The sequence below is a fragment of the Apodemus sylvaticus genome, chromosome 5 (genome assembly GCF_947179515.1).
Source record: "Apodemus sylvaticus chromosome 5, mApoSyl1.1, whole genome shotgun sequence".
Taxonomy (NCBI): domain Eukaryota; kingdom Metazoa; phylum Chordata; class Mammalia; order Rodentia; family Muridae; genus Apodemus; species Apodemus sylvaticus.
The window spans coordinates 110371206-110442716 of record NC_067476.1 but is presented as its reverse complement, the minus strand read 5'-3'; the positions used below and the strand labels follow the sequence as shown (position 1 = coordinate 110442716).

General features: G+C 44.7%; 2 protein-coding genes and 1 pseudogene across 5 annotated transcripts; 2 read left to right on the top strand and 1 right to left on the bottom strand.

Moving 5' to 3' along the window:
- Positions 1-22045: 22045 nt before the first annotated feature.
- Mrps5 (mitochondrial ribosomal protein S5) lies at positions 22046-36354 on the bottom strand. Its single transcript, XM_052183557.1, has 12 exons — positions 36199-36354; positions 34138-34224; positions 33106-33243; positions 31451-31576; positions 29869-30102; positions 28856-28890; positions 27503-27593; positions 25488-25534; positions 24659-24716; positions 24351-24413; positions 23253-23389; positions 22046-22424 (listed from the first exon to the last, which is right to left on the bottom strand). Exons 1-12 carry the CDS (start codon positions 36254-36256, stop codon positions 22200-22202), a joined length of 1299 nt encoding a protein of 432 aa, XP_052039517.1. The 5' UTR covers positions 36257-36354; the 3' UTR covers positions 22046-22199.
- A 2540-nt stretch (positions 36355-38894) lies between these two features.
- Znf2 (zinc finger protein 2) lies at positions 38895-48275 on the top strand. 4 transcript variants are annotated; one of them, XM_052183558.1, is made up of 5 exons: positions 38895-39062; positions 42056-42126; positions 42574-42700; positions 44843-44956; positions 45418-48275. In XM_052183558.1, the coding sequence occupies exons 2-5, from the start codon at positions 42094-42096 to the stop codon at positions 46401-46403; spliced, it is 1260 nt and encodes a 419-aa protein (XP_052039518.1). In that variant the 5' UTR covers positions 38895-39062; positions 42056-42093; the 3' UTR covers positions 46404-48275. The 4 variants fall into 4 exon arrangements, with proteins under 4 accessions (XP_052039518.1, XP_052039519.1, XP_052039521.1 ...); XM_052183559.1 differs by lacking the exon at positions 42056-42126 and having other exon boundaries at positions 38896-39062; XM_052183561.1 differs by lacking the exons at positions 42056-42126; positions 42574-42700 and having other exon boundaries at positions 38896-39062.
- Positions 48276-54304: 6029 nt separating this feature from the next.
- Positions 54305-58225, top strand: LOC127684912 (zinc finger protein 345-like; annotated as a pseudogene).
- Positions 58226-71511: the final 13286 nt, after the last annotated feature.

The window sequence follows — 71511 nt, the reverse complement described above, 5'->3', positions numbered from 1 at the left end:
GATATAGATGGGCAGAGGAAGCTTGGTCAGCTCAGGCACTTCACTGGATGTGGTCTCCTCGAGTGTTAATGGGAGGTTCCCACATCCATAGAGTAGGAGTTAAGGATGCTACCTGACTTCTCTGGTGTCATCCAGTGACAATCCCACTATGTATACTGCTGTCTTCAGTGCACAGATGAAGAGACAGGTTTACTGAGCCTGAATCTCACCTAGCAAACCCTGCCGAGAACCAGAACTTTGTCCCAGAACAATTCACACAGGCAGAAGAGTCACACAGATGAAAGGATTCTCTGTGTCTACTTCCTGGTCTGGGCCCCAGGCAGGCTTAGCTGCTCTGTCTCCCTTGATGGTTTAAAGGGTCTCCTACCCCACCCCCAAGGACTCTTCATTTTAACAGGAGACCCCAGAAATTTTGCAAGAAATTTTCTCATCGTGCTGCATGGGATGATACAGTTGGAGATTTCCACAGTTCATATTTTTCTTTTCATTTTATGTGTATTGTGTTTTGCTCCATGCATGCCTGTGTACCAAATGTGTGCCCGGTACCCGTAGAGGTCAGAAGAGAGCATTGGCTTAAGTTACAGACCATTACCATCTGGGTGCTTGGAATCAAATCCGGGTCCTCTGGAAGAACAGCCACTGAGCTGTCTCTCCAACACTAGTCCTTCTCTCTCTGTTGTGTTCCCCAGTATTCCATTGTATACATATGTCTTAGATGATCTGTTCATCCCTCATCAGACAGGAGTTAGATAATTGTGACTACTCTGAAGAAAGCTGTTACAATTGAGTAAAAATCTCTTGTCTGAAGGAGGGTATTTTCTTTATTCTGGATAAGTGCCTAGCTGTTGAATGGCTGGGTCACATGCTAGTAAATATTTAGATTCATAGGAAACCATAAAAATGGTTCCCACCAGAAATGTAGGAGCAGTCCAATTCTTCCATGTTCTCACCCACACTTGGGGTTGTCAGTATTTTCTAGCGTTATCCATTTAGTTAAATTCTTTTAGGATTTAGATTCTTGGAACCTACTGGTCAGACTTTTATCATCTGATAAATGTGTAAATTTAAATGCATTTCTGTTTAAACACTATTAATTTAATGTATCTTGTTGTTTTAATCAGGGTTCTCTAGAGGAGCAGAACCAAGGAGAGGTGGGTGGGGGGGTGTGTGTGCACGCGCGCGCACATATCTGTGTGTCTGTGTGTGTCTGAGTATGCGTGTGTGTCTGTGTATGTGTGTGTGTCTGTGTGTGTCTGAGTATGCATGTGTGTTTGTGTATTGTATATCTGTGTGTCTGTGTGTGTCTGAGTATGCGTGTGTGTCTGTGTATGTGTGTGTGTCTGTGTGTGTCTGAGTATGCATGTGTGTTTGTGTATTGTATATCTGTGTGTCTGTGTATGTGTGTGTGTCTGTGTGTCTATGTGTGTGTCTGTGTGTGTCTGTGTATGTGTGTGCATATCTGTGTGTCTGTGTGTGTCTGAGTATGCGTGTGTATCTGTGTACGTGTGTGTGTGTCTGTGTGTCTATGTGTGTGTCTGTGTATGTGTGTGCATATCTGTGCGTTTGTGTGTATCTGTGTGTCTGTGGGTGTGTCTCTGTGTGTGTACATGTATTCATATTTCAGAATTTATTAAGCTAGCTTTAAAATAGCCAGTGATAGCCATGTCACATCAGAGACTCTGAGAACCCAATAGTTACTCAGCCCTTGAAATTGGTGCCTTATCAGAGTATTCTAGAATAGCTGTCTCTCACAGAGAGGGTGACAACCAGCAGCCACTCAGCCCACAAGGCAAGGTACCCCAGTAGTCCCAATCTGATGTCAAAATCCCAGAAGGTTTTTGGAGCGCCCCTGCTCCCTAGTCCACCATGAAAGCTCAGAAATGCTGGTTCTGCTCTCAGTGATGGAGTCGGAGGGTGGGGGAGGGGCAGTGAGAGGCCAAAGTTTTTAAGTTCAGACTCCATTTTAGAGACCCTGACCTAAGTTTGAACCCAGGGAAACTAACAGGCTGGTACCTAGCATTAGTTTCCAAGTTACCCCCCAACAAAGCCTGAGCCTAGCTCCAGTCTCCAGGCGAATCCCCAACAAGACCAACATTTCCAGGTTACACCCTCAACAAGACCAGTGTCTCTAGGTTATTCCCCCAACAAACCTGCACCCCAGGTTACAAGCCCACCCCTGGCCTAACGACCACCAAAGTAGAGGGGAACAGAAATTAAGTTTATGCTATGACTCCCAGCACAGCCAATTATGTTAAAGGCCACAGGAGATTTCCAATTAGATGCTGGCACATGCACTCCCTGCCTGCTGCTTACTATAAAGCCTTGCCCCATAGACATTTGAGGCACCCCCAACACCAAAACCGTCCTGTGTGACAGCTATGGGGGGGATGGGGGAACTGGCTAGCTCGAATAGAATAAAGACCCTGGTGTGAGTTGCATCAGATCGGCTCCTGTCTGGTTCTTTTGGGGATCACTAACATTTCCCTGCCACTACAGCAGCAGCCACAGCACGAAGGTAAATCAACTCTGCACCAAGAGGGAGAGCAGACCGGTTGAAGGCGAGAGAAACTCTTCTGGAATCCTGTTTACCTAGAAAGCTGCCCCGAGGAGCCACCCACAGTGAGGGCACCCACTGTCTTCCCACACTAACCAAGGCCATCAGGATAACGCTTTAGGCGAGGCTCCTACTCAGGTGATTCTAACGTGTGATGAGTTGACATTAAATCTAACTGTGATGCTTGCTGAGCCGTTAAGACTGAACTCAAGGCAAACAGCTCTATGACTTGCTCATGAATGAAGTCATAAACACAGATATCTTTCCCCATAATACACAATACAGCTTTCTTACACATAGGGCTGCTTGGCAGCATTTCTGAACTGTGTTTGGGTACATTTTAACCACCAAAACCCCCAGCTAAAAGCACCAGATATGAAAAGGAGGCAGAGGAATCACGGAATAGACCGTAAGAAAAAAATCTTTTTTTTTTTTTTGAGACAGGGTTTCTCTGTGTAACCCTGGCTGTGCTGGAACTCAGAATCCGCCTGCCTCTGCCTCCCAAGTGCTGGGATTAAAGGCGCGCGCCACCACCGCCCGGCCGGAAAAACAAATTCTTATTTCAGTTTGAGAGCTACGTCAAGAAAGCAGAGTGCTGCCTTGTGGTGTCTGACCCAGAGCACTCAGAATGCTGTCCCTGCACACATGTCCACATGTGACTGTGTGGGCTTCAGTATTATGAACATATTATGAACACATTTCTGTTCATAACAATGGGAAGGGTGACATCGTCAACTGATGAGGATAACTCATGCTGCTTACACATGAGCCAAGCTCAACATAGGGTCCTTACCACACACACAGTTCCCACAGCCCTATAAGTCACCGTGTGCCCAGGCTCCCTCCGCACTAGTTAGTCTCTTGCCACCAGGACACCCTCTTGCTGCTGCCCTTCCCCCAGCATGCTGTCCTCTTGATTTGTATGTTTACCAACTTTACTTTCTTCCTCCTCCCCTCTAAGATCTCTTCTTCCCCTCTCATGGTCCCTTTTCTAGGTTCATGATCTGCACCCACCCACCCACACACACACAGAGAGACACACACACAGACACACACACACACAGACACACACACACACAGACACACACACAGACACACACACAGACACACACACACACACAGAGAGAGAGAGAGAGGGAGAGAGGGAGAGAGGGAGAGAGGAAGAGACAGAGACAGAGAGACAGAGAGAGACCCTAAAGTTTGCATATGAGAGAAAACCTGTAGTATTATTTCTCTTTCTCAGTCTGGCTTATTTCACTTAGCACAATGATTACCAGTCTTTTCCATGTTACCTTCACAACAAAGATGACGGTCAGCAAAGTACAAACAGCCTACAGAACGGGAGAAGATCCTTGCCAACAACATGTTAGTGGTTAATTTTAGAATATATTTTTTAAAAACTGCAAACCTCACACATTGAAAGAACTCTTCTGATCAAAAAAAAAATGGGCTAATAAACAAGAAAATCTCAAAAGAAGCATCGTGAATGCCTGATAAATGATTGGAGGAAAAGTGTTGGACATCTTTTGCCGTCAGGAAATGTAAATGTGAAAGCTGACTTGAGAGTATGCCTCACACCTGTAAGAATGGCAATTATCCAGTAAACAAACAACAGCAAGTTCTGGTGATGATGTGGGAAAGAGGAACACTTAACCACTGCTAATGGGAGCGGGAACAGGTGCTATGCTGTAGTGTTCCTGGTGTATACTGGAATATATATATATAAGATATGTGTATATATATATACACATACACACATGTGTATGTGTACTGTATGTGTGTGTGTGATGTAGTGTTTGTGGAGTTAATACTGAATACATGTCATATATATAATATATACTGTAACGTTCCTGGAGAGTATATGTGTGTGTGTATACTGTAGCATTCCTGGAGTGTGCGTGTGTGTGTGTGTGTGTGTGTGTGTGTGTGTGTGTGTGTATAAAAGGATGCAGCATTCCTGGAGTATACTGAGAGGACTCAAAGCGGCATGAATTACTTGTATATTCATGACCGTAGCTGCACTATTCACGCAGCTAAGACATGGAATCAGACTAGATGTCCATAAACAGATGAACAAATTTAAAAACTGTGGTTTGTGTACACAGGGGAATTTATTCAGCCACAAAGAAAAACGAGACCACAAAGCATTCTTCTCTAGTGCTAAAGCAGCTTCATATTCCTTAGCTATGCTGTGTTTCATTTGCAGGATTCAACTTTTTACTTTTAATTTTTTTTTTCTTTTTGAGATAAAGTTTCTCTTCACAGCCATAGCTGTCCTAGAACTCACTCTGTAGACCAGGCTAAGTTTGAACTCAGAACTCTGAGATTCCCCTGCCTCTGCCTCCCAAGTACTGGGATTAAAGGCATGCACCATCACCACCTGACTTGCAGGATTCAACTTTTACGTATTTTGTTTGAAGATTTCCATATTGGTATTTACAAGGGCAGGAATTACTTTTTCTATGGTGTCATTGGCTCGCTTGCTTGAGCCATAGGATGAACTGGGCAGTTAATCTTTGGGGTTTTTTTGTTTGCTTTTGTTTTTGTTTTTTGTCAATAGCATGGTACCAGATGTGGATATATTATAAAGAAAAGAGGTTTATTTGGGCTCCTAGTTTTAATCCAAGGTCAGTGGCTTTCTGGCTGGCATTCCTGAGTTGACACAGGATATTACATGGCAAGCGACCTAACCAAACTGGCTTTTTATAGTGGTTCACTCTCAGATAACCTACTTATTTGCTAATCTAATTACAAGAATGCATTAGTCCATTCATAAAGGCAGAGTCTTAGTCATCTCTTAATGGTTCCAACCATTAAAACTGCGTGTGGGAGTGAAGTTAGACCAGAGTTAGGGAGAGGAAGCAATCTGCAGTCCATACCATACCCTCCCTCCCTCCCTGCCTGTTCCTTCCCTCCTTCCTTCCCTCCATCCCTCCCTCTCTCCCTGCCTGCCTCCCTCCTTCCCTCCATCCCCCCCCCCCTGCATCCTTCCCTCCCTCCTTCCCTCCTTTCTTTGTTTTACAGAGAAGGATCTCATACAGCCCAGGCTGGCCTCAAGCTCACTATGAAGCCGAGGATGGAGCTGAACTCTGGAGCCTCTCGCCCTGACCTCCCGAACCCAAGGGTCACAGGTGTGCTCTGCTGCATCTGGCCCTGTGTGATGTTTCCATTACATCCAGGGTTGTGTGTCCACCAAGCAAGTACTATGCCGCCCACTGCATCCTTGCCTCTTTAACCAGGTTGATTGTCCTTGTGGGTTTCAAGTAGTCTCTGCATCCTCTCAATAGCAATCTCTTAGTGGATGTGAGCTTTGAACGTGTTCAGCGGTAGGTGGGTTGGCTTCTTACTCTGTTGGTACTGTCTTTACAAAGCACTTCCATTTTCGTGAAGTTGCCCATTCTTTGGGTCATACCCAAAAGACCAACCCTCCCCCATCCAATGACAGGAATGTTTTGTCTTATGCTTTCTTCTAAGAGTTTGGAATATAAGGACAGAGAAAAAAAAGGAGGGAGGTGATTGGAGAATGGATGGAGAGAAGAAGGTTTATGGGACATATGGGGAGAGGGGATCCGGGAAAGGGGAAATCATTTGGAATATAAACAAAGAATATAGAAAATAAAAATATTTAAAAAAAAGAGTTTGCAGTTTTGGGTATCAAGTTTAAATCTTTGATTCATTTTGAGTAAGATTTTTTTTTTTTTTTTTTTTTTTTTGCAGTTGGGTTAGGGGTTAACTTAGAACCTACATGTGCTAGGCTGGTCCTTTACCTTTGAGCTCTATCCCAGCATCATTTAAAGGGGATGCTTGTGCATTAGTGAGTTAAGGGTGTGGTGTTGCTCTTCTGCATGTCTATTCCTGTTTTTCCAATACTATTTGCTGAAAAGGTGATTATTTCCCTCACTAAGTGACCTTGGGCACTTGTCAAAAAGACTGGCTAAATATGTAAGGGTTGATAGGCTCTCTGCTCTACACTGTGGCTTATGTGGCCTTGTGCAAACATCATATATTTTGATTGCTGTAGCATTATGGTCAGTTTCAAAATCTGTAAGTTTGAATCCTTTATATTTGTCCATCTTTTCTCTATCTGTAGATATCAGGGATCCCTTGGTATCTCATATAAACTTTGGGAAGAGTTTTTCTACAGATGAAAGATGTTACTGGTGTTTTGCTAGGAACTGCACTGAATATGTGGGCCATTTGGAGTAGTACAGACATCAGGATGATGATAAGACCCAGTCCACGCTCACGGGCTTGTTGTTACAGCTTGGTTCCCTTCTGCTGTGTTCTGTAGTTTTCATTGAGTATGTCTTCCATTTCCTTAAACTAATCCCTAAGTGTTTCCTTTGTTAATGATATTGTCAACAGCACTTTCCCCAAAATTTCCTTTCCAGATTATTCCTCATCAGCATATTGGGATAAAATACTTGGTATCTACTTGTCAAATTCCTGTAATCTAGTAAAGCGTGTATGTGTGTGTGTGTGTGCATGTGTGTGTGTGTGTGTGTGTATTTATGTGTGTATGTGTGGTCATTAGAGTTTCAATGTATTTGTGATCTTATCATTCCCAAAGATACTATTTCTTCTTCCTTTTCGATGTAGCTCTGTGCTCTTTCCTTCTCTTGTCCCCTTGGCAAGGATTCTTTTACTTTGTTGAACGGAAGTGAGCATACAGAACAGGGCATCCTGTTCCCGAGCTCAGAGGGAAAGCTTTCAGTTTCTTGGGGATTTGTTTCAGTCTGGTTTCTTCCCTTGGCTTCCGGTGACATTCCTACTGCTTCTTCACAGGGACACTGTCTATGCTCACACGCCTTCTGCCTCTCATGTCTACATTTCTTCTGAGAACTCTCACCACCTTGAATTAGAGCCTTTTCTAAGGAACTCATTAAAATGTAATCATTTCTTTAGAAGATTTGTTTCTAACTACATCACACTCAGATATATCGGGATTATAACTTCAGCATACGGGTTTGGGGAAACAGTCCACAATCGTTATTACATGTGTGTGTGAAAGGGGTGACAGGAAAGTGGGTCCACTAAGACCACTGGAAGGCAGCATGGAGGCACCAACTAGATTTTCTTCTGGGAACAAATTAAACAACCGCAGTTACATTCCTCTTTTCCCATCACTCCCCAGCTTGGCCCCGCCACAGAGGTGGCTCCTGGCCAACAATCCCTCACCTCCCAGTATGGAGGACTGCACCAGTTACAATCTATAAAGCAAAGTCCTTGGTAAGACTGACATATCATAAAGCTCTGGGGAGACATGCCTTGGCAATCATGCATTTATGTGCATGTCTGTGTTTGCATAGCAGAAACTGAAGCATTCAGATTGTCCTCAGACTCTTCCCTCCACACAGTCACACGTCTTAGTATTCAGTGCATCAAGGGACATGTTTATTTGCTATTGGCTTAGACTTTCTTTCAATGATCTTTAATTATTACATTTTTTCACTGTTTTTAAGATGTGTTATAACAAATCTCCTTCTAGGAGTGCCCTTCCAGGGTAGATACAAAAGTCTAAAATTCCCAAACAGTGCATTTAAAATATGCAGGGTGTTGACGTGCCTCCAGGGGCCTCCTAGATGGCTCGGCGGGCAAAGGTGCTCAGCACACAAATCCGGCAGCCTCAGTTTGATCCCTGGAACCTACAGAAAGGCAGGATCAACTCCACAGAATTGTCGTCGCACCTTGCAAGTGCATTATGGCATGCTTGTGTGCGCGCATACACTACAATCAGTGATTTTTAAGAAGATAACATTTAAAGGATTGGCAAGATGGCTCCGTGGTTAAGAACACTGGTTGCTCTTCAATACCCACATGGAGGACTACAAACGGCTGTTAACTCCAGTTCCAGGGGATCTGACACACTCTTCTGATCTCCATGGATTTCATAGATGTAGTGCACAGGCATACATTCAGGAAAAACACCCATACACATAAAACAAAACAAAAGTAAAGGTGATGTTTAAGTGTGCCTCCGAAGCACACAAGAGCCTGCTTTTCCATCCTTTCCCAGCAGGTCATGACTCTTCTTAATTTTTGCACAAAATTATGTTTGAACTTGTATTGCCTGTTCGTTGGGTTGTTAGTCTTTCAGGTGTATATTAGTTGTGCCCTTTCTTACGAGGGTCGCTCGTTTACAACCTGTGCCTATTTTTCACTGGGTTGTCTTTCTCCTCCAAGTGGTTCATCATATCTTAATGCCAGGGTTTATTTTATTTCTAAAGAACTTGCCTTGCACATATCTTGTGTATATGTATGTGGTGGGTACAAGTGTGTGGGGGACAGATGACAACGTGTGGGAATTAGTTCTCCTCCTCCACTCAAACTCATCCCCAGCTAGCAACAACGGCCCTTACCCATGGCCCTTACCCACACACGGCCCTTACCCATGGAACCGCCTCAGCCGCCTTATGGTAGAAAAGCTGTTCTGGCTGGCGGAGAATTCTTGGTCTCCTCCACAGTGCTGGCACACCTTCTCTATGTCCAGGTCACAAACGTGCCCCTCTTGCCTTTCCACTAAGACCACAATAAGCCTTTTATGTGTATTGCCAGTCTGACAGCCCAGCTTAACCAGTCAGGTGAACAGTAGTTGTCTAGTCTGCTCACTACTTCCTGGGGCAGCTGTGAGGATGAGATGGGTGAGACAGGTAAGGTGGTCCGCACCACGCCTGGCCCGCACAGAGCACTCGGTCAACACCCATCGTAAAGCAATTGCTGCAGCTATCACAGCCCTCGTGTAAGGGTACACACAGTCATAATTATTCTCCAGGCTCCATACTCTCTCATGCAAGGACACGACCCATAGTCATAATTATCACTCAAGCGTCTCCTCGATGCTACTCTGCCCTCTACCTCTATGAGTCTGACTTTTTAATATTTTATTTTATTTTATTTTCCAGGCAGGGCTACTCATAGTCCAGGCTGACCTTGAATTACTGGTCCTCCTGATTCCACCTCCTGAATTGCTGGGATTCCAGGTAAGTGTCACTGTGCCCAGGTCTGAGTTTTGTGTCTCTGTCTCTCTGTCTCTCTCTCTTTCAGACAAGCTGGCCTTGAACTCTATATGTAGCTGAGCTTGATCTGAAATGTCTGGTCCTCTCAGGTGTGCGTCATCATGCCTGATTTACATTGACCCCACCCAACTCAGACGCCTCCAGTCTCACTCCGTTGAGGCCCTCTTGACAGGTGCAGCAGTACACAGACCCTCGAAGCTTTCTCATCTCTTTGAGGTTGTGTCTGGTTATAGTTTGGTGAGCAGGTTCAGATTCAGACCCTGAAGGGTGAGCCACATTAGCCTGAGCCCTAAGCCCATGCCGTTTGCCCTAAGGGTTGTAAGGAAGCACCAAGAACACATCCATGCCAACCAGGTCCTCAGAGCCTGACTCTGGATTGCAGCCTTCTGTGTCAACCTCTGAGGGCACCGAGCCACCTGTTGTGGAGTTAAGGTTGTTCAGACTTGGGGAAAGGTGTGTGCTGGCAGAGGCGGCAACTCCTCCAGGGTATTTATTCATCTCTGTCTTGCAGCTTCTTCTTCCAGACAGCAGAGACATCTAAGCATATCTTCACCCAGAAGAGAAATGAATTGCAGCAAGTTCCATCAGACTAATATTCTGGGTTTTGTTTGCTTTGCCAGTTTCTAAATGTAATTCTATTTCTTTATCTAAAGTATTGAGATTTGGATCGCATGCATGATAGACTAGTACCCCACCACTGAGTTATATTTACAGTCCATATGATGGGCTTTGACTGTGCCACGATTTATTTGGAGTTGTGAGCCACCATATGGGTGCTGGGAACTAAACCTGGGCCCTCTGCAAGAGCCAAAAGGGAACTGCTGAGCCAACTCTCTATCCTCATCACCTATCACTTCTTAAAATGAACCTCCCTCTGCCAGGTATGGTGGGTACTCAGGAGGCAGAGGCAGGCAGATCTCCATGAGTTCAAGGCCAGCTTCATCTACAGAGCTAGTTCCAGGACAGCCATGGCTACACAAAGAAAACCTGTCTCAAAAAACTAAAACAAACAAACAAACAAAACCCTGTGGCTTATACATTGAGGGCCCCTGAAACTGGATCTGAGCCCCCTCTACCCCTGCCCAATTCAAGTACCCAGATATCCTATAATCCTAGGTTTCAAATATATGCAAATATATGCAATGCTCACAGTCAAAACATTGCTGAAGTCAAAGCAACATTTATATTTTGGTTTCCTCTATTACCAGTCACTAGATGTATATCTATTACCAATATTTGTCACCAGATGTTGTCCTCCAAGGAATCAGGTGTTCCATGGGTCTGGAACTGCCACAGTGTTAGAGTTCTCAGAAGGGAAGCCCAAGCAGGGCAGGCAGCTGGGATCCCAGGTCTCACCTGCTACTGTGGCAACAGTGCCAGTGGCAGTGGCAGATGGCAGCAGGGAGGGGGTGGTAGGAAAGGCAGGGTGTGAGCCCAGCCTTCCTGGGGGAGGGAAGCTGCTAAGGTCCAGCAATGAATATTTCCAGAGAGAAGATGATTTTCAATGAAAATGCACTTTAGTCTATGTGGATAGAGACTTTATAAACTCTGAAGAGTAGTGAAGTGGAAACTTAAGGGTTCTTTGAAAAGTCAGTTGTGTTGGGGTGTACGGGAGTGGTTCTGATGCTTTGATTGGGAATCCGCGTGTCCATAGCTAAGGTCCTTGCCCCCAGTTGGTTCTTGATCTATCATTGAAGATGCCAGTGGCCAATGGCTGAGCAGAAAGAAAGAGGAGGGACTCCCAGGTTCTCACGGAGTAGGAAAGAGGAGAGGGCAAGAGGAGGAAAATTGAGAGACTTGGGGGGAAAGAGACAGAACAGTCTCAGAGCTGCAGGGGAGATCTTCCAAAATGTAGGTGGAAAGGGAAAGGGGCCCATGGAAGGGCAGCCCAAAAGCATCTTGGGCAACAAGACCAATGGGCTTCTCAGAAGGTAACTAAGCTGAGGGAAGATTTAGAGGTGTTAATCTAGGAGTAAAGGGAAGAGCACGCTAGCTGCAGGAGGCTTTGACGAACCTTAGCATGGGGTGGACTTCAGGTGTTTTTCCTACATGACTGATTGTTATGGCCCTCTCAGTGGGGTGTCATGTTCCATGTTTCAGAGCAGGTAGAGTTTGGAGAGAGCTGGCCCTACACCTACCATACTCAATTCTGAGTTCACAGGGTTTGGGCTCTGTCCACCCTACCAGTTCTTCTGTCTGGTGGCATGGTCCACTTGCCCCACACCAGTAGAGGTCCAAATGTTTTCCTAAAACATTTGGTAAATATGTAAAATTTACCAAAAATAAAAAAGTAAAAAATAAAAATAAAATTGGGGGAGGGGGTATCCCAAGCTGGCTTCAAACCTACTATGTTGACATGGATGACCTTGAACATCTGATCCTTCTGCCTTTACCTCCCTAGTACTGGAATTACAGGCCTTCATCCCTGTGATGGCTATTTCTGGTTGTCAACTTGACTACATCTGGAATGAACTACAATCCAGAAATGGAGGACACATTTATGATCCAGATCTTGAGGCTGGAAGACATAGGCTTTTGATCTGGATCCTGACATGGGATGACACTGGCTACTGATCTGGCTATTGAGGTAGAGTGGCCATAAAAAGCTTAGGCCCAGCTAAGGTGATACACACCTTTAATCCCAGGAAACGGCGGCAAGCAGATCTCTGAGTTCAAGGTCAGCCTGGAATAGAGCAAGCTCCAAGTAAGGAACTGCTTAGGTCCGGGCAAGGTGGTCATGGGTGTGGTTGTCACTCCTTTAATCTGGGCCAAATTGGCTGCTGGAGACTGACATAAGGGCAACAGAAAGAGGAAGGGTTCCTTCTTTATCTGCTTGCACTCCTTCCACATCTAATGGAACTTCCTCACAATTTTAGCTCTTACAGAAGATCAGCTGAACATCTAGCATCACGGGACTGAGCAAATACTAGATTCTTGAACTTCCCATTCACAGCTGTCCATTGCTGGGTTAGTTGAACTGCAGACTTGTAAGTCGTTCTAATAAATCACCTTAATACATAGGGGCATCCCAAGGTTCTGCGACTCTAGACTAAGCCAAGCCTAGTTCTATGTAGTGCTGAAGATTGAACTCAGACTTTCATGTTTGCTAGGAAAGTACTCAACTGACTGAGCTACAATACCAGCCATGGTTTACGGATATTTTACAGGATATTCACATGTAGACAGACTGGGAATTCCTGGGGTAAGAGCCTTTGTGGAACAGCAGTGGCTAGTGGCTAGTGGCCTGACCACTGGGCAGGCCCTCGCCCCGTTCCTCCCACCCCACTTTGGTGACCAGCTGTCTTGGGTGCTCTCCAGAACTTGTGTCATCTCATCATCTCAGAGGAGAGGACAGAGTGAGCCTTTGGGCCACAGAACAGCTTGGGGAGGGGGTGAGAGTTTCATCGCTGCCATTTTGAGAGAGTTCCTCACCACTACCTGACACAGGCTGGCTTCTATTCTGGAAGAGTTCTCAGCCTGTCAGGCATCAAGTGGAAGAGTCTGGATGTCGATGGCCTTAAAGGATCTAGTCAAGATGGTCAGTCCAATTCCCTCACGGCTATCCACTGAGGGAACAGACCTTGCTCCCTTGAATCTGTCTCCCTAGCACAAGAAACCAAACACATAAAGTCCTTGAGAAAGTCCAGAGAGATTATTGTTCAGTGGCTAAGAGCACTGACTGAACTTCCAGTGGATTCAATTCCCAGCACCCACATGGCAGCTCACGACTGTCTGTAGCTTCAGTACCAGGGGCTCTGACACCCTCACACATGCAGGTGAAACACCAATACACATGAATTTTTTTAAAAAATTAAAGCATTTCTCAAAAAAAAAAAAAATAGACCTTGAGAAAACACTGGACCCGGGGTGCTATTGGGGTAAGAGACTGCTCCTGAGCTATTTTGAACCCCTTCTCAAACAATCTTTTCTAAGCCCCACTCTCCTCAGCTGAGAAGTTCTACTTAGTCCCAAGTAAACGTAATCATTAAGAAAGAAATGCTACCTTGTCAAGAATGCTTCAGAGGCCCTTTTTTTTTCTGCCCTCTGAGAACCAACAGAATGCTCTGAACTTGTTTGCATTCTCTGAAGACCTACTGTTCTCTGAAGTTGTACTACGTGGTAGTGAGAACAAGCAATTCCTCCATGTTCTCTTCAACCAGAGGAAGGGAGGGACCCGGTGGAACCTGTCAGGTCCAAAGGAAACTCCATTTCCCCGAGTTCTGACAGTTAAACAAAAGCCAGAATTCCTCAGGAACTTCTGAAGCTGGTTCCTCACTTACCAAAAGGAGCCATTTCCCATATCACTAGCAGAGGGACAAATGGCTACCTGTGGTGCCTGTTAGTATAGCAGCACACATGTTGCCTCCAGGTTCCCTCAGTGTCACAAGTACCTCTTACACACTTTAGAGTCTGAACTGGCATCCCGACTCTTCTTACAAGTTAGAGAGGAAGGCTTGATCTCCAGGGGTTCAGGCTGGGGTTAGGGCAGTACCTTGGAACTCCTGTTGGGTCTGGACAGCGTTCGTGAGAAGACTGGACCTGGAAGACTGAATTCTTATCCTGACTTTTCTATTTTATCTATACTATTCTTTTGTTTGTTTGTTTTGTTTTTTGGATTTGTTTTTTTCAGACAGGGTTCTCTGTATAGCCCTGGCTGTCCTGGAGATCACTCTGTAGACCAGGCTGGCCTTGAACTCAGAAATCAGCCTGCCTCTGCCTCCCAGAGTGCTGGGATTACAGGTGTGTGCCACCACTGCCCGGCAGACTTCACTTTCTAAAAGAGGGCTCTGATCTGCCCGAGTCAACAGAGCTGCACTTGGCTGCACTGTTAACTGGCTGACCTGTTTCCAAACTTCTCAGGGCCTGTTTTCTCATGGGCAGAGAAGGATAACACAGCCCTTATGGTGACAGGAAAAAGTGCAATAGCTTGTGGGAACAGGGACTGGCATAGAGGGAGTGCCCAGCTGTGAGGCAGTGTTAGACACAGGGATTGGGTGAGGATTTTAAATTGTATTTGTTTGTGTGTTTGTTTGTTTGATTAGGAAGAATCTCACTATAGAAGCCTGGCTGTCCTGGAGCTCACTCTGTAGACCAGACTGGCCTTGAACTCAGAAATCAGCCTGCCTAGGCGTGCGCCACCACCACCCATCTTACTATTCTTTTTTAAGATGATGATGATGATGGTGATTTTTGGTTTTTTTGAAACAGGATTTCTCTTTGTAACCCTGACTAACCTGGATTCGATTTGTAGACCAAGCTGTCCTGAGACTCACAGAGATCTGCCTGCCTCTAACCTCCCAGAGTACTGGGATTAAAGGTGTGCACTATCACACCCAGCTTTAATATTATTTTTGTTATTTTTATAGTGTGTGTGTGTGTGTGTGTGTGTGTGTGTGTGTGTGTGGTAAGTGCAGGTGCTCTTGGAGGCCAGAGGCTACAGATCCTTTTGGAAGCTGGACCTACAGACAGTCGTGAGCCGACCTATCTAGATGTTGGGAACCTAACTAGGGTCTCTGGAAGAGCAGTCTGTGTTTTTAACTACCAACCCACCCACACACTATGGCTAACTAGAGAACTTTCTAGTTACTTACTAGGTGCTTCAGGAATAAGATAAAAGTCATGGATCCCTGGTGTGTGGACACCTATGGACACCCCCCAACAAGGGGTAGCTTATCTTCAGGGTATCTCTATGGGGGATCCCCATGGACTGCCTTCAGCTAAGAGCTTCATTTGCTGAGGCCCATCCTTCCACGCCAAGCCCACACAGAGAATCAGTCTCCCCTCACCCCGGCAGAGGGCTGAAACTGACAGCTTAGTCTATCAATCACGCCATCTGTCTCTTAGCTGTCTATCTATGCTAACTGAAGAGGCAAGCAAGAGCAGCCTGGGACACATGCTCCTTTTTTATTTTTCATTCATCGACTCGTGTAGGTAGAATTTTGACTCCCCATCATGGGGAAGAGATGTATTTTCTTTCAGTCCTTCAATCAATCGCAAGTCTCTGTGTTCAACAACCTTTCAGAGCTTTGATACCATCCAACTCTGTTGTCCACAATGTGTTGTCCACATTGCTCTGTCTCTAAACTATCTAAACACAAATGTGAAGTTCATGGGTTTACTGCTTTCAATTGTGTTTGAAACTCAGTCACCACAGACTGAGCCTTGGCCTCCCAGATGTGTTTGGTTATCCAGAAACAGTCTCCTCCCCATCCTCTGTAGACATCAGGTCACCAGGGCTCAGGGTGCCTGGTGCTCCACGGTAGTACACAGCCAGCGACTTCTTTGCCAGGTGGCACTTTCCGCTCGGGCCTGAGGACGTTAGGTCCCACACAGAGCACCAACACTCCTGCTGCTCTAGCACAGTGCTGGACACTGAGCTGCAGCTCATCAAAGCTGGCCCTCCACTCCTCAAGGCCAGCCTGGGAGAAGTCCTTTGGGGCAGATCCTAGGGGGCGGAGAAGCCTTCCTCTGGACAGCAATGCTACAGCCTCCTGCAGATGAATCCAGCTGCCCACCCCAGACCAGGGGCCAGTCATTAGCAGCAAATTGGAGTGCCCCTGCCGGACTGCCTTGAGAGCTGACCCTGCTGGGTGCCACCTTCCAGCAATGACAGGGTCTGTGGTGGGCTGGGATCGACAAGCAGGGTTGCAGGGAGCTGCTATGGGCTGGCTATCCCCGCCTGGCGTTGCTGTTCCGAGTATCACTCTAGCTGCGTTCTTCACTCACACAGGAGCATAGTGTGACACACACACACACACACACACACACACACACATACACATGCAGCCCCATTCACCCTCAAGACCTTAAGAAAAGAACCATTCCTTCCTCCCAACTCTCCTACTTTCCTTTCCCTGGGAACCCAGTAAGCCTCCCAGGTCTTCTCAGCACCTCTCCCCTCACACCATCCCGCCCCCCCAAATTGAAACCAAACCAAACCATGGATAAAGGAACTCACCATGCCTTCTTGGCATACTGGCCTCAGGAGCTGGCTCTGGAGGCTAGCTGCCCTGGCAACCTCTAACCAGCTGTTACCTTGAGCAAATTCTAATCTAGGAATCTCAGTACTCAAGGGGTTAGGGTTAGGGAGAGTTAGGGTTAGGGTTAGTTTACATATACAAGCGGACTGAAACGTTTCTGTATCCATTGTAAAAGCATTGTGACACCCCCTCCCCCAACAGTATTTGTGGTTCAAAGGAAGATCTGCTACAACACCAGGGTAACAGCCAATCTCTGAAGGGCAGGGATGGGATTTCTTGCTAAGCACTGAGTGCCTCAGCTTTCAAAGGCTACCCCAGTACAGCAGTGACACAGCTGGGTGCCTGACAGCCAGCTGCTCCCCAATAATCCCAGACTGAGGCACCTCCTGCCTCTGCCAGGCTCACTCTCTATTCTCACTCCAGTCACTTCTGGAATTTTTCTGAAACAATGGCCTGCTGTTAAGATGCTGGTGCCTCACTAGCCAGAGCCAGGAGGAGTCCCAGCTCCTTGATCTGTCATTGACCCGCCTGGCTTGCTGTATCTGTTGCTCACCTGCTCCCTGGCAGGAAATGTGGGCTCTGTGTATCCTGCTTTCCTCACTACTTGCCCTTAGAAAGCTAAACTGGGGCTAGGGGTAGAGAATTGGAAGCAGCAACTTGACTAATGCCACACCTGCAGTTCGATAACTTTGGAGTTGTCCCACAATCCTGACTTCCCAAGCTAGGCCTGTAATAAACTTGTCTGAGGCCCAGCATGGATACACAGCTTTAATCCCAGCATTCAGGAGACAGGCAGGAAAGGATCTCCGTGAGTTCTAGGTCAGCTTTGTCCACATAGCGAATCACACGTCAGACAAGGTTGCATAGTGAGACTCTTGTCTCAAATAAATAATAAATTAGACAAACCTGTTTGAACCTGGTGATCTGTGGCTTGGAAGCTGCCAGAAACACACCCACACCTCATGAAGAAAGCACATGTGATTCTTCCACGAGAGCATTTGCTGAGGCAAAGTGGAAGTTTAAGTAGAATTGGTATCTTGCACTTGAAAGAACAACCCCTTTTCTAGTAGACAGCCACGACAGTGAGCACATCTCAGTGACAAGACAGCCAGATTTCTGTCCACATAGTAGCAGTCCAAAAGGGAACAGAACTATTTGAGAATTCTGCCCTCTAGTGCTTGTAACCTTAAAAAAAACAAATGCAATTTAAATAATTAAAGAGTCCACCCTCCTAGCTGGTTAGAGCTTCAGGAGGCCTCTACCATCTGTCTGAGCTCCAGACAGCCCAGGTGAAGTCACCTGGGTGCTAAGGTAATCAATCAGACCTCCAAAGCAACTGCAAACCCCAGCTCCCAGAGCTGCCTTTGATAGATTGCAGCCATAATGGAATGGACCTGCCCCACCAAAGACAGGAGCTAACCCTATTAACAGCCAGGAATCTAATCGTAGTGAATCACGATTCAAAAGTGCAACTGGCACAGAACCCATGCACAAACTCCTGGACACAGCAGGGTGCATTTGATGCCCACAAACCCCTGCAGGACATGTCCATTTAGCATGCCTTAGAGGGGAAAGGGCTGCCGTTCTGAGGACTCTGGTTTGCCTGGCCTCTTCTTTCCCCTCTTGGATTTGATAGCTCTCTCCTAGTTTACATTTTACATTTCGCTCGCACTCAAGGCCCCACCAGGCACAATGTAATGGGGGACATCACCTCTCTGCTGAGTCCCAGCTGACGTTGGGGACAGTTCTCAAACTTACCTCTCCTCTTCAAAGAAAACCTAAAGATTTCAGAGTCTGGCTCTCAGGGAAGGAAGTTGTTCCTGGGACATCCATGCCCCCAGTCGGACCTGTAGATCTGCCACATGCAGGAGAAACTGGCACCCACTCCCTGCTACATACTGCAACTGCTCCACATGCAGGGCAGCAGATCCTATCTTGAGAAGCTGTTGTTTGCCACTTCACCTGCAAGTAGGAGACAGATCCCCAGGGACCAGGGGCTGCATTCTGCATGGTCACCTGGTATGCTGAGACCCTGCCCCAAGAGCTTAGAACCCTAACATTCATTGACTGCCCCTGACACTCAGAAGCTAGCTGAGACTACAGCTTCCACGCTAGAAACCTCCCAGCCCCCACACTCCCCTCCTGTGGCCCTAGATGAGCTCAGAATATCTACCTTTGCATTTGCTTTGCTACTCTGGCTGGCCAATAAAATGTCACCTCTGTCTGCTCACCCTTTGTTGTCTGCCCTCTCCATTCTTGGAGGGAGGGTTAAAAGTCCAAGCTAAGACCCCCTTCAACAGCATGTTTAAAGCATACTCTTGGGAGTTCTGATGTTTGTACACACTGAAACTATTACCACACCACCATGACATCTACCATCTCATAAGCCACTTCATGCCCCTCAAAAACACCCTCTTCCATTCCTACACAACCATTTCTACTACTATAGTCTATACTTCCGGAAACCTTCACATCTTGTTTTAAGGAGACCTGGCTTCTTTCATGCAACACAATTATTTTGCTAAGTATTACTCTCTAGTTCCTTTCATTGCTAAGTAACGGATGGTACCGATACGTCAATGTCCTGCCTCCTGAGGCCAGGGTCTGTTCACCTGGCACATCTCTACACTTCTCATTTTATTGCCAAGTTTTTGGAGGAATATTGGATGCCAAACATTTTTTATAGTCAAATAGTTTTTTCCCCCAATGTCAATGTGGTTGTCAGTAATTTGGAAAAATGACATTTTAAAAAGATAAGAGTATCAGGTATAAAAAAATTAACAAATTAGACTAATAGAAGAGAGGTCAATAAAGCTCATTGCTTCTTTAGGACAATAATAAAATTTCAAAAATAGTAAGAGTTCTGGGGACACAGCTCAATGGAGAATAAAAGGTTCTGCCTTCACACTCCAGCAGTACCAGACCCAACTATTTTCCTGCAGATTCATGTTTCCAATGTATCTAATTTAAAGATATTTCTTTCAAAACAATTAGCTTCTATCTCTATAGCCTTGAATAATGTAACTCTCTAGAAAAAAAAAAATTCCTTTGGGAGTATGTGTGTATGTGCAGGGGACTGGACCCAGGGCCTTGAACACACTAGGCAGGTGAAGAGAAAGTGCTTTAGCACACTAATTACTGTTGGTTTATTAGACTGTGTGACTCAGGGGAAGGGGAATCCTTCAGTACCTATGGGGCAGAACTGAGAAGCACCCAGTAACAGGCTTAGCAGGAGACTGGGGTCTAATCCCATAACCACAGAAAACCTCCCACCCTCATCTCACCCCTTACTTCATCAACCGCCTACTTACTCAACTCCTTACCCAGTACATCATGTCCAGCTCCCAGCAACAGTGACAGGCACACTGAAGCAAAGGTGCAGTCTGAACGAAGCAGGCCTGAGATGCAGCAGGAAGGGGATGTCAGTCACCACCCCAGGCATGTTTAACACAACTGACACTAGTGTGTTACAGGAGAACAGATGACACCAGAGAACAGGCGGTAAAGAACACAGACAGGGAGTGTCTGTCAAAGAGTCAACGGCATGCTGGGAATGGGCTTTGGTGGCAGGGCACTTGTCTAGCTCGTCCAAGATCCTGGGCTCAATCTCTGGTACTGTAAGCTGAAATGAAGAAGGTATCTGACACTAAGTGGGGCATACTGGCACACCGTGCCATCACAACACTTAGCAGAAGGATCAACCCTGGACACATGGGGAGTTAGTCACTGCTCTATTGCTGTGAAGAGACACCATGACCAAGGCAACTCTGACAAAAGAAAGCATTTAATTAGGGCCTTCTTTTCACTTTCAGAAGGTTAGTTCATTATCATCATGGCAAGAAGCATGGCACCAGGCAGCAGGTATGGAGCTGAAACCATTAAATCCCGATCCACAGGCAGCAGGCAGAAAGATAACCTCAGGGCCCATCCCCAGTAACACTCCTCCTCCAAGGCCACACCTCCTAACCTTTCCCAAATAGTTCCATAAACAGGACCAAGCATCCAAATATATGAGCGTATGGGGGTCACTCTCAGTCAAACCATCACACCGGCCTCAAAATATGAATAAACAAAGACAAAACACTCAAAATGCAGCAATCAAAGCAGGGGGCATCTTTGATGGGGCTTACTACTAGACTGAACACAAGGACTGCTAGGTGGAGGCTACATCAAGAGAAACTTACAAGGCAGGAGAGAAGAGGAAGGATGTGTCTAAGTAAGACCCACACTCAGCATATCACTGTCTAATTGCTAAAGACAAAGATAAAGGGGAAAGAAGTCTTCAAAGAAGACAGAAGAAAACCTATTACCTAAGGAGGAGCAGAAATAAGCAACACACCCAACTTCTCAGAAAGTTTGAGAAAATACTTAAAACTATTCAAAGAGAAGTCTCATGGACCTATACTTAAGCAAAGACGCAGACAAATGACCGATGGGCTTTGTTCCAATGAAGCAGCCTTGTCAGCTAAGATACAAGAAAACAAAGAGATGGGAGTCAGAAATGCAGACTTAAATTTAAAAAAAAAGAAAAGAACCTTTCATTTTTCTTATTAGATTTAACAGATAATAAAACCATAATAGTAACAGTGACTCAATGAGCGCTGCTCATGTTTTTCAAGGCCTGCATGAACAGCAGCAGGGGCATGAGGGAGGGGGCCGGAACCTAACCCTCCTTTACTGTAGGTTCCTGACTACACGAGCTACAAAGCAGGATGGCGCTGCCGAGGGGAGACCTGGATTAGTTATAAATGTACGCAGCAAACTCTAGAGCAACTACTAAACAAAGAAAAAGACGTGTAGCTGATATTGGCAGATACTGACTTCACTACACCACAGCCACTTTCTATGTTGATGACCTAAAAACGCCGCAAAGGTCAGGAAGGCAAGTCTATCAGAGAAGACAAAAAACAAACCAACAAACAAAACCCAGAACCCAACTGTATGTTGTATCTGCTAGGAGACTGTACCTATAATACACAACAAAGAGCAATCAGCAATCACAGCTGATGATAAAACCACAAATAACCCAATGTTTTTAAACGGACAAAGGATCTGAATGGGCCCCATGAATCCCTGATAAGCCAATGAGGACACTCGACACCATGCGCGTTTAGGGCCCCATGAGTGAAGGTGACAGTGAGACACTTCAGACACACCGGAATCACGATCACCTAGAGACCAGTGAACACTGGTGATGAGGCCACAGCCTGGCACAGCAGCTATGTAGCTATGGAATAGAAACCACGCAGTGCCGGGGGAACTGCCTGCAGCGGCTCAGCGAGCCAGGCTATCCAACTTCTCTGTAAAATGTCGTTGGAAACATTCATTTCTGGATGACTCAGTAATAAACACTACCTCAGCTGTCCCGGTGATGGCTGCTGGGCACGTTACTTCTCTCAGCTATCTCCCAATCCATGTACACGTCCTAGTTTAAAGAACGAATTGCTCCTGATATTTGCACAAACATTCCCATCACACTGCTATATACCATGTGCTCAGTAAACCAAATCTATAATTATTTATTTGAAAACAAAGAAGGTTGGACTTTTTTTAAAATAAAAAAAGACGACACATCCAGGTGAGGGGCAGAGTCCCCCAGGTGCTATCAGCAGCCAGCACTGGCTGGGGCCGGTCGGCCGGCAGGGACGTTCAGGTGGCAGACCGCTTTAGATCAAACCACACAGAGCGCTTCATTCCCTGCATGACCTTCACGTCTTGCCAGTCCAGTTTGGTATCGGGAACCTCAGGTTCTGGTTCCGGCTCCTTACTCAAGGCCCCATGTGGGGAGGCGACCACAATAGGCAGAGGCCCACATTCTTCCCGGAATTCCACCACGTGGAGACCCTTCTTATCGGCCAGATTTTGGTGGGTTTCCTGGAAAACAGCAAGTGGAGAACAGATTAGATTTGTGACGGACACCTGAAACTCAAAGGGTCAGGGCTTCTGTCAACCGGAAGGAGCCAGCATCAAGAGCCCTTAGAAGCTTGGGGAAGCGAAGTCATTATTTCACTTGATTTGGGAACTGTGTGTGGCCAGACTGGGAGGGTGTGTCCACACAGATTTACCTCAGCCTAATAGCAACACACCAAACTAAGATGGAAGAAGACCCATCTGCCAAAGTCCCAGGGTCATCAGCCAGCCTCACAGTTACAAACTATCCCCTCCATAAGCGGTGGGAGGGCCATGAGCCAGGCCCCACTAGAGAGCAACTCAGGGCCCCGTCTCTGGGAGGACACGACACTCTTTGCTTCCATGGCTACACCAGAGTAACTGCGCCACTCAAGGAATTTTTAAACAAATGCTTCATGGATTTCAAGTTTAAGCATCAACATTTAGAAAGTCAGTAATTACACTGTCCAATCATGAAAGCATACCTGGTCTACCGTTGTGTGAAAATGCCAAATGAGAAGAGAAAGTCCACTTGCTAGGTCAGCCCTATTTGTTGGATCTGGTGAAGCACCTAGAGGCCCTCCATTCCAGAGGCGCACAGTCAGCCTTTGTGCAGGGGGCACACTGACCTGAGCCAGCTGGAACTCTGACCATTAACAAGCAAGGATAAATTTCCTAACAGATGGGCGCCCTGGGCTGTCTAACTAGGCACAGGCCTGGCTTAGAATCCCTCTGCCTCACTTGCAGAGGTACTGAGGAGGCCACAACCCGGGACATAAACGGGCACTCGTGCCTTTCCACCCGGAAGGTTACCTGGCGGGCAAGCCCGTGGAAGAGGCCCCGGGTGAGGTTGAGCATGTTCATGGACCCAGAGACTTTCGCATACATGTCCTTGATGCCGATGAGGCGGCAGATGGTGATAATGGCCCGGTGGCAGCGGAGGCCGTAACCTGGAAGAAGATCAAAATGAAACACCCAACAAGTCTCCTCCAGCAAGTCTCATTCAGTCTGGGAATTTCATGTGGCTCTGACCTCTGCATTTATAGAAGAAATGTGTCTAAACCAACATTCTAAAAAAAAAAAAAAAACGGCAACACAAGCCACAAACTGAAGCCATATGATTTAAATTTCTTTCAGAGATGAATTAAAGTTGTTTTAAGCAATATCAATAGGTCCACAAATTATCATTTCAAAATGTACTTCATATAATATGAGGCTTTACGCTCTTCTTCATAGGAAATGTGGTGTGTATTGATTTAATCTCAGCAGCCACATACTAAGTCCATGGTCACTACTGGCTGGCAGCCTTTCTGTGGAACAAAGTGGGTCTAAGCAGGCATCTGTATGAACAACTGTAGCTGAGAAGCAGAAGGCACGTTCTAATGCATTAACACACTGATGTGAGTATTTTGTTTTATTTGTGGGGGTGACAGTGCTTTCTTTACCCCACAGCTCTAATAGAATTGTATTAGAAGCTCTGATACAAATTTTTAAATGTTTTAACTTCTCAGACCCAAATGTCTAGAGATTTGTAGAACTGGGGGATATATGAGACCATCTTTACTGTAGAGTCACAGGTGCCAAGTGAAGGAGAATGTGTCAGCATCTGGGGAGTGACTGTCACAGCCCCTCTGTGACAATCACAGAGGCAGATGAGCCATTTCTGCATGCCCAGTGCTTTGACAGAGACCTCATAGAAGATGGCGTTCAATGTGGCAGACGATCTAGAGACATAGCTTAGTGGTTCTATTGCCAGCTCTGTCAACTTGACACAAGCTACAGTTATCAGAGTGGCCGGAACCTCAGGTGACAAAATGCCTCCAGAAGATCAAGAAAGGTGACAAAAAGGGGCAGAGGGCCCGGCTGCTGCAGCCTCTCTGTGCTGGTCAGCAAACAGCGAGAGCTGCTTACCTCTGGGTTGTTTCTTCATCCGGATCTGTGTCCTTTTGAATCTTAGTGAAATATCATGGAATACTGAAGGTAAAAACAAGCACAAGAAGGGTCAGGCCCGGTCTGAACGGCACCACAGCGTCACAAGGCAACACATCCTGGCATTGGCCTGGCAGCACATGGGCCAAGGACGGTCAAAGTGGTCTCCAGGTTAGATCTTTTCACATTTTATGCATAACAGAGAACATAAAAACATCTTGTGACACAGTCTGCAATAGTTCCACTCCTGCAGACCTCGGGGGAAGTGCCCCACCCTCTCCCCCACTCACTTGTATGTCCTTCGTATCGTTCTATATAATACAAATAATGAATCGCTCGGTTCTTTGCCTAAAAAAAAGGGAGGAAAATATTTCTTATTTTGTTGGCTAGCTGGGAATGGCTGTACGTACTTTTAATCCTAGTACTCAGAAAGCAGGGTCAGGCAGATCTCTGGAAATTCAAGGCCAGCCTGGTTTACATACTGAGTTCTAGGACAACTAGGGCTATTTAGAGAGACCTCTCTCTCTTAAAAAAAAAATGTTTTTGTTGATTCAACCTTTGAGTTAGGGTTTTGCTGTGTATTTTCTCAAAGTCAAAGTCCTCTGCCACAGCCTCTCAAGTGCTGGGATTAAAGAGGAGTGCCGCCATGTTGCGCTTCTTCTTGGAGTTCAAAAACACCTTTTACAAAATATTATAAGCAATTCTACCTATATGAAAAATTTAATATTTAAAGCAACAACAACAACAACAACAACAAACCATAAGTACAATTGCACTGTTCCATATAGTGAACTTCCTGAGTGCCTCTTAGCAGCCTGTCAGAACATAAGCCTCCACAGCAGGCTTACCGCAGACAGCAATCACAGGTCTGTAACAGGCACATCAGAAATGGCTTCTTATGAACCTTTGACAGCAAGCCTCATGAGAAGGTTCTAGAACAAATTATTTTCTTATGGTTCCCAGGTCACATGCAAAGCTCATTATCTTTTACTAAAAATGAAAAAGAAAAATGTATGTAGCTAGATGTGGTAGTACACACGTGTGAACTGAGGAGGAGGACCTGGAGCTCAGGTGACAGCACGACCCTCTCTCAGACAATCAGAAAAAATAAGCACATACCTTTCTGAAAGCGTCGGCCCGGTCAGCAGCTTTCCCAATAGCAAAACCTTTCAAAGAGAAGGCAGAGATGTGGAGCCGGAAAGAGCTCAGCATATGCCACGCTTTCCACCTCAGTCCCAGTGTGGGCTCCTGCTGTCTCCAAGCGTCATCTTCCCGTCATCCACAGAAAAGCTGCTCCCTAACCAGCCAGCACAGGCCACAGGCCTTTACTGGTCTGTTTTAAACATCTGACTTTTGAATATGTCCATGAAATTCAACATTAGATGCACTGCACTGCCTTTAACCAATTTCTACTGAAGTGAAGTGAGCTTAGACTATTCATTTATTTATATATTTTGGCTTTCTGAAACAGGGTTTCTCTGTGTAGCCCTGGCTGTCCTGGAACTTACTCTGCTGCCCATGAACTCTGGCCTTGAACTCAGAGATCAGCCTGCCTCTGCCTCCAGAATGCTGGGATTAAAGGTGTGCACCATGCCTGGCTCTGAGCTATTAACTAATTTTATGTGTACGTTTGTGAGCATATGTCTGTGAACTACATGCATGCTGTCAGATCCCCTAGAACTGGAGCTACAAATGGTGTGAGCTGCCACACAGGAACTGAACTAAACACTAGTCTCTGAAAGAGCAGCAAATGCTCTTAACCCCGAGCTATCTTGACAGCCCCTGGACTCAAGTTTTAAAATTAAATATGTTCTAAGTCACTGGGCAAATGATTGTGAGCCCCTGGAGACAGACTACAGTGACAAGCAGGCGGGAAGGAAGTGCTGCTCCAGACAGCGGCGTGCTCTCGCTGGGACTGTGAAGCTGAGTCTAAGTTTTAATTTAGCCAGAGATGAGATCAGCGGTCCTTCGATCTGTGCTTATTTTAAATAAGGTTTTGCATAGGTTCTTGGAAAGCTCCTGGCATCTGCTGTCACTGCCAGTTACTGAATGTGAAGTTCAATAATTCTAAGTTTGTAAGTTATACAAAGGGAGGCATCATCTGTAAGACATGAAACATGCGAGACACCTGAGACCCAGCACAGAGAAATTGTATTTTCTAATTTTCAGATAAATAAAACAAACAAAACATAGATATCATAGAGAATAATATAAACGGACTTATTCACAGTTTTGAAACAGAGACTCTTTAAGCAAAGCACAACTGGAGATGATATAAGAGCCACAGATTTGCTATATAAAAGCTTACGGCATCTCTGGACTAACACTGTGAAGAAGGAAATTAAAACTAAGTCAAAGCATCTGAAAGGCAGTGGGCTGATATGTCTTCAACTTATAAAAAACTTATGCTAATCAGTTAGGAAAACAGCCACCACTTGATAAAAATTGGACCAAACACATGAGCTGACAAAGCTCAAAAGAAAATGGCATGATCAATAAACAAGCAAAACTGTGCCCACATTTCCTAGTTAAAGATGCACAAACCAAAACTAAGAGTCTGATGTTCACAGAGTGCTGTCAATCACTGAAGCCAGACAGTGTCACAGACAGGGGTATGATGGGAGCCCATCTCATGATCCTTATCAACAAATAACAGGGTAGCAACAAGTCTCCCCAATTCCCACACCAGCAAAAGTATAACAAACTAGGTTCACTGGGTTTTTGTAACATAGTGAAATTTTGGGTCTGTGAGCTCAAACCACAAAAAGATGTAATCAGCTGGGCGGTGGTGGTGCACGCCTGTAATCCCAGCACTCTGGGAGGCAGAGGCAGAGGCAGAGGCAGAGGCAGAGGCAGAGGCAGAGGCAGAGGCAGAGGCAGAGGCAGAGGCAGAGGCAGAGGCAGAGGCAGAGGCAGGCGGATTTCTGAGTCTGAGGCCAGCCTGGTCTATGGAGTGAGTTCTAGGACAGCCAGGGCTATACAGAGAAACCCTGTCTTAAGAACACCAAATCCAAAAAAACCAAAAAAATAAAAAATTAAAAAAAAAGATGTAATCAGGAGGAAAGATCAGGCCAGCAGCATGGGACTCTTTAGAGCAAGGCCAGGCCACACCCAAGCCACCACCAGCCATTCACCTGCAGCCCCGTTTCCGTTCCCAACAGCAACCAGGACACGGACTGACTTCTTTCTTCCCTCTTTTGCTGTCATATTGAAGACATTTCTTACCTGAAAGACAAAATGTCTCATCAACATTGCCTTAGGAAAATTCTGAAAGAGACCAGCCAGTGCAGTGAGACAAACAACAGACTTTCTCTGAACAAAAGCTCACGTAGCTGCCCCCTGGGTCATCTCCTCGGGAAGAGAATGGAAGACTTTCTCTTCCTATTTCACAGGCTTAGCTTAGCGGAAGACTCAACTAAGGTGTTTAAAGGGATTTGAAACTTATGCAACTCGAAGTGGCCTACTTTAATGAATATGCCACAGGAAAGAAAACACTGAGTAAAAATGGAATGGCTCATCCGTGAGTAGGAGACAGCCCTGCAACAGATGTTCCCCTATCTACATAAGGTGGTGACACAGCACATAAAAATAACTGCATAGCACGGGGCCGACGGGTAACAATCAGGCTTAATGGGAAACAGAAAAATTGGTAATGCTGCTTACGATGAACTACAGAAACAAATCTGCAGGTGGTTTCGTCTGGTTTAATCTGACCCATTTTAATGGCCAAGAACTATGAACTGTTAACTTTACCACGCCCAGGGCAGCAGCTACCCCCTAGCTCGTGATGCTCCTTTACCTTGAAGTGGAATTACAGGGAAAGGGAGAGCGAGCACATCACTCTTGTGGATAATCGTACAGAAAACTATCGACATAACAGAGGTTAGTTCAGACTCTGTCTTGGATAACAGCAGCAATACTGACGAGGCACCATGGCTGGCAGGACGGTACACGCATACTCAGCACAGCTCCAGCTCGGGTGACTGTTTCCAGGCTACATAACAGCAAGTGTGCAGCCCTAGAGAACGGCGACTCTCTCAGAGAGCTCTCGGAAAATTCACTTGTCAGGGATTCAGTTTCAAGGGCTGGTAAGAACCCAGAGCTCATTTCCCAGCAAAACTAGATAATCAGCTTCACACCAGTGACTCTGCTCCACCTCACCTGGGTCCCACAAACTGAGGGCTGGATATGACACGTTTCTAACTATGATAAACTGCTAACCCTTCCTCCTTGAACTTTAGGATGGAGGGATATACACATAAACTCCAAATCTGTTATTTAACAACAATGGAAGCCACCTTGTCATGAGATCTCAATATGGACCCCTGAAGGCAAACAGGACAGCCTGTACCAAGTAACATGAAGTTTCACTATTTCCTTACCCAGATTAGCTCTGCATTTTCTTCCTGGTCCTCCTGCCCCAGCCCCACTCCTTATATACCAGCTTCTTCATAGGCTTGGAATGGTGCTTAATTCCATGTTCCTACCTCAAGAATCCTGGAATCAAAGTCTTCATATGTTTCTACAAGAAGAAAAAGTATATGGATAAATGAGTCTGTAGTATTAATGTATAGAAGTATTTTTCAACATAGGCACCATCACAGATATTTTTCTTTGATGGGGTATTAATAAAGATTGAACCAGGGCCTTGTACTTGTTTGGTAAGCCCTCTACTAAGGAGCCACATACCCGGTCCCATCACAGACTCTAATGTTAGTAAGTCTCGGGTCCTCTGGTACCCCTCTCAAGGCCAAGTCCTGCCTCCCACCCCGCCGCCCATTCTCAGTAGATGGTTCTACCTCTGGATTCATGGCTGGATCACCCTCTGCCCTCCCACCTCCCCAGGGCTCCTCATCAGCTCGGAGTCCTTGACAGCTCCAGACCTTTGACCACCATTGGGTCAAGACACTGAAGCCTATCCCTTTCCAAACTCCCTAAGCTTCTCCCCATACTCCCTCCCCTCCATGCCCCCCCCCCCCAGTGCTCCTCTCTGGCCACACCCCGACTACAGGGCGTGTTGGGACAGAGGTCGAGGCACTGCACACTTAGGCATGCAAAACTCATGATTTCTAGTTCTACACACACACCCAGCTATGTGGTGGTCTTCCATCTCACTCTCCACACTCCATTTTCTAACTTCTTAAAGCATTTTTATCCTTTAACAATTCACACGTATATAATATTACTGTGGTAAGAATCACCCTCACTCTCCCCTTTACACTGAAACCCTTCTTCCCCAGCACATCTCTCTTCTGCTTTCCTGGCTTTCGCTTTCCTTAATAAGACAATAATAAACCATGAGTGTAACTTCCTGTTATAGAAAATTTCTATCCACTCTTCTTGGCTGTGTTTTCTGATACAGTTTGGTCAATAATGTGGTTTTATTCAAAGATGTCCAAACCCTTTTCATGAAAAAGAAAACCCTAAACAGGCAAATAAAATTATTTCAAAAGCCACCCTAGCACTGTCACAAAGGCAAGTAAGATGGGAACTCGGCTACCTCCATTGGGTCCCGGGTCTGGGGGGCCAATGCTGACACCCCCCCATGTGTTCCCACTCCAGCCACGTTCCCGTTTCACTTTGATCTTCCTCTTCCGGTCCCACTCTTCTCTCTGCTCAGCCATGTTGGCCTCCACCTTCTGCTGCTCTTCTTTGGTTCTCTGGCCAATGTTCTGCACAACTCCACTCTTTATAAGAGGAACATTCAAACCAGGCCACAGGAAACCAGAGCGCCCTGAAGATTTAAAAACATTCACAAATAAGAGTTTGAAGATTCATTTTTCTAGTATCAAAATGCCAAGCAAGAGATGAACAGTTAACCCAGGCTGGCAGAGCTCAACGTGACTGCTCTCAGCGTGTCACTTTGTGCCATCAAAATTGTAAATTTATGCGAGCTAAATCACTGTACTGCACCACCTAAGGAAAGACTCGTATCAGGACAAGGCACACCTGGACCTGGACAAGCATAGCCACTGAAAGGTCACTGCAAAAGCCTAAACAGCACTATCTAAGTGTTCAGGCTAGCACAGCTGGTAGAGAGGATATTTATTCTGTGTGGAGTCCACCAAACAAAGTCACTTTCTAAGGTCAATGTGGACTGACTTCCAAGACCGACTATTGGCCAAAACCAACAAATTTTAAGACAGTATATCCTATTTCCTTTTCTACTATGATAAAATACTCTGATGAAAACAACTTAAAGGAAGATTCTTTTTTTAAAAATTAATTTATTTATTATAGTTAAGCACACTGTAGCTGTCCTCAGACATACCAGAAGAAGGCATCAGATCTCATTACGGATAGTTATGAGCCACCATGTGGTTGCTAGGACTTGAACTCAGGACCTTCAGAAGAGCAGTCAGTGCTCTTAACCACTGAGCCATCTCTCCAGCCCTTAGAGAAAGATTTACGTTAACTCACAGAGTCAGGTTTCCCCGTCCATCACTGCAAGAAGTTAAGGATGCACCAAGTCACAGCCACAGTCAAGAGCAGACACAGTGTACTTTCTCCTTTTTTATACAGTCCAAGAACCAAACCCAGATAAGAGTGCCTCCTACTTTTAGGCTGAGTCTACCCACATCAATTGACATAATCAAGATAGCCCTCCACAAACATGGCACAGGCCAACTTGACCTAGACAATCTAAGACTCCTCCCAGGTAACTCTGGAGTATGTCAAGGTGACAATTCACCTCTGCACAGCACAAAGCATTAATTATCTTTATAAAGGCATTTAGATTTAAAAGCATTTAAAAGCATTTTGAAACATTAAAAGACATAAAGACACCAGATGGGGAGGCAACAGGATTACAGGCAACCGTAGTGCACTCAATATTCTCTCTATACAATCAAGGGCACTCAACGTTCTGAACAATCCCCACCTTTAAAACAACAACAACAACAAAAACTGGCAAGATATAGATGTCATTTTCTAATACTAAAAAATAAAGGTCAGCTCATTAGCTAGGTGTTCTGGTAGATGCCTGTAATCCTACTTCTAGACTAAGGCAGGAGGATTATGAGTTCAAGGCTTGCCCTGGGATATACAAAATAGGAGATTAGATGTTTTAAATGTAAGTTTACCTTCACCAATAATCTGGCCCCTGTTCAAATCCTTCTTCTTCTTCCTCTTTGTTCTTTTGCCTCTGCCTTTTCTTGCTCCAGCTCCAGTCTCTGCTAATGCACCTTTCCAGAGTTCTTCTGCAGTCACTACAATGAAACAGGTTTACTGTCTTAAATTCTGCATTTTAAAAGCAGAATGACCTACAGTCTCCTGTTGAATAGGATAGCCAGAAGAAGTTACTTCACGTACACTCTTGCGGTGACATTAGAAAAACAGCCAAGTCACTCTTTGTATACACACAGTCACGTTTGGAAAGCCCAGGAAGAGATGATACTATTACTCCTCACAAAAGACAGCTGACACTTGAGCCCCAGGTCTTTACCAGCAGGTTTGCCTGATGTTTGGTCAGCTGGGACTTAGGTTGTTGTTTCCCTGCTCTCTTGCTGCCACAGTAATCACTCTGTTGGAGGAATCAATAAGTATCTTTCTCTGTTGCTGTAATAAACCACTCTAGGAGAAGATCACCTTTATGTGGTTCACAGATCTAGCTCACAGTCATCACCGAGGGAGGCCAGGCAGGAATTTAAGTGACAAGTTGAAGCAGACACCATGGAGGAACACAGTTTGCTGGCTAGATGTCAACTTTGGGCTTATTCTGCTTTCGTACATAGTCCAGGACCTCCTACCTAGAGCTGGTGCCTCCCAGTGTGTGCAGCTACAATGACTAATGAATAACGCGGTCCCCACTGACTGTCCACATACAATCTGACTCTAGGTTTTCCTGAGATGGCTCTAGGCTATTTCAAACTAAGAAGACTAACTAGAACAACTTTCTTACATAACAGAATTAATGCTTCCTTTAGACAGTTTGCTCTGCCCTTCTACCAATATCTTAACATCAGTTTCTTTCAAACTAGATATGAAAGAACAGAATAAGTGAAACCATATCTCAGAGTTTCATAGCTAATCCCCATGTGTGTATGTTTCTTCTTGACTTCACATCAAGTCTTTTAATACACCTACACTATAGTACAGTATGTATGTTGATTTATTTCCATTTGTCAGTTTCAAAGGTCCCAACATCTATTTCAATTCTGAATCTCAAATCAATACTTGTACATGCCTAGATTTTTATGTTGATCCTTATTATATTTTATTAGTATTCAAATTTCATCTTTTCAATTCACCAACTATTTTAGAACTAATTTTATTCTATTACCAACCTATATAATAAAAAAAGTTGAAGCCAGGAATAGGAAGATGGCTTAGTTGGGAAGAAGACAGACAGCTTCTCCTTGACACAGCGACCACCTAGGAGATGCCACAAAAAAGGGCACCACTGTCTTTTTTTTTTCCTGGTATGGCTCTAGATCAGCAGGGTTCTGGGCCATGATCCAATACCATTTGGACCTCAGGTGCCCCAGATGAAGAGTCTTACATTTCCTAGACAAATACTGCTGAGCTATACTCCCCAGCATTCAAAGTAAATGTATAATCAATTGTACAATTGATGGTATATGAATAATTCTAGGGGGTATGTCAAGGAATGCTTTTATTTTAACAGGATATTATGAACTAACCACTAAAATTTTTATTTAAGAAAGAAGAAAAATGAAGGCACAAATACCTCCCACTTTCTGACTCCATGAAAAGAGAAGTTTATCATCCTACTTACGTTTGGTGAAGAAGCTGTAGGGTCTGTACTGCTGGCCCGTCCAGTTGCTGGGAGAGGAAATGCAACACTGTGCCTGCAGCGCATGGCTCAAGCTGGTCAAGCAGTAGTTGTGCCTTGTTTCCCTTGGTGACAAAGACCCTACAGGCAGACAGAATGAAACTGTGTTAGATGTCCCATGACTGTAGAGAAACACTGCTGGCACTGTTTCACACTAATATATATATATGTATATATATACATATATATATTACTCATAATCACTCTGATAAAAATAAGTCACTAAGGGCTGATGAGATGCTTGGACAGTTAGAGGCACCTGCTGCCAAGCCTGACAACCTGAGTTTGACCTCAGAGACACAAGTAATAGAAGGAGAGCCAACTCTACAAACTGCCCTCTGGCTTCCATGTACATGGTAGATTGTGTATCCAAACACACACACATACACACTTATCCACTCACACATGTAATTTTTAAAAAAATATTTAAATCACTAATATCTGGACCTTTAAGAATTGTATTTCGGGGCTCATTAGTTAAGAGCATGTACTGGTCTCCAAAAGAACCCAGGTCGGGTTCCCAGCGCCCCTTTCAGATGTCTCACAACCACCTAACTCTTCCTCCAGGAGAAACCATGCTTCTGGCCTCTAGGCACCTTCACATGTGTGTACAAACCTACCCTGCCTCCAGCCAAGGCACATAGACACAAAGAAATCTATCTTAAAACAAAATAACCTAAATGCCTATGCTAGTTACAGAAGCTGCACCTCCTCCTCACAATGGATGTGGCATCTCTCTGCAGTATCCACCAGCACATAGCCTACTGTGGGAGAACAGAGTCCTCTGCTGTGCACGGCAGGGAATGTGCGCTGATCCGCAAATGTCCCAGCAGAGGTGTGTCTACGAGTGGATCTTACATACCCCAGCAGCACATACAGGAAACTGTAACTACAGTTGCCTCTGGGGAGGAAACCTGATGTGTGTATAATGCGTTGGTAGTACCCCTAGTTGTCCACCCTCTCCCAGAACCTTACCTTGGCTGAGAGCTGTCTTCACTGCCAAAAAGGAAGTGGCTGCTACTGGAAAGGTGTGTAAAGAGAGCCGCCTCGACAGGAAATGACCTGAAGATCGGGAGGAAAAAGAGTATTTGTTTAAAGATACTTTCTACACGAGGTGGAGCATTTTAACCAGTAAGATATTGGCACCTACAGGACAGAAGGATAAAGACAATGAGTAAGCCACCTCTCGGCTAGACTACATTCATAGTGGGAACCGCGGCAGGGAAGGGGGTCTTAAAAGACAACATCCAAAATGAGGTAAAAAAATGTTTATTCATGATATGCATTCCTTTTATCCTTGTCTAGAAGCAGAGATAGGCTGATCCCTGTGAAGTCAAAGCCAACCTGGTCTACATAGTGAGTTCCAAGATAGCCAGGACTACACAATGAGAGCCTGTCTCCAAAAACACCTTTTTTTCCCCTTACAAGTTATATATCTAACAAGAGACTCATTTCTAGAAAATGCAAACAAGTTTTCCAAACCAATCATAAAATGTTAACCCAACTGAAAAATGAACACAAAGTGAAGTCTGTTAGTACAGGCTCACTGACTCAGCTATTAGAGAGGTTGAGACAGGAGGATGGACGTTCAAACCCAGCATGGGCAAGAGAGTGATTTCAACAACAGCCTGGGCAAGCTGTTGAGACATGTCTCAAAAAACAAAAATTTATTTCTTGTTTCTGTGATAAAATATCCATACATAAGCAACTTAAGGGAGAAAGGGTTTATTTGGGCTCACAGTCCCAGAGAGATACAGTCCATCTTGGAGGAGAAGTCATGGCAGCAAGCAAGGATGACATGATGGCAGAGCACCACCTCAAACCCAGGAAGCAGGTGACGAGGAATGAAGAGCAGGCTCTAACCCTTCATAGCCCACCTCCGCTGGCACACTACCTCCAGCACGGCTACATCTCCTAAGCATCTACAACCCCTCCAAACAGCTGCACATCTCCTAAGCATCTATAACCCTTCCAAACAGCTGCATGGGGTCCAAGACTTTTAACAGTAGAGTTTAAAGCTCAGTGATAGAGCACTTGCCTAGCATGCACAAGGTCATATCAAGTGTTTCCCTCTAATCTAAGAAGTTTGTGGTCAAGAACTACAATTGTGTTACACGCACACGAGGACAAAAGATTTGAGCAGATTTGAACATACACAAATGGCTAGTAATAAGCACATGGAAACGAGTCCATCAGAAATCAAACCCACAAAATTAGTACAGTCACAGCTTGGTTATCTGAACAGAACAGAGAATAACAAAGAGAGACTGAAGCCCCTACAGTGCTAGTGGAACTGTAAGTAGTACAGTACTTGGTAGTTCCTTGGTTAAACACAGAGCTATCACATCAATCAGCAATTCCACTCAGGAAATACACACAAGAGGTCGGGTATGGGCACAGACAGAAGCACAGCATCCAAATGTTTTAACATCAGTCTTAACAGCCAAAAGATGGAAACTGTTTAAATGTTCATCCGCCAATGAATGGATAAACAAAATGTGGTGTATTGACACAAGAATATTATTGGCTCACAAGCAACATGGGATTGGTATGACACGGCATGGATAAATCCTGACAACAATGCATTATTGGCAGACGCCAATCACAGAAACCAGATGCCCTGAACAGGCAAGCTATGGACAGATCGGCCCTGACACTAAAATGACAGCTAGTTAATCTAACAGACTGCAAGATTCTGTTAGTCTTTTAGTTTTGAGCTTCGCTGGCGGCACTCTGACTCGAAACAGGAATTGACATCACCCTATGAACCACAGGCGATGCTTGCTACATTCGCGCCTCCTCACAGAGTAGGCTCGAGCTGTTTGCCCAGCTGAAAACACACTGTCCAGTTCACTCCTTATAACCCCAAACCGCGCGACCAGAGAAGGAGAGAAGGCGCGCAAGGTCACACAGCTGGCCGGACCCGAATGGGATCAGGGGCCTGGCGACTTCTCGCTTTCCTAGAGCCTGGACTTCACAGACCGGAGGGAAAGACCTTTGATCGCGCGCGCTTTCAGTCCGGGTTCCAGCGCTCACCTGCCGGCACGCTACATAGTGCAGGGAGACAGCCCGCAGCGCGTACGGCCGCCGCCATACTGGAAACGGAGCAGCGACTCTGCCAGCCTTCGGAACTGCCTTCCTCACCGCCTGCACCGACGTTCTGCTACCGCGCCTCGTCAGACGTCCACCATCAGTGCAAAGAAATGTGCTGAGACTCAAAGGCTACCGTTCAGCAAACACCGGGGTCGAAAAACTGTCCGCATGGACAAACTGAGTCAGGCTCAGCTTCGGACGGCTTCTCAGGGGTCCTCGCGCTAGGACCCCAGGAAGGGGCGGAGCGGGGCGAGGGCAGGGCTAGTTCTGGGTTCTTTTTCTTTAGTAGTAGCCAAATCAATCTGATCCAACCAGTACCTGGTATGACATGTGGAGGTCAATTGTGCGGAACCGGGAAAGAGTCTGGGAACAGCAGGAGGATCCAGGGGGTGAATGAGACAGTTTGGGAAGTTCGTATCTAACCCCAGTAAAGGCCTAAAGTTTATTAAATATATGTTGCCTTTGACTTCAGAAGCATTTGTGTATTCATGGTAGAGGTTGTTCACACACAGTCTTGTTCCAGCCCTAGGCCACGGTTTTTACCTCACCTGCTCATGACTTTACACTATCCCTGCTTGCCCAAATAAGTCATATATGGGCTCCCCCTCTGAAACAGTAAGCCCCCAATAAACTATTTCTATGTTGCCCTGGTCATTGTCACGGCAATAGGAAGTAACACAGGGGTTTTCTCCATGTACCTTTCCTAGGGGCAGTGGTTGTCGGGCAAGCTGCATTTGGAACCTAATGTTTTGGTCATGACTTGAAACACCTGCAGATTCTAAGCGAGCTCAAAATTGCTTGTGAGAGTTCTTTGGCTACTTCGCAAGTCTTTTCAGCACAGGCTGGAAAGGCTTTAGTTCATTCAGTGAGAGTATCCATGAAGACCAATAGGCATTTGAACTACATCCTCCAAATCTGTCCCAGTGACCATGTCTGAAGCGCATACCATGCAGCCCCTGCGAATTCAGGAGCAGACTGGAAGAATACTTTTCCTGAGAAGAGGTGATTGTATGTTTCTCCTGACCTTGTCCAACCAAGTATCATAGAGCTCCTTTTTAAGCATCCACTGACTACTCGGGGAACATAGTTGAGGGTTTATGCAGCCATCCTTCAGGATTACAGAGAAGCCCTTTCACAGTTGCCTTTTCCTCTGTCTTAGGAGCAGTCTGAAGCTTTAAAGGGATCCATCAGACTGACAGAGGGGAAAGGGTCAACAAAAATTAGCAGAGCTGAGACCCTGGCAGTCTAGTAACATAATTTATTCCCTCCATTGACAAGTGAGCCACTCCTTTAATGTCCCCTGTAGCAGACATAGCAAAACTGGAGAGTTTCTGGATGGCATTCATGAGAGATTAAAAACCTGTGGTCAATATTTAATGGATTGCTCTTGAAGTTCAGTAAACCTCTTTCTTTCTGGATAGCAGCATGACCATGTAACATCAGGAAGGTATGTATTTACTCAGTAGAATTTACTTCTTTGCCAATTCTAGGTACTTTTAAAGAAAAACAGATATTGGAGAGGTCTACTTGTTAGCCAAAGAGATCAAGTTTTTAGGAAGGGGTGTACAGATAATAATGGGAAATCAAAGCGTCATTATCAGTCCCTGGAGATACTGGAGTCATCTTAGGTTTCAGGGTCCAGTTATTCAGAAAGATATGCTATGGACTATCTGTGACCATCCAATGGCCAAATGAGGATTGTCATCAACCCTGCTTTTTGGTAATACATAGTTGAAAGAGTCCATCCCTTTTAGAAGCCCCAATGTTGGGGCTTTCTTAAGCCTATCAAAAGATTATTCCTTAGTCACTCAATTATAAATGGTATTGACTTGGGATCCTCATTTAGTTCCTCATGCCTGGCCTGGCTATTTCTTTAAATACTGTAATCCATATTCTGCAGTATCCAGTTAGTTCCAGAAAAGCCCAAACCTGTCTTTTAGTTCAGAGAGGGGGCAAATCCAGTTATCATAGGGCCAAATGAAAGTTGCCTTTTTTTTTTTTTTTTTTTTGACTCATGAATTGAGACGTTTCCCTAGAAATTTTGCGTCCTTTTTGAGTTTCAAAGAGGCCAGGTAGGATGGTGCATAGCTTAAAGCCCAGTTCTTTGAAGGCAGAGACAGGTGGATGTCTGAGTTTGAAGCCAACCTGTTTTACATAGTTCAGGAAACACACACACACACACACACAAATGGACTGAGCTACAAAGTTTAAAGTCTATAGTCTGTTGTTTGGTTGGTATCCTGTGAAGCAGTAGAAAGGAGGTTAGCCTCATACAGGATACAGAGTTGAGTGTAAATTCTCCAAGGTGCAACCAAATCTGGGATTAAACTTACGCCACGGCCACCCGCCACGAACTCTTGATGGAAAACCGCAACAGGTATGTTTATGGACTCATGCATATGGGGCAGTCCACTGAAAGAGACTAAGAACCGGGAACCTTGGCTTTCGGAAAAGATAGGCACGTTGGCAAACCGGAAACGACCTAGAAATCGGATTTGTGCTGTTTAGGGTCCTCTCCAGCTGCACTGCTCAGGTCTGCCTTCTCTGGACAGCTGGGCTCCCGGTTTCAGAGAGCACACAAAGCCTGATCCTATCGGTTTCAGCACCACAGATCTGGAGTGCAACCTTGTGCAGGATTTTACGCGTCATCTTACAGCGCGCTGGCCGTCGATACTTCTGGGAAGTGTAGTTCAAACAAAGGGAACACATTGATTGGAGCTCAGAGGCCGAAGATCTTGGCGCAGGCGCACTGCCTTCCCGACCAGAGGCGGTGAGGTGTTCGCAGGTTCCCGTCACTCTTACCGAAGGTGAGGGTTGCGGGTCTAGGTCTTCGAGAAGCCCCGTGGGCGAGGTGGCGGAGAGACGGGGACTCTGGGCACTTGGGGGAGGGCTAGTAGGCGTGGCCTGCGTGGATGGAGAGTCTTCCTGTCTGGTGTGTGTGTCAGTTCCGAGGAACCGGCACGGTTACCAGTGTCCTTATAGGGTACGTTTACTGTATGTCAGAATCCTGTACTTTCAAGTTGGAGGTCCCGGTATTCCTTTCGTTCCTTCTTTCCATGATGGGTGCTTCGTGAATGTGGATGGTACCAGCCCTGAACCTAGGAGCACCCACTCCATTCTCACCTAGTCCCCTAGAAAACGTCTCACGTTGTGTCTTTCCCTCGTCTTGAGCCTGCACAGGAATGTCCTGTTGTGAGAATAGGTTGTTCCTGGAGGATCCCAGATTTGGGGTGAAGAAAACCTCAAAGGAAGTTGCAAATGGCTTTAGGCAGTTTTGAGATACTGACTGGAGTGCACTGTTGAGGAATAGTGGGAAATAACGGTGAAGGGACTACTGCGGCCAGACAAGACCCACAGTATCAGGGTAAGACCCACTAAGCAGGATATTTTGTCTCAAATGAGGTCAACATAAACATTTTGGGAAACAATTCTAGAGGCTGACATTCTGACCACCATTAAGTCGAACTAGAACAACTTAGTTCCAACCACCAGTAACCATCAGATGTCTAAAAGTCCGTATGATGACCAATTGTCTATAACTCCATTGAAGTTGTTGGCAGTTTACCAGTGATCTTTTCCCTCGTGTTTTTCACATTTGAGATACAATCTTACTTTGTAGCCTTACCTGGTGGTAAGCCTCAGCCTTCCACATGCTAGCATTACAGGTGTATGTCTCCATACTTCTGCTTTCCATGAACTTTCAGTCCTGCGAATCAAGCTTCCCAAAAACGCTGGGATGTGTTGTAGGTAAAGCTCTGCTTAACTTTATGGCTGTGGTTCAATGAAAGTAAATTATGACAGAATTAAAAGCCTCCAGGCAGACTTCCCCCAGTTCCACCTCAGCCGTTTACAAGCCTGGATTTCTTAATTGCTGAGAAATAGTGCCTCTCTTACTGATGTATGAAAATGGAACTAAATTATCTTTATAAAAAGCACTCAGCACAGAGCGGCATGAGAGCAAGCACTCAACAGTACTAGTTACAGTGGTGTTTGGTAGCACTGCACTGTGTGTCTAGCCGCTAGGCAATCAATTATTTCATCAAGTTTTCTGTCATAGATGCTTAGGAGAGTCCATATTTTAGTTGCATTATTTAAAGATTAAATAGGATACATGTAATGTGCTTAGGAAGCTGGCTGGCAGACAACCTTTAATAAAGATGGTGCGTTGGTAATGGTTAATTAAAAGCTTTGTAACTATTCTCTCATATTTCTTAAATAAATTCTAGAAGAGAATTGGCCAGTCCAAGAATGTCTGTGTTTGAAGGCTCTTGTCCCAGTGGTCTTCCTAAAGTACATATCTAATGAACACCCAACTATGCTGAAATCGCTGCTTGCCCAAAGCACCTTGTGATGTACTTTGGCCTCTGCTGGCTTCTCCAGGTTCACGTTCTCTCCAGGGTTGCTCACAACTGACTTTGTCCTATCTAATTTCAGTAGTAATTCTGGATGTGATAAAGATCTGCCTCTTGTCTATTCAAGACTCGAGGTCCTCCCTGCCTATGATGTTGTTCCTCCCTCATATCAAAACTGTAGGTTCCAGTTGTGCCTAGAACGCTGTTGCATGTCTCCCTCAACCTTTCCTGCCTGGGCTATGGCAGTGCTGATTGCAAGCACACACCGCCACACCCACCAGTCTTTCATTAGCCTTCATTGTGAGAGAGTGAGATCCAGTTAGCTAACTTAAGCAAAGGGAGGTCGAACAGGGTAAGAGTCTTCTGGAAATCCAACAGTAAAGCTGCAACCAGACTCACTAATCCCATCTGGAAGCACCCGTGAGCACCAGCACTACACCACTAATGGAGACGCATCCATTGGTTCTGTCTCCCGGGGACTCTGCTCCTCTGGTCCCCATGACTACTCAGTACCTCCTCATAGCTTTTTGACACATCTCCTGCATATTGTCCCAACATTTTAAAATTCATGTTCACAAAGAAGCCTGTCATTTTTTTCATACCAGATCATATCTGACATAGTTTTTGTCAACTAAATACAAACTTAGGCACACTTGGGAAGAGAGACTCTCAACTGAGTTGCCTCCATCGGCCTGTTAACATGTTTGTGTGGGACACCTTCTGAATTGCCAATTGATACAGGCAGGCCTAGCCCACTGTGGAAAATATCATCCCTGGGAAGGTAGGCCTGGGGTGTACAAGCAGCTGAGCCAGCCAGGAAGCAGTGCTTCTACATGGTCTCTGTTTTGGTTCTGCCTCCAGGTTCCCACCAAGGCTTCCCTTGGTAATGTACTGTCGTCTGTGAGCCACATGGACCTGTTCTTCCCTGAGTTGCTTTTGTTCAGTGTTTCATCAGAGCAGGAGAAAGCAAACCAGGATGTGCCTAGTTACTCACTGCCCAGCTGGGATATGGTCCGTCTGGTTCTGGAAGTGAGGTGGACAGTCTTACAGTGTCAGATGGATACTTCATTAGCTGGAGCTATAAATGGGATGCTATAGGACTTGTTTGTCTTCTCCATATAGTTGTTTCTAAAGTTCCTTAGGGTTTTTGCTCAGTAAGTATTCAGGGCAGTATTAAATGTAAATATATAAATATCATATGAATCTCACTGTGTCCTGACTCCTGGGAGCAGAACTCAGTGTGCTGTGGCTTTAATATCCATAGCTTTTGTTCCAACTCCAGACTGAACATGGAGTGCTCTTGGCCTCGTTTTGTTTACTCTTTGTGAGGTGATGGGGATGAGACAGCTACTTTGCTCACTGGTATATGGAGGGGCCTTGCCACATGGGTCAGGACCCCAGAAATGGTCATTCTCATATCTTTTCTCCCCACACTTTTTCCTCACTAGGACTCTTGTCCTTCCGTACCAGAGCAGCGTAGGAGGGAATGGCTGCTGTATCTCCACCTACCAAATGTCAGGTGAGGTGGACTTGTTTAGTTTCCAAAAGACTATTAGTTGCCAAAATGTAGTCACTTTCTTTATGCCGAGTGTCTTCTTTCATAATCCTCCGTTCCTAGCTCAGTGGAAAGACTCCAAAGCAAGATGACCTTCAGTTCCTTGAGCCAGTGCTGACCAGCCTATGACCAAGCACAAAACACCTGCAGCTGTTGGTCTAGGTGATCTTCCAAAAGCTGACAGAACAGGTCACCTGGAGGATTCTGGGACCAGTGGTTCTGTCCTGGCTGTCCCTTTGGTGCAGCCAGTTATGGACTGAGAGTCAGCCCCATACATCAAAGATTGCTGGGTTAGGCTGGAGCATGTGCTGCATGCTATAGCACACTCAGAGTTAGACTCTGTCTCAAGAGAAACAAAACAGACAACAAGAAAGAAAAGGGTTGTAAGGGGGAGTCTGGTTGTATTTTCAGGCATCGGTGACATTTGAAGACGTGGCTGTGACTTTCACAGAGGACGAGTGGCAGCGTCTAGTACCTGTGCAGAGGGCACTCTACAAGGCCGTGATGCTGGAGAACTATGAGAACCTCACCTCACTGGGTGAGGAAGCTCCTGGAGGAGTCAGAACGTGTCCTGAATGAGTGTGGGGCGCACGAGCCGCAGATCGCTACCCACCTGAGTTCAGAGCCACCTGACAGACAAAAGAACCAAAGGAGATGGCTTTGGGTGCCTAGCTGGTGAGCCTAGCCCTGGATAGATGGGCTGCCCTGGTGTTCGCAGCACTGGGTAACCACAGGCTCCCTTGTTCAGCAACCTGTTCCATAAAATAGACGGCAATCTAGAGGACAGAGCAGAGTCTGTATTGTATGTGTAGATCTGGTTTTCCAGAGGCGGCAAGTATAAGCATTAATATGTCCAGGTCTTCTGACATGACAACAGGTAATGTCCTTAGTTCCATCTGGTAGATCAAGGAGCCATCTTGGTGAGAGGAGATATTGATCCCTTCATGGAAGCCAGAGGAAGAAGCTACAAAGATGTGCCCAAGTGAAAAGGAGAAGGGTTATTAGAGATATGCTTGATTTTTGAATATTAGTTTTAATGACAATCCTATAGATACCTATAAATGGCACTCTGTAATTATACTTATGTGACTAGGGGGGAATTAAGAGCTGTTGTTGATGTCAGCTATTAGTGAAGTAAAGTGAAGTCTCCAGAAGTCATAAGGAACTCTCAGACGTTTCCAGTTAAGAGACTGAAGTTAAGCACAGTGGTGTGTACCTGTAGTCTCAGCCACTCTGGAACCTGGAGTACACAGATATGGAAACAAGCTAAGACAGCAGATAATGGTGAAATTCACACTGCATATTTATATTAAAAAAACAAATACTGGGCTGAGGGTGTAGCTAAGTGGTACTGTGTTTTTCTAGCATGTACAAGGCCTTCTGCTTAATACCTATACACACACACACACACACACACACACACACACACACACATACACACACATACCTGTATTAGCTTAAATAGCCCAAGCCATATCCTAAACAGAACAGAATGTTCATTTGGCACTGAAGAACATCCTGAGCTTTAGAGAGTGAAATATTAAGACAGTATGGAATCCCTGAGATTAGAGACCAGAAGTACCAGGAAGGGAGGAGAATGGCCAGTCAGGAGAGAACTAGCAGACAGCAGACAGAGGCTTCTCAAGCAGTGGAAGAAAGTACCTGCCTCCCAGGGCAGAGCACTGTGCACAGGGAGCTCAGGTGTTTCCAGGCCTGGGATGTAACTTTGTTTATATGGCTATGGGCATGACTGCTTCTGGAGACTGATACAAGGAATGTAATAAGATTACTAATTCATACAGCTCACAGGGACACATTTATCATAGTATTGTATAGTCGTTAAAACATTGTAGAAAATCTGTGCTAATTAATATTTTAAATTTGTTATCTGAAAAGAACTTCAGTTTACAAGTCAGTATTTCATTATCCAGTTTTTTAAAGGTCTTAAAACATTTCATTGCTTTTTTTCTTTATTTATTTTGGGGTGGGGCATACATAGGCCACAGCTTGTGTGTGAAGGTCAAAGGACAACTCTCAGGAGTTGCTTCCTTGCATTTACCATGTGGGTTCTGGGGAGACAGCCCAGTTTAGCAGACTTGGTGCACCCACTAAACCATCTTGCGGCCCCATTATCTAGTTGTTAACAGAATCACATGTAAGGTCTTTCTGCATCAACATGAAATTAATAGGAAGCATGACAGGCATGACAGGTGATTGTTTTTCTTTTTACTTGCACAGAACTCTAATTTTCCTACAATGAACACAATTGACGTGTTTCAATAAAAGCATTATACTAAAGATGAGCAAACAAGATTGAGTCCCTCTAGCTTTTTTAGTCAAGATAATTCCTTTTTTTTTCTTTTCTTTCTTTTTTTTTTTTTTTTTTTAATACTTCCCTCTTGAGCCAAGGGCCTCTGTCCTGCCAGTGTCCAGGGGAAAGTGCCAGTGCCATTGGAAAGCTTTCATTAGCTGCTTATAAACTGAGGTGGCTTCTGTGGGCACTGCCCTGGTGCCTGTGTCTGTTCCTTTCAAGAGCTCCAGTGCTGACCTTCCCTCAGGTGTTTGGGTCTGTACTCTGCATTTCTGGAAGAGTCTAGACTTAGAGGCCAGGGTTAAATTTTGGAATGCTTAGACACTTGCATCCCAGCAGCCACCTGCCTTTCTTTTCCTCCATGAGCAGGGCTTCCGGTTCCTCGACCTGATGTAATTCTTCAGTTCAAGAGAAGGGGAGAGCCCTGGATGCGGGGTCTTCATGGATCTGAGGAGAAAGCATGGCCAGAGAGTGTCTCTCTAGGTAAGCAGGTTTGAACAGAAATGGACAGGATTGTGTTTGCTTCTGTTGTCTGGGTCAGAGGAGTGTTAGGAGTCACTTTTGCTCAAATGCAGGTTGTCTGTTTGCATGTTCGTTTCCTGTCACTCACTGGTTCTCTTTCCCCTTCTACACGGTCAAGTGTTATTTATCTGTATTCACCAACTTGTTTCTCAGAACTTTGACCTTGCCTGCGTACACTTCTGATATTTTTCTTGGTCACCCAGCTCTCTCCTCAGCCTGCCCTAATAAGCTATTGGCCCCAATCCCAGCGCCATTCTCCTGTATCCTGAGAAGTCTGCTGCAGGCTCCTCCTCTATTTCCAAGCCTTTGGCTTAAGCTGTGCCATGATCAGGCATTACCTTTATGTCTGTTGTAGCATCTCTCTCCTCTGTCATGTCTCCTAGTCCAGGGAAGAAACTGCATCCATTTTTTCTTTGTTGCAGACTTGGAAACTAAGCCTGGGATCCTAGATGCTTCAGAAGGCACACTGAGAGAAATCTCTAGAAAGCAAAGTTCTCTATGCCCTAAACGTCAAATCCAAACACTAACAGGTGGGTTGGAAGTAGAGAAGAAAAGTCCCAAAGCAAAGACTCGCAAAAAGCCCCTTTCCTTGGATAAAAGCTTGCAGCAAAGGTCAGCATCCAAGAAAACCCTCACTAAACACCAAGACCAGGAGTGCAGCGAGTGTGGCAAGGCCTTCTTTGACCATTCGTCCCTCACCCGCCACCAGAGGACTCACACTGGAGAGAAGCCCTATGACTGTCCCGAGTGTGGGAAGGCCTTCAGCCACAGGAGCAGTCTCAGTAGGCATCTGATGTTCCACACTGGAGAGAGCCCGTACGAGTGCAGCGCATGTGGCAAGGCCTTCTTTGACCACTCATCCTTAACCGTGCACCAGCGCATTCACACAGGGGAGAAGCCGTTTAAATGCAGTGACTGCGGCAAGGCCTTCTTCGACCGCTCATCCCTTACTCGCCACCAGAGAATCCACACTGGAGAGAGTCCCTATGAATGCCAGCAGTGCGGGAAAGCCTTCAGCCAGAAGAGCATCCTCACCCGTCACCTGCTGGTCCACACTGGCAGGAAGCCTTACGAATGCAGTGACTGCGGGAAAGCGTACTGTGGCGTCACCTCCCTAAAACGACACCAGAAGGTGCACACCGGGGAGCCCCGCTATCAGTGTGAGTGTGGCAAAGCTTTCTTTGACCGCTCTTCTCTGACACAGCACCAGAAGATACACACTGGAGACAAGCCACATGAGTGCAGCGAGTGTGGGAAAGCCTTCAGCCAGAGATGCCGGCTCACAAGACATCAGAGAGTTCATACGGGGGAGAAACCCTTTGAGTGCAGCGTGTGCGGCAAAGAGTTCAGCTCCAAGTCCTCAGTTATTCAACATCAGAGGCGTTACGCCAAACAAGGGATAGACTGAAAGAGGAAGCATGAGTCAGGCACTGGGCTTTCCTACGAGCTTGGAAGGTTTCCCTGTCATCTACAAATCCAGCGTTTGTTCATTCTGCCAACTCTGGCCACTGTCTTCTGCCCGACCTCTGCTCCAGGGTCTGAGTAAACGGTGTACCTCCTGTGCTACAGAACTAACCTGGAGTGCAGAAACTACGCCATGAATCTCCACATTTAAAATTCTGCACAGAGGCTGTGCATAGCTCAGATAGATAGATAGAGGCTGGCTAGCTACTTGCCTAGCATGCATGAGGAGATGCAGTTTGATTCCCAAGCACTGCAAAAGAAAGTTGGAGAGCCTGTCAGACAACAGGATAGATGTTAGGAGAGGAATCTGCAGACATAGTGAGAATAGGCCTGTTAGCCTGCACTGTAGGCTATTACAGTTGGAGAATGTCACAATTATGGGAGACTATTACAGTTGGAGAATGTCACAATTATGGGAGAATACCATTTTCTCCAGGAGTTTCTATAGCTCATAGTCCTTCTGAGGCTTTTTGGCACACAGACCTGTTCTCTTGTGCCCCAGTATTTAGTCCTCCTATACTAGTAGTAGTGGTAGCACTTACTAAGCACTTATCTTGGGGTAAACTCTCAGTGGTGAATTGTAAAAGGGCTAGATTGATTGATCCTCTCACTAAATCTGTGAAACAGGGTCCTTTTGCTATCTGAATTTCACAGAGGAGCACACTGAAGTTTAGAAAAATTAAGTAATATAGTCTAGGGGACACAAGGTGAAGCCAGGTGTCTTAGTTATTTTTCTATTGCTGTTCAGAGACATGATAGCCAAGGCAACTTAGAAAGTATTTGCAGGACTTGCTTACAGTTCCAGGGGGGTGAGTCTGTGACCGTCACTGAGGGAGCATGGCGGCAGGCAGGCACAGTGTTGAAGCGGTAGCTGAGAACTTACATCTGATTTATAAGCAGTAGGTCAAGAGATAGGGAGAGACAGACAGACAGACTGGTCTTGACACACTGGTCTTGGCAAGGGCTTTTGAAACTTTGAAGTCCACCCCCAGTGATACACCTCTTCCAAAAAAAGCCACACCTCCTGATCCTTTCTAAACATTCCAGCAGTGGGAACCAAACATTCAAATAAGTCTATGAGCCTGTGGGGGCCATTCTCATTCAAACCACCACTCAAGGATATGATCAACAACCAATCCTCACACTGAAATAGGCCTTGTTGTTATCTGAATTTCACAGAGGAGCTTACTGAAGTTTAGAGAGATTAAGTAAAATACCCTACATGACACGAGGTGAAACTAGGTCTTCAATATGAATCTGCCTTTAGTATTTCTATTATAGATCATGCTCTAAAATTTTGTCTTATAATTGGCATACCTGAACTTCTTAGCTACATTGTCAGCATTTGGAGGTATTATTTAATAGGTCTGTCTGTCTTATAGTGTTCCTTGCAAATATTAGGTGATCAATAAAATGTTTATCTAAATGAATACCAAAGTTTCTCTATTCAGAACCTGCTTAGTCTACCTTCTTTCTCTTGGAATTTTCAGAGTCCAGCCTCTTAACATACTAGTCATCACTTCCAAGTTCTTTTGTTTGTTTGTTTGTTTGTTTGTTGTTTTTTGTTTTTTGGATTTTTTTTTCAAGACAGGGTTTCTCTGTATAGCCTTGGCTGTCCTGGAACTCACTCTGTAGACCAGGCTGGCCTCGAACTCAGAAATCTGCCTGCCTCTGCCTCCCTGAGTGCTGGGATTACAGGCGTGTGCCACCATTGCCTGGCCCATTTCCAAGTTCTATTTCTTCCTTCTTCATTGCTCATGGTACAGTAACAAGCCTCCTAAATAAACAGAGACCTGTGACTCTCATCTGGTGTGTATGAGTGTCCATTCAATCTGTACTGTTTAGGCCTGTCACATCACCATGAATAAGAAAGGAAATGCTAAAGGATCCTTTTTTATCAGCTAGGTGCCATTCTGATCACTTCTACTTGAGCCAGAATCCACACTTGAAGGCTAAAGACACAGACAGGCACCTTGATATTTGGATGACACTAGAAATCACTATCAAAGTTACATTCTGCACACAACTTAGCTGAGTCTTTCCACATGACCCCGTTATTCTAGACCTAAAATAGCTCTCTATTGAATGAAATATCTCTGGATATTTAACATCTTCATCAATGTATTCACCCATCACCAAACTTTAGTTCCTGAGTACCCAAATGTATCTATTTTGCTGGCAAAGCCCTGTATTTTATTGTACTAAAGGTCAGGTATGAGACAACCTTGACTTTGGGAGTCTGTATTCCCTTTTTGCAAGGTAAGGCCTGGAAATGGGCTTGTGTATTCCAGTAGATCAAGGTGGGTTTCTCTTGGAACAAAGAGGAGCTTAAATTGCCAAACAGTCCTGTCCCATGCTACTAAACAAATTCATTTTGTTCTCTTGAAGCAGAGGAGTGTCAGGGAATAAATTCTTTGTGTATTTTGTATAATAAGTAGCTTGAAGAAAATTATCACAGGATCTGTGTGTAGATAATACCTAATGTTTTGTAATGTCGAGTAATAAAATAAAGGGGACTAGTGACACCTGTCTGTCCCTGAGAGTTCTGAGTCTTTTCTACAAAAAAACTCAGTGTCAAGTATTTTATTTGTCTAAGACACTGTCATTACCAGTGAAATGAGACTGGGGCAAATCCAGACTTCAAATGGGCTTTTGGGAAAAGTAACTGAAAACAGTGGGGAGGACAATGCTTAGTTTCCTTTTGGAGAGGTGATCTGTACTGTTACACAGCAATCTCTGTGTAAGACCCTGCCATCAGCCCATACTATAGGTCACTGAGTTTACAACCTATGACCACTTGCTGTGTAGACCCCTAGTTTTTCTTTTATTCTTTCCCCCTTAGAGCTTACAGCTACCTACCACTGATATCCATCCAAAGACTTCCCAATGTGACCACACCAAAACTGAAAGTTTTCCTTTGTGCTATTATGTTTATTTGGAGGAGAAAGTTGCCAGGTTTGCTTTATTGAGATTTTCCCAAAGTCCAGCTAGCTTCCCTCCGAGCTAATTGGTAATGCTTTCATTCCTGTCTCATTGATCCACCATGGTTTTTTTGTTTGTTTGTTTTTTGGGTTTTTTTCTGTTTTTTGTTTTTATTTTTGTTTTTTTTGTTTTTTTGTTTTTATTTTTGTTTTTGTTTTTGTTTTTTTGGATGAACCCTGACAACTTGTTTGTGGTCCAGCCAGCAAGGAGAAGGACACAAGAAACTCTCCTAAGGACCATGTTTGCTCTCAGCCCACTGGCAGGAGGAGAAGTGTTAAGAAAAGTTATTACCCAAGAAGCTTTCAGTCTACTTAAAATTTAGACACTAGATTGGAGAAAGGACAGTCTAACATTGTGGCTTGTTCCTGGAGACCTGGAAGATCAAAATTTCTCTTCTGTAAATACCAACTGATGCTCAAATTGACTAGTTTCCTGGGAAGATACATGAGAATACACCAATTGACAATTCACAAGTCCACAGGATCCCAGAGCTCAAGTAGGTAGTCTGACTCATATTATAGTTCAGGGGATAAAGTTACAGACTACCATGAATAAAAAGCCAGATCAGAGTCTTTGATTAGCCAGTGACCAAGAGCAGGCTCTTGTCTCCAAAGAACTCTTGTTACTGAAGCTTGGGTACCGTGTTTATTAGGCAAAGCCCACAACGATATCATTGTCAGGTATGGGCCAGGAGAACATTTGTTTTGGTAGAACATGTCAGTTGTTTGGGTTATACAACTGGCCTCTGGTCCAGGTGAAGAAATAGTATTGAATGTGTTGATATTATGATTCTGGGGTTGTTCACAGACTAACCATGACCATAAATAAATTTTAAAAAGAAGAGGGTTTTTCTTATTTTAGATACTGGCACCCAATATGGGGTCAGGACCACATTTGAGAACACTCCCAAGATGCAGCACCTAACTATATCAGCCCAGGGCTTATAAAGGCAAACCCCAACAGATTACATGCATCCTGTCTATGTGTAGGCAGGATCTGATTTTAACATATCTTGCAATTGTCCTAATTATCTATCTGAACAGAATAAGCAAGTTCAAAAACAAAACCAGAAATAACAGTCTTATGACCCACTATCTTGATAGAACAGTAAACTTTACAAAATCAGTCAATTTAAGAATAGTCCAATGTCTGGGGGAAAAGGAAGTGGGCTGCTGGGGTACAGTCTTGATAAGTCAGGGACTTACGTGTTAGAGGCATTCTTTTTTGTGCTTTGGTCCCTCAAGCACAGAAGGTCTAAACTTAAAGTGTATTACTAACCATCACATTGACGAGGTAATAGTGACGGCTCATACGGTAAGGACTGGAAAGTACCTGAACAGACACAAAATGGAGTCAGGGTACGACCAGGACAAGAAGGTGTTGCCTTAGCCACTCCAGTATGGTTAATAGTAGTACCAGTTTGGTAACACTTGTTGGAACCTGGCCATTTCTGAATTGAGGTAATTTATAGAGTTGAAAATCCACATTTCTTTACTCAGAACAGCCTGGCACAAGCATCTTTAATTACTTCATGTAAATCAAGGTAAATCTCTGTTCCAGTTATAACAGACCTTTCACTAAGACAACCTAAATAAACCTTCTCTGGCTCTACTTGCTTTCATTTCATTTTGGTAGTCATTAGTGTGGGAAGAAGTAGACCACCCCAAATTTATCACTACCGTGGTGCCTCTCATATGCTCTACATATGCTTTGCAATCCCCTGCTAAGATGGTCTTTGTTGGCCATAGCTTCCACTTTCTAAATAAAGCTGCCCCTACCTCCCCACCCCAAACACACGCACACAGCCATTCTCCTCGAGTTACTAGCTTTTTCAAGCAGGGACAGCTGAAATTATCAACATGAGCTAGTTACTGACAACCATACTTATACTAACTCAGCCAATTAAAAGTTTTGAGTCCTCTTATTAATGGCCAAACCAAGAGGGAGCCTGTGCCTCTGAAAAGTCTCTTGGTGTCCAAGCTCAGGAGTACGGCGGTTTTTAAAAGAGCTGGAGGAATGGTGGTGGTGTGGGAATCTAGGTGGCCTCATAATATCTGCTTTCTTGGTAAAGCTCAGCAGTATTTTTAGATATTACAAAACACATCTGGGCTATGGTCATGACAATCCCCAAAGCATAGCCAAGGTGGATATGGCTATTGGGAGTGGGAGTGGGAAACTGAGAAGTGTCTAGGCTGACACAAAATAAAGTTGGGACAAGATGGCCTTACCTTAGTCATTTCACAGTAGATGTCAGTTCCCAGTTAAAAGTTCAATGAAAGTGGAGGCTGGAATACCACACAGTGGATAAAAGTACCTGCCACCAAACTAGACTCCCAGTGGAAGGACAACTTTAACAAGTTGTCTTCTGACTGCTATAGGCATTTTATGTCATACATCCAAATAAATTAATAAACAAAAACAAATATAATTTAAAAATAAAATATAAGAGAAAGCGTGGTTTAGACAAACAACCCTGTAGGGGACGCACCCAGGCATTTTCCTCTTAAAGAGGAAAAATGGGAAGCCTGCATGGATAAGGTTCACGACTCTTCCGGATTCTGTAGCCCAGAGCGAAGGTCCCAGGACACGCGATACATACTGCCAGCACCGAAGGACTGGCAGCAACGGGCAAGCCACGTGCATCCATCGTGCGAAATTGAGAGGGCTTAGCCATCATACAGGAGTGGTAGAAAGCGCTGCGAGGTCCTCTGGGAACCAGAGCAGTGCCCTCAAGTCCTTCCCCCTGGCATGTGGCGGGGCGCAAGCGGTGAGACAGTCTCTGTGGATCCTGGAACAAGGTGAGGCTCTCCGAGCGAAGTGAGGGAGCCCTTTGCTTTCTGCACCTGGGACCCATATTGAGGATTTGAGGAACAGCCATCAATGGGCAACCCTCCTAAAACCCATCACTTTTGACAATTTAGCTTCTGACACTGAGTTGCATTTGTCTCCGTAAGAACTCCTTAAGGAAAGAGAATAACCCATTTTGGCAGATAGGGGGAAAAAAGCAGGAGGTCTCAGGATTGATTTCAAATCCTGTTTGTTTGAGTTTGGGTTTTATTTGTTTTTAGTTTTTTTTAACGTTTTAGATGTTTTCTCATAAAACCCATCACTGCTCTGAGATCAGGTACCACATTTGAAAGGCCAGTGGTCAAGAGGAGTAAAACTAACTTTGGCTTCATACATCCCTTGATTCTGGAGTAGACCAGAGATGAATCATTAATTGAAGTACGGATCTGTGTACAGAGAAATCTGTATTGTTTTGACTAAGCAGAAGAAAAAGAAGTTATGTATCTGTATAATGTATTCAGGTTCTCATAGGAGAATTCTACAGTAGTGTAACTGCAAAGGTGTCCAGGATGTTATGGGATTGTGCCCCATGTTAGCCTTTAGGCAGGGTAGCCAGTGCTGGCTGCTGGACTAATTGCGATGGCACCTGGCAGCCACTTCTAGACAGACACACTTTCTGAGGACGCAGACCCTTCCAGTGCTGAAAAAACAAAAGAAAAGGGCATAACCAATTTTTTTAAACTGACTCCTGGAACTCAGGTAACTCTACATTTCTTTTCTCTGCATGGATATGTGTCTTCTTCTATTAAACTTGCTCTGCCCCATTTCCTAGACCGCTAGGGTTATCCTGAGAGACCGATGGGTGGTGAGCCTAACAGGAAATGTTCCTCACATAGACAGAACTTTCCTTCCCGGTATTGCTTCTTGGCCACTGTTGTACTGCACATGGTCTAGCCTCTCACCGCTATAAATGGCCTGGTGAGACCCAAAGTACTAACAGCCACAGGCCCTGTCACGTGATGTTTGCTGAAGGAGAAGAGCATACATAAACCAGACAGCATGAAGGAGCACATTTATAAACACGCATTTTAAATGCAGAAACCATTGTCTCTGACAAGTTATTAATGAACCTGGAGGAGTGTCCATCAAGGAGACTATTTGAAAAGGGTTTAAGATAAAAGTTCATTTTGGAAAACCAAGGAGGGTGATTGGATATGTAGCTGAAAAGTAGAATACTGGAATATTCCAAGAGAGAACAGCTTTGGTGGAGAGGAAGGTGTTTGCAAGTGATCAGAGAGGCCAAGGAGTCTGTGTCACTGTGGTGTGAGTTAAGTAAAAGGAGGAGATGTTACAACCAGACCACAGGAAAACCCTGTACTGGGTCTTCAGTCACATAGTAAGCCACATGGGCCATATAAAGGCTTTCAGAAACCCAACAAGGTGAAAGATGTCATAACTGATTGGAAAAAATTAGTAAAGGTACTTCTGTGGAGTCGTGAAGACTAGCAGTTCTTTTGTATACGTTCTGGCTCATGTCCATATCATACCTAGCTTCTAGGAAACATCAATCCAGGTATATAGTTGCTGATGATGGTAAATGGGATAAAATTCCAGAGCAGAGGAGGGGGGGAGCTTAACGGCCACCAGCACTTGCTATTCCTTCAGAGAACCTGAGTTTGGTTCCCAGAATCCAGCCCACATCTTTGTCTATAACTCCAGGTCCAGATCTGACATCTTTTCCTGGCCTCTTCAGGCACCAGGTGTAGATGTGGTGCACATACATATATGCAGTCAAAATACCCATACATAAAATAAGAATAAATTTTAAAAAGAAAGCAATGAGACAGTCAGACATTACACATTCTTTCTCTGCATGTGACTTAAAAAGACAAAGAACAGGTCTGAGGAGCACAGCTCTGTCAGAAGGTCTTCGTGTTAAAGAGGACTCCCTGGTCCTTTCGTCTGCTCCTCCTGTCACTCCTCTACTGTCACTTCAGGTCTTCTGGCCGGTCTCTGGCAGGAGGTCAGTGGTAAGCATTGGTGCCTTTGGCTTTTCAAGAATTGCTGATGAGGAACATGGGTGAGGCTCTCACCCAATGGGAAGAGCTGAAGCTTCTCCTGGGAGACATGCGTAAGAAGCACAGAAATCCTGCGTTGCTAGGTGAGGATGGTGCCTCTCCCCGGGTGAGTTTGCCTGGCTTGGTACTTCACTCACTAGGGTCCTAGGAACTCTGAGGCCCTTAGTTCCAAAGGTTCTTAATCCTTGTCTGGCCAGACAAAGTTCCCATTTTTTGTTTATGATTAGTTTGACCAACTCTTGGATTGAGGAATGGACAACTTTATGAGAATAGGTTGTAGCACCCCTCTTTATTCCTTAGTCAAGGGTACAAAGACAAAGTCCTAGTGAAAACAGTTCTTAAGAGAATAATATTTGTTTTTGTAGTGAGGTTTAAACAAGTGATTTAATTGTTCCAAACTCAAGTAGACCCTGTGCTAGCTACTTTTATGTAAACCAGACACAAGCTAAAGTTAGTTATCCGAAAAGAGGGAAACTCAACTGAGAAAATGTCTCCATAAGTCTGGTTGTAGGGCATTTTCTTAATTAGTGATTAATGGGGAGAACCCAGCCCACTGTGGATTGATCCATCCTTGGGCTGGTGGTTCTATAAGAAAGCAGGCTGAGCAAAGCTATGGGGAACAAGCCAGTAGGCAGCACCCCTCCATGACCTCTGTGTCAGCTCCTGCATCCAGGTTCCTACCCTGCTTGAGTTCCTGTCCTGACTTCTGTCAATGATGAATACTGATGTAGAAATTTAAGCCAAGTTCTTCCCCAAGTTGCTTTGGTCCTGGTATTATATCACAGCCATAGTAACCCTAACTAGGACACACCCCACAGGAGCTTTTCTACCCTCTTCTGAGCACTGTTGAAGAAATACAGAAGTGGTCCCTCCTCATCCTCCCTTTCTTCTCCCCTTCTCCCCACTCCACCAAATCTTCCCCTAAGACCAGGAAACCATCAGTACACTTCTTACCAGACTCCTCTTCTTTCCTTGTGAACAGGCTTCCAATTGCCAAACCTGATGTGATCTCTCAGTTGGAGCATAGGGAAGGACGAGAGAGGGATGTCTTGAAAGCAGCCAGTCCAGGTGAGTGACTCTTGGAGACAGTGGGAATTGAACTCAGATGCTTGTAGAGGAGCTATCCAGATTGCCTCTACCCCATGGAAATGGCCACCTGGAGACCTGGTCTCTCCTGTGCTGTCCTCTAATCCTGTGGAGATGATTTGATATAAAGCCAGAATCAATCAAATCAAATACTATGAAAAGGGATGGATATTTTAATGTTCTAGTTCTTGCTTTGCAGGGGTTTCTTAAAGATTTCTCATTTCTTAAAGATTTTACCCCCCCCCCCAGCACTGTTAGTTACGGAGTTAGCACATGACCTCTTGGCCACATTCGGACTGTATCCAAATGATAACACCTTGGAAGCCTAGATGGATTTAAAACTACTTTTGGCAACGATACTTTCCCCCTGAAGTCTAGCAGTACATCAGGATTCTGACACAGGTCCTCTGACACATTGGGAACCAATCCGAGCAAATGGAACAGTGAGTTCTCTGCACACACTGCTCCTTTTCTTTTAAAAAGCATGATTCTATTTTGTTCTGTATAGGAATACATTTTTTGCAATGTACTTTTAATAAGGGTTCAACTTCTCCTCTTGCCTACCACCCAGCAGAGGTAGTGGAAGAGAAAAGTTATTAGGATGTAAGGGAAGTGGACCTGTTCAGCAATAGTTCTTTGGGGGCGAGCTGGATCTTCTTTGGCAGCAGTTCAGTCCCGTAGCAAACATCAAATACAGTTCAGTAGCTGCAGACCAGTTCCCTTGGCAGGCAGACACCAGGCATTAGGCAGCAGCTACACTCCAGTCCTTTCAGCAAGCAGACACAGGGCAACTGTAGTTCAATCCTGAGGAGATCTCCAGGCTCACCAACTGGCCTAAGGCAAGGCCACAGAGGCAGCAAGCTGACACAGGAACCCCACAAGCAGTTGTGTTGCCCTAGAACTCAGTCTATAGACCAGGCTGGCCTGGAACTCATGCTGCCTCCCAAGTGCTAGGATTAGAGGCATGAGCTACCTCACCCAGTCATGTGTTTTCTAACTCTTAAGCTTTATAATAATTTGAACTAGTAGACAGTACAACATTGAATACTACCTTCTAGAATTTTCATCTTGTTTTGAAAAAGCAGCAACCAATTTCGATGCAGTGTGTGTGTGTGTGGTGTAAGAGATTAGTTTTTAGTTACAGTTAGGACACGAAAGCATGGGGAAAAGTTATAGCAAGAAGGAAAATTAAAGATGGCCTTTGTTTGGGTATTCAGTGAAAGCACAATGACTAAGTCTCTAGTGGCTTCTTTTCTGGTCCCATCCTTGTGTCATATAGACCCTGTTTTTGATGGGCATCCTTAAGTCAGCACTGAGAGGCTTTGTTCTATTACTGTTCTTCACTTCCTACCTGCTGACTAAAGCAGTGTTGCCCGGCTGCTCTTGCCTTCCCTTTTTGCAGCATCTTTTCTCAGTCAGCCATCTTTTCTCATGCTCTCCCAACAATACAAGACTCTTTTTGAGATCTTTGAAGTCAATGTGTTTTCCGCAAGCATTTTTATTTGTTTTATTATTTTCTAGTGTAGAGGTTATTTTTCTGTGTGTGTGTAATTTTTTTTTTTCTTTCAGAGTGGGAGACAATACCATAAAGCATGAAGCTAACCCCAGAGAAGCTCTTTTCTGAAGAGGAATCATCCCCTGGGGCATTACTAGAGAGCTTTCCCGAGGAAAGGGCCAGGAACTGTGAAGACTCTGTAGAAAATTGTCAGGAAAACTGTAAGAAGCATCTAAGACGAGCTGGTCCCTCAGAAGAGACTTTCTGTGGAGAGAGGCTACCAACGTGATGAATTTAAAAGGAATTTTAGTCAGCATCACTACTTGTTCAATGCCAAGGAGAGAAAATCATTGTGGTTTGCTTAAGAATTTTACAAATTCAGAAATAATTAAACAAGAGAAAACGTGTGCAGGGAGGAAACCCTGGCAATGTAACGAGTGCGGGAAAGCATTCAGTTTCTACTCAGCCTTCATCCTGCATCAGAGAACTCACACGAGAGAGAAAAGCCCTACGAGCATAATGAGTGTGGGAAGGCCTTTAGGCAGAGCATACACCTTACCCTACACCAGAGGATTCACACTGCAGAGAAGCCCTATGAGTGTCTCGAGTGTGGGAAGGCCTTCAGCCACCGCTCAGCCCGTATATGACATCACATAATCCACACTGGAGAGAAACCCTATGAGTGTAATGAACGTGGCAAGGCCTTTAATCAGAGCTCCTACCTCACTCAACATCAGCAAATTCATACAGGAGAGAAACCGTATGAATGTTCCAAATGTGGGAAGGCCTTCAGCCAAAGCATTTCCTCACCCAGCATCAGGTCATTCACACTGGAGAGAGACCCTACAAGTGTAAGGAATGCGGCAGAGCTTTTAGTGACCGCTCGAGCCTTGTTCAACACCAGAGAACTCACACTGGAGAGAGGCCTTATGAGTGTAATGAATGTGGGAAAGCCTTCGGCTACTGCTCAGCCCTGACACAGCACCAGAGAACTCACACTGGGGAGAAGCCCTATAAATGTGGTGACTGTGCCAAAGCCTTCAGTGACCTCTCAGCCCTACTTGGCATCAGAGAAGACACACTGGAGAGAAGCCTTATAAATGCAAGGACTGTGAGAAAGCTTTCAGCCAGAGCTCATCTCTTACAAAACACCAGAAAACCCACACTGGAGAAAAACCCTATAAGTGTAAAGAATGTGGAAAAGCTTTTATCCAGAATTCATCTCTTTCTCAGCATCAGAAAACTCATGCTGGGGAGCAAAACAAGACATATGGACAGGCCTTTAATGAGTATTCAGTCTACGGCCAACAAAAAAGAATCCACACTGGATCAGTGTAATACATTCCAAGGGTAGTTTTGGTTGGTTGGTTGGTTTTGAGCATTTATCATATGTTATGAGGGCTACAAAGAATTCTAAGACTGTTATCCTAAAAGCTATTGAAATAACTGCTGATGTGGGACATAACTCACTAGACTGTGAAAGGAGGCTTTACATTTTAAAAAATATTTCCTCAATGGTAAACAGAAATCCACTTCCAACATCCTAGTGTGTATGAACACTGCCAAATCTGTGAGAGAGTAGGGTACAGCACTGCGGACAGAAGACATCTTACTTGTGGTATATAGCCCCTTAATGATGAGGAGATAAATCCTAAGGAAATGCATGGCCATTTTAAGGATAGATAGAAAAGATTGAGAAGTCATGGTGAGTTTGCCCAGGGTCAGAAATGGTAGAATAGTTGTCCTTCAGTCTTAAGTCCAAGAACACAAAGGAAGCAGACAGAAAAGATGGGAAAGAGTTGAGATGTGACCCCAGGAAGTGTTGGTTGCAGTAACTGAGTGTTGTTAACCAGAAAAAAAAAAAGGTAGACTTGCCAGCTGCTGTGTGAGCATCACCGGCACGGGGCTTGCTTCCGCACATCTTGTCTCTCTATCATGTCTCCTGGGAATCATTTTAATCCCAAGGCTGAAGACTTACAGCTTAGTCAGTTTACAAAAGAGACCTTTGATATGTTCAGTGTGCTTTAAACTATCTGAGTTTCCCGAGAATATTGATTTATAAAGATTTACCTCAATTGTAAGTGACCTTGAATTTTTTTTTATGTCCCAGACAATGTGATTGTAGATTTGCATTGATGTTGTGTTGATTGTGAGAAGCCTGTTTTCTCTTCTATACTCTTGGAGTAGTGCCAGGTGACTTTGTGTGTGTAAACTTTCGATTGAAAATTTGAAGGTTAGTATTGGAAACATTATTTTGGCTGTAGTAATTTTATCTTTGAGTTCCTCTGTGCTGTGTCTTGATGTAGATTTCCTTGAGTGGATATCTCTTTGTAGTTATTGAGCTGCTTCAATCCATAGGTTTATATCCTTTACCAAGTTTGAGGAATTTTCAGCCTGATATCATTTCTTCAAAATGCATTTTTTAGCCCACTACCCTACCTGTTCTCTGTTTCTGATTTGGATGGCAGCTCTGATTGTAGTTTCGCAGGTTTCTAAGATTGTTCATTTCTTAAGTCCACGTTTTAAAAAATTAGTTTCTGGATCTCCTGAAACAAAGTCTTGTAGGTGACCGAGGGAAAATGTCTCCCAGAGTCCTGGGGCTTGAGGGGTCATCTGACCCCATTTCCTGCCAGGCTACTTTTCCTGACTCACAGACATCTGCTTTTCCTTTTTGGTGGTCTTTGGATCTTAAGTAGTATATAGTCCAGGCTGGTTTCTGATATATTATGTAGATATCTGAAGATGTGCCTCATCCTCTTGCACCTCCTGTCCAAATGCTGGTATTAGAGGCGTGCACCATCATCTTGATGACTTATAACTGTCCTCTCAATGTGTCCTCACACAGATTATTGTTCGTGTGCAGGGTGAGAGAGATGCCTCTCTCGTTATCAGTCCTATTGGACTAGGACCCTGTCCTTACAACTTCACATAGCCTTAATTACCTCTGGAAAGCCCTGTTTCCAAATTCAGTTTGCGCTAGAAGTTAGGCCTTCAGTACATGTGTTTAGGGAGACACAGTTTATTCCTTGTCACACTGCTCCTGCTGCTTCCCCACCAAATTCATGTCCATGTATAGTGTGCATTCACTCTCCTCCCACAGCTCCCAAAGTCTGACATTCCAGTCCCAGAGTTTGGTCTTTCACCTGAATTAGATATGACTGAGATGCTTGATTATCCAACCTAAGCTGTGAACCTATGAGACCGAGTAAGTTATATACTTCTAAAATACTGTGGTGGGACAGACATTCCTGCACCAAAGGATAGAAATGCCAACAAAGAGATGGGTGATGGATGCCAAGCAAGTTCAAAACTTAGAGAATTCCACTAGATTTGAAGCTATGAGAATAATCCCTTTTGGTTTGATTCACAGCCAATGGACCTGTTGGTGAAGCAGTTCTTCATCTATGCCTCTTCCAGATAGCTCCATCTCCAATCTTGGCTTTCAGGTTTAAGTTTAAAGCCATCTTGCCTGTTGAAACCACACTGAACAGTTGAATTTGCTTATGAACCATACCCATCACTGTATTAGCCCATGAGCTATGCCCATCAATGTATTAGCCCATGATTTGTGCCCATCACTGTATTAGGCCATAAGCTGTACCCATCACTGTATTAGTCCATGAGCTGTACCCATCATTGTATTAATCCATGACCTATGCCCATCACTGTATTAATTCATGACCTATGCCCATCACTGTATTAATCCATGACCTATGCCCATCACTGTATTAGCCCATGAGCTGTACCCATCACTGTATTAGCCCATGAGCTATGCCCATCACTGTATTAGATCATGAGCTATGCCCATCACTGTATTAGATCATGAGCTATGCCCATCACTGTATTAGATCATGAGCTATGCCCATCACTGTATTAGATCATGAGCTATGCCCATCACTGTATTAGCCCATGACCTATGCCCATCACTGTATTAGCCCATGACCTATGCCCATCACTGTATTAGACCATGAGCCATAACCATCACTGTATCAGCCCACGAGCCATGCCCATCACTGTATTAGACCATGAGCTATGCCCATCATCTTATCAAATGGTTGTTCCGACATAGCATTAGTGCATTCTTCCTAACAAACTTCCTCAAATTCCCCCATATGAATAGACTTTCCCCATATCTTTGGATTCTCATTCCTTCTTGATTAACATTACAGTATGTTAGCTCATATCTTCCATCTTCACTAAAAGTAATGAGACTCCCCTTATCACTTTTGGTACTTTATTTAGAAGTTTTTACTAACTACCCAATTTCATTACTCTTGGGTTCTTCCTTCCACAAGAACTCATGAGAAAGTGCAACATTCTAAAAAGATCATCTCCAGCTCCAAGATTATGTTCCTCATTGCCACTTAAGTCCTCACCAGAATAGCCTTTACATTCTGTACGTGCCTCAGAATCCTTCTGGCCTTTCTCTAAACACTATCCAATTGCAAAGGTGCTTTGACATATTTAATGTTTGCTATACCAGCATCCCATTTTTTGTCACCAGGATCTTAGTTGGCTCAGGATGCCATAACAAAATACCATAGATTAGGTAGTTCAAACAAAAGAAATTCACTTCTCACAGTTCTGGGGAATAAAAGTCCAAAGTCAAAGTCCAGCAAGGTTCAGTTCCTGATGAAAGTGTTCCTTCTTATTTGAAGATAGTCTTCATGTGGCCTTACTCCTGTACACAGGGAGATTCTGAGAGCACTCCTTTGCTTTTATAAGGCCAGCAGTCCTGTGGGATTAAGGCCTTACTCCTGTGACCTCTAACAAATCTATTCTTTCATTGGCATTAGAGCCTACTTCCTTGGGACTCCAGCATAAAATGAAAACCAGTGGAGACATCCTACCTCATGGACGTGGACAGAGCATGGATGGAACTGGATCCTTAGACCTTCTGTTGGAGGACAGCTCTTGTTGGACTGGCTGGACCACAGCCTGTAAGTCACTCTAAAAAACCCTATGAGAGAAAGGACATATGGGAAGGGGGGAGGGAGGGAAGGAGAGAAAGGGAGGGAGAGAGATAATTCATCCTATAAATTCTGTCCCTCTAAAGAGCTCTGAATATTCAAGGATAGAGTTTCATCATAATGAATTGAGGGTGGGTGGGGAAAAACAGATGGAAACAATTCAATTCCTTGTCATTTTATCTGTTGATAATATTGGATATTTTCTTTTGTTCAGTCCTCAAATTTATAATCTGTTTTTCCTCTCTCATTTGAAATTATTTCAGCTACTATATTTTCTACTCCATTTTCTTGAATGTGTGTGTGTGTGTGTGTGTGTGTGTGTGTGTGTCTGTCTGTCTGTCTGTCTGTCCTAATATATTGGGAGACAATTATAAGGTCTTTGCCATATTAGTGTGTTGGACATTTTCATTCAAGCTAAGACTCTCTTGGTCTTGTATTGATGCGTGATTTTATATAGAAATCTAGGTGTTTTGTATATTACAAAACTTGATACTCTTTTTAAATCTTCTGCATTGGGTCTGGAGAGATGGCTCAGCACTTAAGAGCACTGACTGTTCTTCAGGAGGTCCTGAGTTCAAATCCCAGCAACTACATGGTGGCTCACAACCATCTGTAACAAGATCTAAATGCCCTCTTCTGGAGTGTCTGAAGATAGCTACAATGTACTAACATATAATAAATAAATAAATCTTTAAAAAGAAAAAATCCTTCTGCCTTGGCAGGCCTCCTCTGGGGTCCATATTGCTTTGAGTTAGTGTTAGAAGTCTGGTTTTACCTGTGCCTCTGTTGGCACCATGGTAGGGGGCTTCAATTCTGCTAGGGAGGGGTAGGATTTGTAGCTCCCCATTCATGCCGCCCTGACTAGGAAATCCATCAATGTCATGACTTCCAGTATTAGGGCAGGGTGAGATGACCTCATTACCATGGGGCAAATTCTGCCGCTAAGCCTCACAGATGCCAGCAAGGCTGGGAAGGGGTATCTTGTCTCTGGGTAGATTTGGAAGCCTCATCCCTTCCTGTGTCCTCCACTAACATTGGTGAGGAGGGGCTGGGGTAGGGTTTCAAAAGCTCGCCCCTTGATCTCTGGTACCACCACAGCAGAGGGTGGCGAGTGGAAGTGCAGGCTCCCCAGATGGCCCGTGCTGGTAGAGGAAGGACTGTGTGTTCCCTTGGGCTAAAACTGGGTGATACTGTCTAAGAGTTTTCTGTCCTGCTGGTCTGCTCCCTTCCTGACCTGGTTTTAGAAAGAATAAGTAGGTTTTTCTTGGGCCTTTAAAAATCTATCCCCCTTCTTTCTCTCCTCTCCATCTCTCCCACAACTCCACAGTTTTGGGTTGTCACCTTCTCCAAAATGCAGTTTGTGATATAAGACAAAAAAAGACGTGCCAAGAAATTCTGCTGTGGGATCCTGCAGCTTTCTAGGTCCTTGTCCATTTCATCTCTCTCCATCTGTTAGAACCTCTTGTATTCTCTTGCCAAGATCTTCACCTGTGCTTGAGCTGTTGGGAAAACAGCTATGCCATCTCTCCCTTGCCATTCTTGCACTGAGCACTGACATAGCACGTGGAGTTCTGTGGAGCACAGCCCACAGGTCTGTGGCATACAGACAGTAGTACAGAATAGCCAGCTAGAATTGGAATAGTCACTGGTTCTGCAGATAGACTCCTATGTAGGAACTATACACTTCTTCCCCTAGCTTTGAGGAGACTATACTTTTTCAGTTGAAATAGCAGTGTTCAATTTATGCACTGCAAACTCAAGAAGGAGAGATAGCTACAACCATGAATATAAACTGTAGCATTAATATTTTTATCTATTTCCAAGGACATTTCAGAGCCATTGGCAAATTGAATTTACATTTGTCACTTAAATTTATTTTTCCCAATTATGTATTATTTATATATGGCTATCAGTTCATTTAATATATGGTATTATAGAGAGCCAACAAAATTAAGATAACTGATAATTGAGACAAGTCACTTTGTGTTTGAAATGTTTCTTTATATATGTATTTTGAAAATGCCGTACCTATTTGAGAGTGGCTAGAGCTAGGTAGAGAGTGGATACAAAAGTGATTTGTAAAGGATTAGGGTTAGGGTTAGGGTTAGGGTTAGGGTTAGGGTTAGGGTTAGGGTTAGATCTAGCATTGGAGGGGAATATAAGGACAGAGAAAAAAAGGAGGGAGGTGATTGGAGAATGGATGGAGAGAAGAAGGTTTATGGGACATATGGGGAGGGGGGATCCAGGAAAGGGGAAATCATTTGGAATGTAAACAAAGAATATAGAAAATAAAAATATTAAAAAAAATGGAACTTGAAAAAAAACAAAAGTGATTTGTAAACTATTAGGTGTTATGTAATTATTAGATATAATTGGTATGGTCATTTATATGACCTGTCCATCCCATATTCTTTATGATGGTGTTGCTCAATAAAAATTACTGAGAATATAATAGAGTTTCATATCTTTTCTTAAAGCTAAGTTTTCTTAACCAGTAGTAAATATATATATATCTTTACAATAAGCATATTTTTCATTTTTAAAGCATTTAGTTTTCTAATTCATGTGATTCTTTGTGTCTGTGAGGGTATGCACACAAGTTTGTGGGTGCCCACAGAGGTCGGATACATCAGATTTCCTGGAGCTGGAGTTACAGGCAGTTGTGAGTTATGCACGTAGGTGCCGGGAGCTGACCTTGGGTCTTCTGTAGGTGCCGGGAGCTGAACTCGGTCCTCTGCAAGACCCGAGTGTTGAGACATCTCTCCATCCCCAAGCTGTTCATTACTGATGTGACAAACTATATTGATTCTTTTTAATGTTAAAGAATCCAAGCGTTCCTGAGACCCACCATCCAGTGTCTTGATTTCCCCATCTCTGGAAAATTCTTTGAGTGTCTGTGTTCCCTGCTGAGTTGGGATGGGTGTGTTTGTAGATTTGTTAATTACCTTTAGGGACTAGTCCTATTTCTGTTGCCTAATTTTTTTAAAGCTTTTCTTAAACTTTTTCTTTTGTCATTGAGTTCATTTTCTTTTCCTTTTAGTCTCTGTTTGGCTTGTAATTGTGTCCTTTTTGAGATTGTTTCTTTATAGCCTTTCCCTTGGTTCTGTTTACAGAGGTTCATCAACTTTACTAGGCCTTTAAAATTAATTTTGTGGGTATTTGGAAAGTCAACTTTGCCAATATTTACTTTACATATGATAAAATTCATCCACCTGGTGTTTAATAAGCTTGACAAGTTAATGGCAGATACTTCCCGAAACCAAGGCAGGGCCGGGAGGCGGGCTTGCTGGATCACCTGGTGGTTCCATTTTTCATTTCTGAGCAATTGCTATGGAGTTTCTTTTTCCTTTGTATTTGACTGTATCTGTGTGTCTAACCATAACACCCTTACTCAGCCCAAGAAATTGAGCGTCAGTATAATACTTTCTGTCACAGAGCATTAGCTTATCCATAGTTTTCCCAGACTACCATTTGCTGTCCCCCATCCTGTTTCCAGCCAGTAATGGATATAATTGCATTCATTTACCTTGCCTCTTGTAGTCTCTTTCAGCCTAAAGTGGTATTTCTACCGGCTGTAATTAGAGTTCCCAGTGTACCTCCACAAAGCTCACGTGTTGAAGACTGGGTCTCTAATGCACTGTGCAGAGGTCAGACTTTGGAGAAGTGAGTGGCTCGTGAGGATGCTGACAGGTTAATTCATTGGTGGATTCCCAGTGAAATGGATTGAAGGGGGGGGAGGGCCTGGGAGGCAGAGCCTGACTGGAATGGGTTGCTCTGGACATGACTCTGAGAGGTAACTGTGCTGCCTAGCTTTTGTACCAAAAGGGGGTGCACACCTGTAACCCCATCATTCCTACTAGGAAGTAGAGATGGGGTAATGCACCAGAAGTTCAGGAGCCAGCTGACCTGGAGTAAGCCATTTAACAGCAGATATAAGAGGAACCCCGCATATATATATAAAACAAGGTGGAAGGAAAAACTGGGCTCCCAAAAGTTGTCCTTTGACAGTCCACATGCATGCCATGGCACATGTACACAAACACTCACACATAACACACGTGCACACCAACACCCACACATAGCACATGTGCACACCAACACTCACACATAACACATTTAAAATTCCTTTACATTCACATTAAACATTTTTTGAGATTTCTTCTTACTTTAGGTATATGGATATTTGACCTGCATGTATGTCTGTGCACCACAAATGCACAGTGCCCTTGGAGGCCAGAAGAGGGTGTCAGATCCTGTGGAACTTTAGTCACAGACAGACATAAGCTGCTGCAGTCATTAGCTGCCGTGTGGGTACTGAAAATCACACCCTGGTCCTCCAGAGAGACAGTCAGTGCTGTCTTAATCATTGAGCCATCTCTCCAGCCCTGCATTTACATTTTAAATGTTTTAAATTAAAATCTAATTATATCACTCCCTTTCTTCCCTTCCCCCCTCCAACTCTTCCCATGTCCTTTCCCTCCACCACATTCCATGTACTCCTTCTTTCTCTCAAGGGGGCTAGAGAGATGGTCATGGTTAAAAGAACATGCTGCTTCTGTAAGGGACACCACCCAGCCGTCATGTGGGTGGTTCACAACCACCTGTAACTCCAGATCCTATGCCCTCTTCTGGCCTCTGCACTGAACCCATATGCAAAACCATACTCAGATACACATATACACATGTTAAAAATAAAAATAAAAAGTTTTTTAAAAGAGATATGTGAAATATTGGCAGGGACTGATGGGGCCTCTCAAAGGTAAGTATGCATTCTGCCGTACAGTGCCTCTGAGTGTTTCATCTGTTTTAAACATTCCATTTTTATTCATATTTAGAAGCCCAGTAGACATTCTTGTAACATTGTTCTCAGATACAACTGTACTTATCTATCAGGGTGTGTTCTGTGATGTCCCCAATGGAGCATGAAACCTCGAGTAGTTCCGTATCGTGTGTACGTTATTCTCATAGCCTCTCCAGCATATGCAAATCATTGGTCTTGTACTCCTGGGCCATTATTGGTCAAAACAGGGGTTCCCTAAATGCAAGCTCTGTGATGCTCCAGCAGTCAGTCATAACTGATGGCTAAGTGACTGAGAAGAAGTAATGTGTACGGCATGGATACTTTGGACCAAGAGGTGATCCATGCTTCCCCTGGGGAGGATGGAGCAGAGCCCATGACAGTTTATCACTCTACTCAGATCAGCAAACAACTGGAAACATATGAATTTATTATTTCTGGCACTTTTCATTTACTATTTTCAGATGGTACTTGAAAATTCAGAAAGTGAGACCACAGATAGAAGGAGACCCACTACGTCTGTATTGTTATATTATTTCCCATCAAAACACAAAACAAAAACCACGGGGGGCCAGGGAAATGGCTTAATAGATAAAGGAATCTACCACCAAGTCGAATAACAGGAATCCAACCCCACATTGAGTTATGGGTGTGTGCCCAAGAGAAGTAAAAACACATTCACAAAGAGATTTCTGTAAGTATGTTACTGGCTCATCATAACAGCAGCCCAAGTTGGAAACAGCCCAAGTGCTCATCATCAGGATAATAGAAAACAAATTACAGCATGTTCATGCAATGGGCCATTAGTCAACAATAAAAGAATGAGCTGTTGATACTCAATGAATTTCACAGGCATCCTGCCCAGTAAGGAACAGAACCCACAGCGCAATGCTACAGGACTTTCCAGGGACCCTTGAAGGGAGGCATGGATAATAACAGAAAGTAGAACGATCTTGCTTGTTAGGGAAGGCCCTTCTGTGATAGGCACAGCAAGCTTTCTCAGGTGTTTCAAAGAGAAATTAAGAAGCCTCAGCTATGGCGGTGTGCACCTGTTATCTTCACACTCAGAGGCAGAAGCAGGATTACAAGTTTGAGGCACAACTGTGCTAAAACGAGGCTCTGTTTCAAAACAAGCATCTGTAGATAACAATAGCCTGGTAAAGGCCCAAGAGTGCATTAATTTGGGTAACTGGGGCTGCCCGCCCACTCACCTGCTCCTAGGTTGCTCCCTCCCCAGGAGCTCTTGCTTTGCTTTTGGTTTCCTGCTTAGGAGTCCTGTGCCTAAGGATTTCTGTGTAGCTCTCATACTTGTCACCAGGTGGCAGTGTCCACCAGTCTGTCAGATTCCTGAGGCTGCTCCATGGAGATCCTTGCCTCTGCAGCTCTGCAGTTCTGCCATCGGTCACTCTCAAGTAAACGGAATTATTCACTGATCGCCTGTTTAATCCACCAGTCTCCGCGGGAAATGACTTAGCTGTTTGTCTAGAACACATCTGTGGCTCTGGTGTAGGAACCCTAGGGCCCTGTGGAGGACTGAACAATAATAGCAGAGTTCACAGATACTGCAGTGGCATGACCTCCCTGACAGGTGGCACATGTGTAGCACAGAGCCCTGTGGAAGGGTTTGGAAAATCAGGGTGATTCCCCTCTGCAGCCAAGTACAGTGGCACAAGTGTAACCTCAAGCTGCTCAGGAAGCAAAGGCAGGTTAATGGCAAGATCAAGGCCAACCTGGTCTACAGAAGCAGTCCAGTGCCAATCTGGGCAATAGACTGAGCCCCTGACTCAATTTTAAAAAAATGCTAGAAATGGTTCAGCCGTGAATCTCAATGATGGAATACTTGTCTAGAGTAGCCGTGTGTTCAAGTCAAACTTCAAAGCAGTGATGGCCATCCACACAAGACTGGCCCACCAGCCTTCCGTTGTGAAGAGGGGACAGACAGGCTCATGAAGTCCTAGACCTCCTGGAGCAGCTGCAAGTACTTAATGGTTGCTAGGAGATGGGAAGACATATCCTTAGTGGTGTGGTTGCTGATAAGATTGCCCTTTCTCAAGGAAATGTCCCCCACCAGCCATTCATGGACAAAATGCTAATTAAATGCAGTGGGGCACACTCAAGGACAGAGGACCAAGAAAGGGGTGCTGATGGGAGGAAGGGAGAGAGGTTAGGAGAAAGGATGGGGGAGGGGAATGAAGGGAGGAGTATGATCAAAGTACAGTATATGTGTGTGAGACAGACAGACAGACAGACAGACAGACACACACACACACACACACAGAGACAGACAGACAGAGAGAGAGAGAGAGAGAGAGAGAGAGAGAGATTATGACAGTTGTGGTGGATATCCCAAAGGTATCCTGAAGAGGTGGAGGCAGGAGGATCACAAGTATGAGGCCAACTTGGACTGTACGATAGGACTGGTAAGTTGGCTCAGCAGGTAAAGGCACTTACCTTCAAGTCTAACCATGTGAATTCCTTTATATAAACAATAAAATAATTTTTAAAGGGTTAATAAATTTAAAACAAAGCTGCCCGTCTCCCTGCTCAAAGGCACACATCCACAACCCCCTCGCAGCGGCACTGAAGAGCTCTGGTCTCCATAAGTGATTGCTGGCCTTTGGTGAGCACATGCCACGTCCCCTGAACACATCTGACAGCTTTAAGATGTAGGAACTACTGCTATCTCAATTTTGAAGCCAAGAAACAGGTAGCTAGGGGCTCTCTGTGTCCAGTGGCAGTGGCAGGACAGCTTGGTTGTGCCTGACAGGCGCAGCCAGGGCAGGAAGATCTGAGGTGCTCCAGGCTTAGTGGCTGGCAGAACAAATGATACATAATTGCTGGCACAGTGTTGTGTGTGGCCCATTCCTAAAAACTCTCGAAAGTTCTGTACTCCTCTGTCTTAGTGCTACCCAGGCCATCCAGAGCGACACAGAACCCTTTCAAACTCATCAACATGACCGCCTAAACATGAGCTGAATTAGGACACCAATAGGCAGGCCAAAGAGACTGGGGAAAGACCAAGTGGCCTCCATCCTGCCCAAAGGAACGCTGAGAGTGGGAGGGTTTTCCCCAAAGAAGAGCAAGACAGTTAGTTATCCAGTACCAAGTGGTCAGCCCTGAAAACATGCATACAAGTAACATTATATAGACCAAGCAGGTTACATTTAAGAATATATGTGTATATACATATGTGCATGCAATAATAATTAATGAAAAAGAGAGGCCGTGGGTTTGAAAGATGGCAAGGAGGTTTTGGAAGGAGGAAAGGGAAGAGAGAGAAGATGTTATTATATTATAATCTCAAAATGAAAAATCATCAAACAAACACTAAGAACAGAACATGATTCTCCCACGCGCACTCTCGGCATGGCTTTGCAGGCACCTGATCCTGCGAGCATCCCCTGCAGTAGGCCGCTCATCATTTGTATTTAAGGGATCGGAGCTGCGGAAGGTTCCCCCTGTCCTGTGCTTTCAGCCTGGCGTGGCTGCATCACGCATAAGGAAGGTGTGCACTTGGAATGGCCTGCTGAGTCTTGGCAAAATGAACCTGGAGTTATTTTTAGTTCTCTAATCCTTGCTTGCCGTATTATGTGAGAAGTCCTGTTCCCTGACAGACTAATTGTCTTTGAAAGACGCCCTTTCCCAAGGGTGACTCCAGTCACATTCTTGGCTTTGCCCCTACCAACCTCAGCTTTGTCCAGGGGTTCTTAAAAGGACTCCAATTATAGCTCTTTGGTTTAGCTTTGTAAACATACATATGCATGCACACACACATACACATTCCTTCACATACACATACACACACACACTCTCACACACATATACTTTCACATGTTCTCTCACACATATATACACACATACTCTCTTATACATATTCTCTCACACATTCTCTCACACACAGACACATATACTCACTCTCATACAAACATAGACACACACTTAATATCTCTCTCTCTCTCTCTCTCTCTCTCACACACACACACACACACACACACACACTGCTCCAGTTTCTCCCTCCATGCACAGCAGGCTGTTCCTAACAGACACCGCCAGCTGCTGTTTCTTGCCCCTACAGCCATCTTTCTGAGCCTGGCAGCACCAGTAGCCAGGCCTTCACCACTGCTTTCCTGCAGCATCAGGTCTGCAAATTTGTTTCCATAGACACACCTAGGATACTGGAGCTTGGGAGGAGGATCCAACCCAGAGTAGAAAGATGGCCCCACTTCTTCCCCTGCTTGTCAGAGAAGAAAGGGTGCTTGGGATCTGGGGAGGGACTCTAGGGAAGAGCCTGAGGGAGTCTGTCCCTCTTGGGACCTCACATGATGTCGGCAGGAGCTCTTTTGACCTTATGTGAAGGTGAGCCTGAGACGCTGTGACTGGGAATGTACTCTTACAGTTTGGGTCTTGGACGCCCACCAAAGGCCATGTGTTTAAGGCTTGAGCTCCAGCCCACAGTACTGTTAGCTGTCGAATCTTCCAGATATAAGGTCTGGGAGAAGGAAGCTAAGCCATTAGGGTGCTCAAAGGGAATTTTGTGATTCTGACCCCTCTTTCTCTGCTTCCTGGCTACCACAGGTGAACTGCTTCCTCTGTCTCTCAGTTCTGCAATGACGTGTTCTCCCTTACCACAGGCTAAAAAAACAACATGGCCAAAGGACCACAGACTGAAGTCTCCAAAACTGTGAGCTTTGTAAGTTGGTTCGTCTCTGCTACAGGAACAAAGCTAACCATTGCGCACACCCTCCTGCTCAGCCTGCTCTGATTGCTTCCAAAGACTAACTTACTGCTCAGAGACACACCCTCTTCAGTGGGGAAGCCCTAGCAGGTTTCCCATGCTCCTGTGACTGGCCTCACAC

Bases quoted from the DNA above. Each gene is read 5' to 3' on its own strand.
- Znf2 (XM_052183558.1), top strand. From the start codon at position 42,094: ATGGCTGCTGTATCTCCACCTACCAAATGTCAG. The intron at 42,701-44,842 runs GTGAGGAAGCTC...CTCCATGAGCAG, and splicing joins TGAGAACCTCACCTCACTGG to GGCTTCCGGTTCCTCGACCT. The intron at 44,957-45,417 runs GTAAGCAGGTTT...TCTTTGTTGCAG, and splicing joins GCCAGAGAGTGTCTCTCTAG to ACTTGGAAACTAAGCCTGGG.
- Mrps5 (XM_052183557.1), bottom strand. From the start codon at position 36,256: ATGGCGGCGGCCGTACGCGCTGCGGGCTGTCTCCCTGCACTATGTAGC. The intron at 30,103-31,450 runs GTAAACTTACAT...TTAAATCTTCAG, and splicing joins GGGCCAGATTATTGGTGAAG to GGCGCTCTGGTTTCCTGTGG. The intron at 25,535-27,502 runs GTGAATGGCTGG...TCTCTTTGAAAG, and splicing joins GAACGGAAACGGGGCTGCAG to GTTTTGCTATTGGGAAAGCT.